Here is a 72,089-nt window from a genome sequence, read left to right as displayed (position 1 = left end):
CCGTAGTTAGTAGCTAGATGGCTTCTTCTCTCTCTTGGATCTTCAATACAAAGTTCTCCATGATCTTCATGGAGATCTATCCAATGTAATCCTCTTTGGCGGTGTGTTTGTCGAGATCCGATGAAATGTGAATTTGTGATCAGATTATCTATGAATTATATTTGAGTCTTTGTTGATTTCTTATATGCATGATTTGATATCCTTGTAAGTCTCTCCGAGTCTTGGGTTTTGTTTGGCCAACTAGATCTATGATTCTTGCAATGGGAGAAGTGCTTGGTTTTGGGTTCATACCGTGCGGTGACCTTTCCCGGTGACAGAAGGGGCAACAAGGCACGCATCATGTTGTTGCCATCAAGGGTAACAAGATGGGCTTTCATCATAGATTTGAGATTGTCCATCTACATCATGTCATCTTGCTTAAGGTGTTACTCTGTTCTTATGAACTCAATACACTAGATGCATGTTGGATAGCGGTCGACGTGTGGAGTAATAGTAGTAGATGCAGAAAGTATCGGTCTACTTGTTTTGGACGTGATGCCTATAGATATGATCATTGCCATAGATAACGTCATGACTTTGCGCGGTTCTATCAATTGCTCGACGGTAATTCGTTCACCCACCGTCTACTTCCTTTCATGAGAGAAGCCACTAGTGAACACTACGGCCCCCGGGTCTATTCACAACTATGGTCTCCACTTTTACTTTTACTTTGCTTTGTTTACTTTTTTCTTTTAGTTCTCACTTTGCAAACAATCTATAAGGGATTGACAACCCCTTCATAGCGTTGGGTGCAAGCTCTTTGTGTTTGTGCAGGTACTTGTGACTTGACGCGATCCTCCTACTGGATTGATACCTTGGTTCTCAAACTGAGGGAAATACTTACCGCCGCAGTGCTACATCACCCTTTCCTCTTCAAGGGAACTCCAACGCAAGGCTCCAAGGCCGCGGGGGAATCCTTTGCATATTTGCCAAGGAAGTCCCTATAGGCGTAGCCAGCAGGAGAAGGATTTCTGGCGTCGTTGCCAGGAAAGGTCTGTTGTCGCCGTAGCACTTACCAAGTAGGCATGAGTCCATGCATTAACATCTAACATTGTGCTAAGTTCAGACTGCATGTAGTGAGTTGGTTACTCTTGCATGGTGATTTAGCTTATATGTTGTTACTTTGTGTGGATAATCTAGTTTGGTTGGTTTATTGTTCTTTTCCTGTTGTATAGACCTTGTTGAATGAGGTCTGGTCCTTTATAGGTTTGCTTGTTAATGTTGCGGATTTGGTAATCTATCCAGCTTTTTATAAGGGTACCAATAGGCAAAAATATATCCTCCTTTGGTAAGCGTACTGGGTCTTGAAGTTATTTCACAATTCTGTGTCGAAATTGTTGCAAGAGAAGAGAATGATATGGTTGCATTGTTGCACTTGCACCGGCTATGATATGAGTTTGTCTTTTTCAATTGTAAATTTGCATAAATTAACTTTTGATAAATTATGGGAGCTCCCGAGCTCAATTCATGAGTTTCACAATCAGAAGGATTTGGAGGATAATTATTGAACTTGTGGTTTTGTTGGGTAGAGGAGTAGAAAAGGTGTGATCTGAAAGATGGCAGGAAAATAGTTAGGAAGAGTAGCTCTATTTGGTTTTATCTTATTGAGTTTAATTAGGTGTTTATATACATGTACACCATTTCCAAGACTCTCTATTTTAGTTTGTGGTGATAAATCTGTTTTCTTCACGAGCTGGTGACATTTTTAGTCTATGTGGTAGTTTGAAACCTTTTCCGCTAAATTGTGTCGATGCTTATTTTCTATGTACTGTTGTTGAACCTTGTTTTGGTGGGGACTTTATGTTGTGAGTGACCCTCCTTATTATTGGCATTGCTGTGAGTGAGCCTTTTCCACGGTAGTCAGATCTGCAGTAGGACGGTCACAGTGATCTATAAAGTTGATTGTTCTTGCTCGCATGTTCTTCCCAGCGATGTTGTGTGGAGGTTGATTGGTAAATGACTTTGTGTATCGAGCTTTGGGTAATTTTTGTTTTTCTTAAGTGCATCTACATGTTTTCTAAAAAAATCACGCGTGTGGGATTGTGTTAGGAATTAGCACACAAATGCACTTGTGGTTAACTGAAAACTGCAGCGGAAACAAAATAATCTCAGCACCACATTACGTACTAACTCAAGGATCGTTGCTTAGCACAGAAGGAAACATATGAAGCAGCATATATGGAGGAAAAATGTTACTCAACAGACAAGACGCTCCTCATACAAGTGTCTTGTGGCAGGAGTGACTTTATGGACAGCACCAAGCATCAACAAAAGAGACACCAGGTTTTTACGTATAAAACCCCTCAACTTGAGGGGCGAAACCATGGGCCGAAGCCACCCAAATCCTCTTCCACTATTATCAAATGTGGGATACAATAAGTTTCTTCTCTAGATAGCACTAGAGAATCTCATACATCAAGATCTCTGAATCTTAAATTAACACAACAGGATTTAGGGCTCAAGAGCTAGGGATTGGAACAATCTCACCAAAGATTGTGGAACCGCAACTTGAAGGAGACAAGGTAGTGGATCTGGATCGTCACAACCTTGGGGACGAGCTCCCTTTGCTTCTGCCTTAAATCTTTCTCTTCTTCCCTTCCTGACTTGGGTTTCTCTCTTCTTCTCGAGTGGACGCTGAACTGATTTTCGCCACCCTTGGTTGTGGCTGGTGGATAGAGGGTAAAGCGTCCTCATTGACTCACGTGCAAAGATCAAAATGACCCTAGGTCATAACCCTAATGGATAGTGGGCTTATGGACCTCTTTTGGGCTACCTAAAAGGCCTCAAATAGTCATCTCCTCACGGCCCACATGAGGAGGATATCCCAACAAATCTCCCCCTTCGACTCATGAGGGGGGCACCGCCATGCCCGCTACCTTGCAACATGCTTGTAGCTTATCATTTGGCAATATCTTGGTCATCATATCCAAACCATTGTCGTCGGTATGGATCTTCTCAAGTTTCAGCAACTTGGAACTCACAACATCTCGAATCCAATGATACCTTACATCAATGTGCTTGGTTCGAGAGTGATAGCTTGAATTCTCAGCAAGGTGGATAGCACTTAGACTATCGCAAAACAGAACATACTTCTCTTGCTTCATACCGAGCTCTTGTAAGAAGTTCTTCATACACAAAACTTCCTTGCCAGCATCAAGTGTTTCTATGTACTCAGCTTCAGTAGTTGATGTAGAAACACATTTCTGCAATCTTGATTGCCATGACAGTGCTCCCCCTGCATAGGTCATCGGGTATCCATATGTGGATTTCCTACGACTCTTGTCACCTACATAATCTGCATCTGTATAGCCCTGCAATACAGGATCACCACTTACAAAGCATAAACAAGATGTAGAAGTTCCCTTGAGATACGTGAGAATCCAGTTCACTGCTTCCGAGTGAGCTTTACCTGGATTTCTCATGAACCAGCTAACAACTCCAACTGCATAGGCAATATGAGGGTTAGTGCATACCTTTGCATACATCAAACTACCCACATCAGATTGGTAAGGCACTTTCCTCATTTCTTCTTTCTCCTTACTTGTAGGACATTGTTTTGAATTCACTTTGTGATGCGTGCAAGCGGAGAGGTAACATAATTTGCATCTTTCATATTGAACCATTCAAGTACCTTCACAATGTATCTTTCCTATGAGAGCCAAAGCAGCTTCTTTGATATATCACAGGAGATCTCATGCCAAGTATTTGCTTAGTTGGTCCTAAATCCTTCATGGCAAATGATTTACGCACTGCCTTCTTGAGGAGAGCGATCATCTTTGTGCCGTTTCCAACAATCAACATATCATCAACATACAACAAGAGAATAATGAAGTCACCCTCGGCCTACCTATTCATAAAGACACAATGACCAGGTTGTGCTTTATGGTTACTAAGCCCAGTCATAAAAGACTCAAAATTTCTGTACCACTATTGAGGAGCTTGCTTCAAGCCATACAAGCTCTTCTTCAATTTGCAAACTAAGTGCTCCTTGCCTGCAACCATGAATCCTTCTGGCTGCCCCATGTCTATCTCCTCCTCTAGGTCACCATGCAAGAATGCAGTCTTCACATCAAGTTGTTCAATTTCCAAGTCCATGGTGGCTGCCATGCCAAGCACAACTCGGATTGAAGACATCTTGACCACTCGAGAGAATATATCATCATTATCAATGCCCTTTTTGTGACTAAAACCTTTCACAACCAATCTGGCCTTGCACCTTGGGTGTGAGGTGTTTTCTTCAGTCTTCCCTCTATACACCACTTGTTCTTGAGTGCTTTCTTGCCCTTTGGCAGATTCACCAAGTCAAAAATATCATTCTCATACAAGGATTTCATCTCATCCTGCATGGCTTGTGACCATTCTTCCTTATTCTCATCAGACATTGCCTCCTCATAGCATGAGGTCTCACCAACATCAGTCATCAACACACACACATATATATATATATGTGTGTTGGATACTTAGAAGAAGGAATGGACCTCTATCACTTCTTCTTTGTTGCTGCACTGGTGGTGAATCATGTGGATTTTCGTTGGCATCATTATTACCAACTTCTTCATCATCCTCACTTGATGGCTGCTTGTCACTTTGACTTGTACTGCCTTGGTCACTTACATCTCCACTGTCTTCAATGTAATCATCTCCCCCGTGATTGTCATGCATGAGAGGACGACGAATTGGATCCATGTCAACCTAAGGTGTGTTGGTCATTAACTTCCACTACTGGAATCAGAGAATTTGCCATCTGTTGCTTCTTTGCCGTCTGCTGGCTGATGGCAAAGACACTCTTTGCCATCAACTACCCAAAACCAGACGGCAAAGAGCAGGCTGATGGAAAACATCCTCTTTGCCATAAGTGTACTCTTTGCCGTCTGCCAGCTGATAGCAAAGCACATGCACGCAGACGGCAAAGAACCCACCCCACACCGACCTCTAACCCATAACGGTCCAACACTTTGCCGTCAGCCTATTACCACTTTGCCGTCGAGGGCAGACAGCAAAGAGGCAACTAGACCTAATGTCGTCAACCCCCACCCCACCCCCTCTCTCTCCCCCATAACGGTTCACCACAGCCCCCTTCTCTCTCCCCGCACCACCGCTAGAGCTCGCCCCTTCCTCCTCCCCGTGACCCACCACCGGAGCTCGCCCTTCTCCCGTGACCCGCCGCTGGAGCTCGCCCCTCCTCCTCCTTGTGACCCCCTCCTCCACCACCGTGCCCCTGCTCCACCACCGCCCCTCCTCTCCGTGCGCCTGCTCCACCACCGCCCTGGTGCCCTCCTCCCCGCGACCCCCTCTCATCCACCATTGCGCCACCCCTCGCCCTGGTGCCCTCTCCTCCCCGCGACCCCCTCCTCCACCAGCTCTGGACAGGTCACCCACCGCCCCAACCGTCACTGCCCCGGCTGCCCACTACTAACCAAGGTGATTTTTTTTCTTTCTTTGCTAATTAATAGATTTAGTGGTATATATAGTTTAGTTGATAGGTTAGTTAATTAGTAGATTTAGTGGTAGTTTAGTTAGTTGGTAGATTATCTTTAGTTAGTTGGTAGTTTAGTTAGTTGGTAGATTTAGTTAGTTAATTAGTAGATTTGGTAGGTAGTTTATGTTGGAAATATGCCCTAGAGGCACTAATAAAATGGTTATTATCATATTTCCTTGTTCATGATAATAGTCTATTGTTCATGCTATAATTGTATTAACAGGAAACAGTAATACATGTGTGAATAAATAGATAACAATGTGTCCCTAGCAAGCCTCTAGTTGACTAGCTCGTTAGTCAATAGATGATCATGGTTTCCTGGTCATGTCCATTAGATGTCATTGATAACGGGATCACATCATTGGGAGAATGATGTGATGGACAAGACCCAATCCTAAGCATAGCACTAGATCGTATTGTTCGTATGCTAAAGCTTTTCTAATGTCAAGTGTCTTTTCCTTCTACCGTGAGATTGTGCAACTCCCGGATACCGTCGGAGTGCTTTGGGTGTATCAAACGTCACAACGTAACTGGGTGACTATAAAGGTGCACTACGGGTACCTTCGAAAGTGTCTGTTGGGTTGGTACGAATCGAGATCGGGATTTGTCACTCCGTGTGACGCAGAGGTATCTCTGGGCCCACTCGATAGAACATCATCATGAGCTCAATGTGATTAAGGAGGTAGTAACACGATAACGTGCTACGAAACGAGTAAAGAGACTTACCGATAACGAGATTGAACAAGGTATAGGTATACCGACGATCGAATCTCGGGCAAGTTCTATACCGACAGACAAAGGGAATTGTATACGGGATTGATTGAATCCTTAACATCGTGGTTCATCCGATGAGATCATCGTGGAGCAAGTGGGAGCCACCATGGGTATCCAGACCCCGCTGATGGTTATTGACCGGAGAGGTGTCTCGGTCATGTGTGCCTGTCTCCCGAACCCGTAGGGTCTACACACTTAAGGTTAGATGACGCTAGGGTTATATGGAATTGTTATACGAGGTTATCGAAAGTTGTTCGGAGTCCCAGATGAGATCCCGGATGTCACGAGGAGCTCCGGAATGGTCCGGAGGTAAAGATTGATATATAGGACGGATGGTTTCGGACACCGGAAGTGTTTCGGGCATCACCGGTAACGTACCGGGACCACCGGAGGTGGCCCCGGGGGTCCACCGAAGGGGGGAAACGACCCCGGGAGGCTAGATGGGCCAAGTGGGGGAGGGAACCAGCCCCTAGGTGGGCTGGTGCGCCCCCCCACTCAGCCCATGGCGCAGGAAGAAGGGAGAGGGGGGGAAACCCTGGCGCAGGTGGGCCTAAGGCCCACCAGAGGGGTGCGCCACCCCTCCTCCCCCCTTGGCCGCCGCACCAGCCCATCTAGGGCTGCCCCCCCCCAGGAGAGGGAAACCCTCAAGGGGGCGCAGCCCCTCCCTCCCCCTATATATAGTGGGCACTTTTGGCCATTCGAAAACAGACTTTTCCCTCTCCCTCGGCGCAGCCCTGCCCTTCTTTCTCCTCCTCTCTGCCGGTGCTTGGCGAAGCCCTACCGGGAGACCTCGTCTCTCCATCGACACCATGTCGTCGTGTTGTTGGAGTTCTTCCCCAACCTCTCCCTCCTCCTTGTTGGATCAAGGTGCGGGAGACGTCACCGGGCTGCACGTGTGTTGAACGCGGAGGTGCCGTAGTTCGGCACTAGATCGGAATCACACCGCGATCTGAATCGCCGCGAGTACGACTCCATCAACCGCGTCCTAGTAACGCTTCCGCTTAGCGATCTTCAAAGGTATGAAGATGATCTTACCCCTCTCTCGTTGCTGGTCTCTCCATAGGAAGATCTGATTATGCATAGGAAAGTTTTTGAATTTATGCTACGTTACCCAACAGTGGCATCCGAGCCAGGTTTTCTATGCGTAGATTCTATGCACGAGTAGAACACAAAAGGTTGTGGGCGATGATTTGTCAATTTCTTGCCGCTACTAGTCTTATTCTTTTCCGGCGGTATTGTGGGATGAAGCGGCCCGGACCGACTTTACACGTACGCTTACGTGAGACTGGTTCCACCGACACACATGCACACCGTGCATAAAGGTGGCTAGCGGGTGTGTGTCTCTCCTACTCTAGTCGGGTTGGATTTGATGAAAAGGGTCCCGATGAAGGGTAACTAGCTTTGGCATATCATCGGTGTGGCTGTCACGTAGGTAAGAAAGCGTTCTTGCTAGAAACCCAAAACAGCCACGTAAAACTTGCAACAACAATTAGAGGACGTCTAACTTATTTTTGCAGGGTTTGACATGTGATGTGATATGGCCAAAGTTGTGATGTTGCATGTATGATGTATGAGATGATCATGTTATTGTAATAGGTTTCACGACTTTCATGTCGATGAGTATGACAACCGGTAGGAGCCATAGGAGTTGTCTTAATTTATTGTATGAGATGCAACGCCATGTGCTTACTACTTTTACTTCATTGCTAACGGTTAGCTATAGTAGTAGTGATACTAGTAGTTGGCGTGACGACTTCACGGAGACACGATGATGGAGATCATGGTGTCACGCGGGTGACGATGATGATCATGCGATGCCTGAAGGTGGAGATCGAAAGAGCAAAGATGATAATGGCCATATCATGTCACTATATGATTGCATTGTGATGTTTATCATGTTTTTCATCTTATTGCTTAGAACGACGGTAGCATAATAAGATGATCCCTCTTAAAAAAATCGAGAACGTATTCCCCTAAGTGTGCACCATTGCGAAGGATCGTTGTCTCGAAGCACCACGTGATGATCGGGTGTGATAGATTCTAACGTTCGCATACAACAGGTGTAAGCCAGATTTACACACGCGAAACACCTAGGTTGACTCGACGAGCTTAGCACGTACAGACATGACCTCGAATACAAGAAACCGAAAGGTCGAACATGAGTCGTATGGTTGAATACGATCAGCATGAAGTTGCTCACCATGATGACTAGTCCGTCTCACGTGATGATCGGACACGGGTTATTCAACATGGATCATGTATCACTTAGATGACTAGAGGGATGTCGATTTAAGTGGGAGTTCATATTTAATTTGATTAAATGAACTTAATTGTCATGAACTTAGTCTAAAAGTTGTCTTTATAAATATTGTAGATGGCCAACGTCAACCTCAATTTCAACGCATTCCTAGAGAAAAACAAGCTGAAAGATGATGGTAGCAACTATGTGGACTTGGTTCGCAACTTGAAGCTCATCCTTGAAGCAGCTAAAAAGTCTTATGTCCTTGATGCGCCTCTAGGTGACCCTCCCGCTCCCGCAACAGCCCAGGACATTCTGAATGTCTGGAAAACGCGGAGTGATGACTACTCTCTGGTTAGGTGTGGCATGTTATATAGTTTAGAAACGGGGATCCAAAGGCGTTTTGAGCAACACGGTGCATATGAGATGTTCCAAGAGTTGAAGCTAGTTTTTCAAGCTCATGCCCCATGTCGAGAGATATGAAGTCTCCGACAAGTTCTTTAGCTATAAGATGGAGGAGAACAGTTCTGTCAGTGAGCACATACTCAAAATGTCTGGGTCACACGATCGTCTGACTTCACTTGGAGTCGAACTTCCGGATGATGCTATAATTGACGGAATCCTCCAGTCTCTCCCACCAAGCTACAAAGGCTTTGTGCTTAACTACAACATGCAAGGGATGGAGAAGACCATTCCCGAGTTGTACTCGATGCTCAAGTCTGCAGAAGTAGAAATCAAGAAAGAGCATCAAGTGTTGATGGTCAACAAGACCACTAGTTTCAAGAAGGGCAAGGGTAAGAAGAACTTCAAGAAAGACGGCAAAGCCGTTGCCGCGCTCGGTAAGCCAGATGCCGGGAAGAAGAAAAAGAATGGACCCAAGCCTGAGACTGAGTGCTTCTATTGCAAGGGAAAGGGTCACTGGAAGCGGAACTGCCCCAAATACTTAGCGGACAAGAAGGCCGGCAACGTTAAAGGTATATGTGATATACATGTTATTGATGTGTACCTTACCAGTGCTCGTCGTAGCTCCTGGGTATTTGATACCGGTGCTGTTGCTCACATTTGCAACTCAAAGCAGGAACAGCGGAATAAGCGGAGACTGGCCAAGGACGAGGTGACGATGCACGTCAGGAATGGTTCCAAGGTCGATGTGATCGCCGTCGGCACGCTACCTCTACATCTACCGTCGGGATTAGTTTTAAACCTTAATAATTTTTATTTAGTACCAGCTTTAAGCATGAACATCGTATCAAGGTCTTGCTTAATGCGAGATGGCTACTCATTTAAGTCAGAGAATAATGGTTGTTCTATTTATATGAGTGATATGTTTTATGGTCATGCTCCGCTGGTGAATGGTTTATTCTTGACGCATCTCAATCGTGATGTTACGCATATTCATAGTGTGAGTACCAAAAGATGTAAAGTTGATAATGATAGTCCCACGTACTTGTGGCATTGCCGCCTTGGTCATATCGGCGTTAAGCGCATGAAGAAGCTCCATACTGATGGACTATTAGAGTCTCTTGACTTTGAATCATTTGACACATGCGAACCGTGCCTCATGGGCAAGATGACTAAGACTCCATTCTCAGGAATAATGTAGAGAGCAACCGACTTATTGGAAATAATACATACTGATGTGTGTGGTCCAATGAACGTTGAAGCTCGCGGTGGCTATCATTATGTTCTCACTCTCACTGATGATTTGAGCAGGTATGGGTATATCTACTTGATGAAGCACAAATCTGAGACATTTGAAAAGTTCAAGGAATTTCAGAGTGAGGTCGAGAATCAATGTGACAGAAAAATTAAGTGTCTACGATCTGATCGTGGAGGAGAATATTTGAGTCACGAGTTCGGCACACACCTAAGGATGTGTGGAATCGTTTCACAACTGACGCCGCCTGGCACACCGCAACGCAACGGAGTGCCTGAACATCGTAATCGCACTTTATTAGATATGGTACGATCTATGATGCCTCTTACCGACTTACCGCTATCATTTTGGGGATACGCATTAGAAACTGTAGCATTCACTTTAAATAGGGCACCGTCTAAATCCGTTGAGACGACACCGTATGAACTATGGTTTGGCAAGAAACCTAAGTTGTCGTTTCTTAAAGTTTGGGGCTGCGATGCTTATGTGAAGAAACTTCAACCAGAAAAGCTCGAACCCAAAGCGGAGAAATGCGTATTCATAGGATACCCTAAGGAAACTATTGGGTATACCTTCTATCTTAGATCCGAAGGTAAAACCTTTGTTGCCAAGAACAGATCCTTTCTAGAGAAAGAGTTTCTCTCGAAAGAAGTAAGTGGGAGGAAGGTAGAACTTGATGAGGTAATTACACCCCCTCTCGAACAGGATAGTAGCGCAACGCGGGAAGTTGTTCATGTGGCACCTACACCAACTGAAGAGGAAGTTAATGATAATGATCATGAAGCTTCGGATCAAGTTACTACTGAACCGCAAAGGTCCACGAGGGCACGCTCCGCACCACAGTGGTACAGCAACCTTGTGATGGAAATCATGTTGTTAGACAACGGTGAACCTTCGAACTATGAAGAAGCGATGGCGGGCCCGGATTCCAACAAATGGCTTGAAGCTATGAAATCCGAGATAGGATCCATGTATGAGAACAAAGTATGGACTTTGGTGGACTTGCCCGATGACCGGCGAGCCATAGAAAATAAATGGATTTTCAAGAAGAAGACTGATGCAAACGGTAATGTAACCGTTTACAAAGCTCGACTTGTCGCAAAGGGTTTTCGACAAATTGAAGGAGTTGACTACAAAGAGACTTTCTCTCCTGTAGCGAAGTTGAAATCAGTCCGAATCATGTTAGCGATTGCCGCCTTTTATGATTATGAAATTTGGCAAATGGACGTCAAAACAGCGTTCCTTAACGGGAACCTTAAGGAAGAGTTGTATATGATGCAACTAGAAGGTTTTGTCGACCCTAAGGGTGCTAACAAAGTGTGCAAGCTCCAGCGCTCCATCTATGGGCTGGTGCAAGCATCTCGGAGTTGGAGCATTCGCTTTAATGAGGTGATTAAAGCGTTTGGGTTCATACAGGTTGACGGAGAAGCCTGTCTGTACAAGAAAGTGAGTGGGAGCTCTGTAGCTTTCCTCATACTGTATGTGGATGACATATTATTGATGGGGAATAATATAGAGATGCTGGAGAGCATAAAGGCCTATTTGAACAAGAGTTTTTCAATGAAGGACCTTGGAGAAGCTGCATACATATTAGGCATCAAGATCTATAGAGATAGATCGAGACGCCTCATAGGTCTTTCACAAAGTACATACCTTGACAAGATATTGAAGAAGTTCAATATGGAAAACTCAAAGAAGGGTTCTTGCCAGTTTTGCAAGGTATGAGATTGAGTAAGACTCAGTCGCCGACCACGGCAGCAGATAGAGAGAAGATGAGTTATGTCCCCTACGCTTCAGTCGTAGGCTCTCTTATGTATGCCATGTTGTGTACCAAACCTGATATAAACCTTGCCATAAGTTTGGTAGGGAGGTACCAAAGTGATCCCGGTATGGAACACTGGACAGCGGTCAATAATATCCTTAAGTACCTGAAAAGGACTAAGGAAATGTTTCTCGTTTATGGAGGTGACGAAGAGCTCGTCGTAAAGGGTTACGCCGACGCCAGCTTCGGCACAGATCTGGATGACTCTAAGTCACAAACCGGATACGTATATGTTTTGAATGGTGGGACAGTGAGCTGGTGCAGCAGCAAGCAAGAAGTTGCGGCAGCATCTACATGTGAAGCGGAGTACATAGCTACTTCAGAAGCGGCTCATGAAGGAATTTGGATGAAGGAGCTCATCACCGACCTTGGAGTGGTTCCAAGCGCGTCGGGTCCAATGACACTCTTCTGAGATAACACTGGGGCCATTGCCATTGCCAAGGAGCCCAGGTTTCACCGAAAGACCAAGCACATCAAACGCCACTACAACTCCATCCAGGACCATGTCCAGAGTGGAGTAATATATATTTGTAAAGTACACACGGATCTGAATATTGCAGACCCGTTGACTAAATCTCTTCCACGAGCAAAACATGATCAACACCATAATGCTATGGGTGTTCGATACATCACAATGTAACTAGATTATTGACTCTTGTGCAAGTGGGAGACTGTTGGAAATATGCCCTAGAGGCAATAATAAAATGGTTATTATCATATTTCCTTGTTCGTGATAATCGTCTATTGTTCATGCTATAATTGTATTAACAGGAAACAGTAGTCATGTGTGAATAAATAGATCACAATGTGTCCCTAGCAAGCCTCTAGTTGGCTAGCTCGTTAGTCAATAGATGATCATGGTTTCCTGGTCATGGGCATTAGATGTCATTGATAACGGGATCACATCATTGGGAGAATGATGTGATGGACAAGACCCAATCCTAAGCATAGCACTAGATCGTATTGTTCGTATGCTAAAGCTTTTCTAATGTCAAGTGTCTTTTCCTTCGACCGTGAGATTGTGCAACTCCCGGATACTGTAGGAGTGCTTTGGTTGTATCAAACGTCACAACGTAACTGGGTGACTATAAAGGTGCACTACGGGTACCTCCAAAAGTGTCTGTTGGGTTGGTACGAATCGAGATCGGGATTTGTCACTCCGTGTGACGGATAGGTATCTCTGGGCCCACTCGGTAGAACATCATCATGAGCTCAATGTGACTAAGGAGTTAGTCACACGATGACGTGCTACGGAACGAGTAAAGAGACTTACCGGTAACGAGATTGAACAAGGTATAGGTATACCGATGATCGAATCTCGGGCAAGTTCTATACCGACAGACAAAGGGAATTGTATACGGGATTGATTGAATCCTTAACATCGTGGTTCATCCGATGAGATCATCGTGGAGCAAGTGGGAGCCACCATGGGTATCCAGACCCCGCTGATGGTTATTGACCGGAGAGGTGTCTCGGTCATGTGTGCCTGTCTCCCGAACCCGTAGGGTCTACACACTTAAGGTTAGATGACGCTAGGGTTATATGGAATTGTTATACGAGGTTATCGAAAGTTGTTCGGAGTCCCAGATGAGATCCCGGATGTCACGAGGAGCTCCGGAATGGTCCGGAGGTAAAGATTGATATATAGGACGGATGGTTTCGGACACCGGAAGTGTTTCGGGCATCACCGGTAACGTACCGGGACCACCGGAGGTGGCCCCGGGGGTCCACCGAAGGGGGGAAACGACCCCGGGAGGCTAGATGGGCCAAGTGGGGGAGGGAACCAGCCCCTAGGTGGGCTGGTGCGCCCCCCACTCAGCCCATGGCGCAGGAAGAAGGGAGAGGGGGGGAAACCCTGGCGCAGGTGGGCCTAAGGCCCACCAGAGGGGTGCGCCACCCCTCCTCCCCCCTTGGCCGCCGCACCAGCCCATCTAGGGCTGCCCCCCCCCCCCCAGGAGAGGGAAACCCTCAAGGGGGCACAGCCCCTCCCTCCCCCTATATATAGTGGGCACTTTTGGCCATTGGAAAACAGACTTTTCCCTCTCCCTCGGCGCAGCCCTGCCCTTCTTTCTCCTCCTCTGTGCCGGTGCTTGGCGAAGCCCTGCCGGGAGACCTCGTCTCTCCATCGACACCACGCCGTCGTGCTGCTGGATTTCTTCCCCAACCTCTCCCTCCTCCTTGCTGGATCAAGGTGCGGGAGACGTCACCGGGCTGCACGTGTATTGAACGCGGAGGTGTCGTAGTTCGTCACTAGATCGGAATCACACCGCGATCTGAATCACCGCGAGTACGACTCCATCAACCATGTTCTAGTAATGCTTCCGCTTAGCGATCTTCAAAGGTATGAAGATGCTCTTACCCCTCTCTTGTTGCTGGTCTCTCCATAGGAAGATCTGATTATGCGTAGGATTTTTTTTTTTGAATTTATGCTACGTTACCCAACAGTTTAGTGGTAGATTCTGTTTTGTTAATTAGTGGTAGCTAGATTCTTTTTTAGTTACTTAGTGGTAGATTATTTTTTTGCTGTTTAGTGTTGTATAGGTTTAGCGATAGGTTTAGTTAGCTTGGTTAGTTAGGTTAGTTAGTTAGTTAGCTTAATAGAAAGAAGAGGAAGAAGTATAAGAAGAGGAGGAGGAGAAGAGGAGAGGAGGAGGAGGAGGAGGAGGAGAAGAAGAAGAAGAAGAAGAAGAAGAAGAGGAGAAGAAAATACAAGAAGGAGAAGAAGAGAAGAAGAAGAGAAGAAGAGAAGAAGACATAATTAGCCCATTTAGCTCCAAAATGCCATAATAAGTCCAAAGTGGCATAAGAACCTTGGTTAGCTCATGAATATTGTATTCTTAGCTTGTTTTCCTCTAAAATGACATAATTAGCCCATATAGCTCCAAAAAGACATAACTAGATAATTTAGCTCCAACAAGAGGAGAAGAGGAGAAGAAATAGGAAAAATGAAAAGAAAGAAGAAGAAGAAGAAGAAGAGAAGAAAAATACCTTCTCCTTCTTCTCCTCCTTCTTCTCCTCCTCCTCCTTCTCCTTCTTCTTGATTTCTTCTTCTTCTCCTCCTCCTCCTCTTTCTTCTCCTCTTTATTATTCTCCTTACCTTATTTTCCCCAACAATGAGATAATTAGCCCATTTAGCTACAAAATGGCAAAAAAACCTTGGTTAGCTCATGAATATTATATTCTTAACTTGTTTTCCTCTAAAATGACATAATTAGCATATTTGTGTTGATCGGGTAGATTTACATGTGATAGTTGTCTCGTTGCTGTGAGGTCTGCTATGCGAAGACCTCCCCGTGCGTTGTACGAGCTGTGCCCCTGCATTCGTGGGTCAGTACAAATTTCATCTCCTCCTCGCCCCTTCATTTACCGTGACTCTGTTTCCGGATGAAACTTTCTAGATTTAGGTAATTAAATTAATTTATCAGTATGCGTGACCAGTATGCGTCTCCCGTTTGGAAGGGCGACATCTATAAATATGCATGTCTTTGCATATTTATAACCGCCATCCTTTCGAATTGTCCAACATTATCCATGGACAGCCCGAGTGCGTGTAGATTGGGTTCGTTTTCCCGTATGTTGTGCTCTGGATTCGATGCGGAATTCCGTCAGTGCCTCCCTATTGTTCTGTGGATGCACATCCTCTCTGTGGGGAGGTGCTGCCGAAATTTTGCGTTGGATCCGGAGCAGAGCATGGGAAAACGAACCCAATCTACACATACTCGGGTGGGATTAGGACCTATCTTTACCTATTAGCGTGTAGGTTGCCTGGACGTAATAAAAATGGCGAACCTGATTAACCGATGAATATAAATGCTAAATTATATATAAATATATTTCTTCTGTCTTTAGTAGCTAGGCAAGATGAGTGATCGTGCGTGGATGTATACCGGTCACCCTAGTCAGAAAGAGATGACGAAAGAATGGTTTGTAAAAACAAAGGAATTTGTGAAAGCCGCATTCGCAAATGGCCAGGAAATAAACTATTGCTCCTGTCCTGGATGCGACAACTATAAAAAGACGACAAAGGCTGTAATGATTAAACACCTGTAGAGGAGGGGTTTTAAGCCTAATTATACGGTGTGGACATTTCATGGTGAGTCTATACAACGCACAAGAGCTGAGGTGGTCCGTCGTGGCACCGACGAGCATGGTACCGGGATCGAAGACATGGTGCAAGACTTTGATGATGCTCGGGATTCGGAAGATGAGATGGAGGAATCTGCAAAGGTCTTTTATGAAATGTTGGAGTCTTCAAAACGTCCTCTCCGTGAGCACACTGAGCTCTGTCAGCTGGATGCAATTGCAGAAGTAATGGCTCTGAAGGCTCAGTTCAACTTGGGAAGAGAATGCTACGACGTGATGATGACACTATTTCGACGCTTCCTACCCAAAGGTCATGTCATGCCTGCAAACCTGTACCAGTCGGACAAAATAGTTCATGTACTTAAGATGCCCTATGAGAAGATAGATGCATGTGAGAAAGGATGTGTCTTATTTAGGAAGGAGTATGCACACTTGGACTATTGTCCCAATTGCGAGTCTTGCAGGTATCTTGTGGTAGACAATGGTATGGGTGAGAAGAGACAGACCAAAATCGCAGTTAGTGTTCTTCGGTATATGCCAATCGTACCAAGACTTCAATGTCTTTTCATGGTCGAAGAGACAGCCAGACAGATGACATGGCACAAATTGGGCAAAAGAACCGAACTAGATGCGGATGGGAATAAGATTGTGGTACACACATCGGATGGGGAAGCGTGGAAACATTTCGATGGATTGCATCAGGATAAAGCGGCGGATCCAAGGAATCCTCAAGTCTGCATCGCCACAGATGGTTTTAATCCCTTCGGCATGACAGCAACCAAATATAGTTGTTGGCCTGTATTTGTCATTCCACTCAATCTCCCCCCCCCCCGGACAGATTATGCAAAGAAAGAACATATTTCTAATGTTGATAATTCCAGGGCCCAATTATCCGGGGAAGAATATGAATGTGTACCTGCAGCCGCTTAAGGATGAATTGGAAGAAGCTTGGGATAATGGGGTCAAGACATACGATGCCGCTAGAAAACAAAACTTCAAAATGCATGTGTGGTACATGTACTCTATGCATGACTTGCTGGCGTATGCACTATTCTCTCGATGGTGTGTGCATGGAAGGTTCCCGTGCCCCCAATGCAAGGCAGCTCTTCAGTTTCATTGGTTGCAGGAGGGTCGGAAGTATTCTTTCTTTGACTTGCATAGACAGTTCCTGGATCCTGACCATCAGTTCAGAAAAGACAAGAAGAACTTTACCAAAGGTAAAGTTGTCAAAAACTTGGCACCACCTGCGTTGATAGGCCAACACATCCTGGATCAGTTAAACGCCCTCGAGCCTGATCCAGAGCGTCCAGGGTATTTCAAGGGGTATAATTCAAAACACGCCTCGACTCACAAGCCATACTTCTGGGATCTGCCTTACTTCAAAGGCCTCCTTCTTCCACACAATATTGACATGATGCACACTGAAAATAATACCGGAGAGGCTATTTTTGGTACATTGTTCGACATAGATGGGAAGACAAAGCTTGTTTAGCTCATTAATATTATATACTTAGCTTGTTTTCCTCTATAATGACATAATTAGCCTATTTAGCTCCAAAAAGACATAGATAGCTAATTGAGCTCCAAGAAGAGGAGAAGAGGAGAAATGAAAAGGAAGAACAAAAAGAAGAAGAGAAGGAGAAGAGAAGGAGAAGGAGAAGAAGGAGGAGGAGAATAAGAAGAGAAGAAGGAGAAGGAGGAGGAGGAGGAGGAGGAGAAGGCCAAGGACCTTCTAGTCCTTCTCCTCCTCCTCCTCCTTCTCCTCCTTCTTTATTTCTTCTTCTTCTCCTCCTCCTCCTCTTTATTCTCCTCTTTCATATTCTCCTTGCCTTAATATCCCCAACAATGACATAATTAGCCCATTTAGCTCCAAAAAGACATTATAAGCTCAAAATGGCATAAGAACCTTGGTTAGCTCATTAATATTATGTACTTAGCTTGTTTTACTCTAAAATGGGATAATTAGACCATTTAGCTCCAAAAAGACATGGTTAGCTAATTGAGCTCCAAGAAGAGGAGAAGAGGAGAAATGAAAAGGAAGAACAAAAAGAAGAAGAGAAAGAGAAGAGAAGGAGAACGAGAAGAAGGAGGAGGAGAAGAAGAAGAGAAGAACGAGAAGGAGGAGGAGGAGGAGGAGAAGGAAGAGAATGCCAAGGACCTTCTAGTACTTCTTCTCCTCCTCCTACTTCTCCTCCTTCTTCTTTATTTCTTCTTCTTCTCCTCCTCCTCCTCTTTATTCTCCTCTTGCCTCAATTTCCCCAAAAATGACATAATTAGCCCATTTAGCTCCAAAAAGACATTATAAGCTCAAAATGGAATAAGAACCTTGGTTAGCTCATTAATATTATATACTTAGCTTGTTTTCCTCTATAATGACATAATTAGACCATTTAGCTCCAAAAATACATAGTTAGCTAATTTAGCTCCAAGAAGAGGAGAATAGGAGAAATGAAAAAGAAGAACAAAAAGAAGAAGAGAAAGAGAAGAGAAGGAGAAGGAGAAGAAGGAGGAGGAGAAGAAGAAGAGAAGAAGGAGAAGGAGGAGAAGGCCAAGGACCTTCTAGTCCTTCTCCTCCTCCTCCTCCTTATCCTCCTTCTTCTTTATTTCTTCTTCTTCTCCTCCTCCTCCTCTTTCTTCTCCTCTTTCATATTCTCCTTGCCTTAATTTCCCCAACAATGACATAATTAGCCCATTTAGCTACAAAATGCCATAATAACCTCAAAATGGCATAAGAACCTTGGTTAGCTCATTAATATTATATACTTAGCTTGTTTTCCTCTATAATGACATAATTAGCCCATTTAGCTCCAAAAAGACATAGTTAGCTAATTGAGCTCCAAGAAGAGGAGAAGAGGAGAAATGAAAAGGAAGAACAAAAAGAAGAAGAGAAAGAGAAGAGAAGGAGAAGGAGAAGAAGGAGGAGAAGAAGAAGAAGAGAAGAAGGAGAAGGAGGAGGAGGAGGAGAAGGCCAAGGACCTTCTAGTCCTTCTCCTCCTTCTTCTTTATTTCTTCTTCTTCTCCTCCTCCTCTTTCTTCTCCTCTTTCATATTCTCCTTGCCTTAATTTCCCCAACAATGACATAATTAGCCCATTTAGCTCCAAAAAGACATAATAACCTCAAAATGGCATAAGAACCTTGGTTAGCTCATTAATATTATACACTTAGCTTGTTTTCCTCTAAAATGGGATAATTAGCCCATTTAGCTCCAAAAAGACATGGTTAGCTAATTGAGATCCAAGAAGAGGAGAAGAGGAGAAATGAAAAGGAACAACAAAAATAAGAAGAGAAAGAGAAGAGAAGGAGAAGGAGAAGAAGGAGGAGGAGAAGAAGAAGAGAAGAAGGAGGAGGAGGAGGAGGAAGAGGAGAAGGCCAAGGACCTTCTAGTCCTTCTCCTCCTCCTCCTCCTCCTTCTCCTCCTTCTTCTTTATTTCTTCTTCTTCTTCTTCTCCTCCTCTTTCTTCTCCTCTTTCATATTCTCCTTGCCTTAATTTTCCCAAAAATGACATAATTAGCCCATTTAGCTCCAAAAAGACATTATAAGCTCAAAATGGCATAAGAACCTTGGTTAGCTCATTAATATTATATACTTAGCTTCTTTTCCTCTGTAATGACATAATTAGCCCATTTAGCTCCAAAAAGACATAGTTAGCTAATTTAGCTCCTAGAAGAGGAGAAGAGGAGAAATGAAAAGGAAGAAGAAAAAGAAGAAGAGAAAGAGAAGAGAAGGAGAAGGAGAATGAGGAGAAGAAGAAGAGAAGAAGGAGAAGGAGGAGAAGGATCCCTCCTTATTCTCCTTATTATTCCCTCCTTCTTCTCCTCTTCTTCTCCTTCTTCTTCTCCTATTCTCCTCCTCCTTCTCCTTCTCCTCATCCTCCTCCTCCTCGTCCTCCTTATTCTTGTTTTTTCTTCTCCTTCTTCTCTTCTTGCTTCTTCTCTTTTTTCTTCAATTTAGCTTATTTGTCATATATATATATTGTTGTTCTTCTTCTTTTGACTTTCTTATTCCCATTTTGCAGATTGGATGTACTACATGCATGGAAGGTGGCATTGGAGTGCTTTAGTTCCCGTTTTTATTTGAGTTGATGAACAATGTGGAACTATATGTATATGTATATATGGATGAACAATATATGTGCAACTATATGTATGTATATATGGATGAAACTTTGTATGTGTTGGTTCTTTTGATATATTGGATGTACGTTGATGAACAAATGGCATTGATGAGCTTTATATGTATATCATATATGTGTCGTGACCTATTTATCATATATGTGCTATGAATTATATATATATGTGATGTGAAATAGAAAAAATAAACAAAAATGTGACAATATAGGCTCTTTGCCGTCTGTCAGCTGATGGCAAAGGCCTTTGCCATCAGCTGACCGACGGCAGAGGTGCCATTTGGCACCCAGCTGTGCTCCCTGGGTGTCCATATAGTCTCTTTGTCGTCTGCTTCCTGGGGGGGCAGACGGCAAAGAAGAGGGCACAGAGGAGGGGGGGAAGAGGGGTATGTTGGGGAACGTCGCATGGGAAACAAAAAATTTCCTACGCGCACGAAGACCTATCATGGTGATGTCCATCTACGAGAGGGGATGAGTGATCTACGTACCCTTGTAGATCGTACAACATAAGCGTTAGTGAACGCGGTTGATGTAGTGGAACGTCCTCACGTCCCTCGATCCGCCCCGCGAACAATCCCGCGATCAGTCCCACGATCCAGTACCGAAAGGACGGCACCTCCGCGTTCAGCACACGTACAGCTCGACGATGATCTCGGCCTTCTTGATCCAGCAAGAGAGACGGAGAGGTAGAAGAGTTCTCCGGCAGTGTGACGGCGCTCCGGAGGTTGGTGATAACCTTGTCTCAGCAAGGCTCCGCCTGAGCTCTGCAGAAACGTGATCTAGAGGAAAAACCGTGGAGGTATGTGGTCGGGCTGCCGTGGAAAAGTCGTCTCAAATCAGCCCTAAAACCTCCGTATATATAGGTGGGAGGGAGGGGACCTTGCCTTGGGGCTCAAGGAGCCCCAAGGGGGTCGGCCGAGTCCAAGGGGGGAGGACTCCCGCACCCCCAAACCGAGTTGGACTTGGTTTGGTGGGAGGGAGTCCCCCTTCCTTCCCACCTCCTCCTTTTTTTTTTCTTTTTCTCTTGATTTTTTCTTCTTGGCGCATAGGGCCCTTTTGGGCTGTCCCACCAGCCCACTAAGGGCTGGTGTGCCACCCTCAAGGCCTATGGGCTTCCGCGGGGTGGGTTGCCCCCCCCCCCCCCGGTGAACTCCCGGAACCCATTCGTCATTCCCGGTACATTCCCGGTAACTCCGAAAATCTTCCGATAATCAAATGAGGTCATCCTATATATCAATCTTCGTTTCCGGACCATTCCGGAAACCCTCGTGACGTCCGTGATCTCATCCGGGACTCCGAACAACATTCGGTAACCAACCATATAACTCAAATACGCATAAAACAACGTCGAACCTTAAGTGTGCAGACCCTGCGGGTTCGAGAACTATGTAGACATGACCCGAGAGACTCCTCGGTCAATATCCAATAGCGGGACCTGGATGCCCATATTGGATCCTACATATTCTACGAAGATCTTATCGTTTGAACCTCAGTGCCAAGGATTCATATAATCCCGTATGTCATTCCCTTTGTCCTTCGGTATGTTACTTGCCCGAGATTCGATCGTCGGTATCCGTATACCTATTTCAATCTCGTTTATCGGCAAGTCTCTTTACTCGTTCCGTAATACAAGATCCCACAACTTACACTAAGTTACATTGCTTGCAAGGCTTGTGTGTGATGTTGTATTACCGAGTGGGCCCCGAGATACCTCTCCGTCACACGGAGTGACAAATCCCAGTCTCGATCCATACTAACTCAACTAACACCTTCGGAGATACCTGTAGAGCATCTTTATAGTCACCCAGTTACGTTGCGACGTTTGATACACACAAAGCATTCCTCCGGTGTCAGTGAGTTATATGATCTCATGGTCATAGGAATAAATACTTGACACGCAGAAAACAGTAGCAACAAAATGACACGATCAACATGCTACGTCTATTAGTTTGGGTCTAGTCCATCACGTGATTCTCCTAATGACGTGATCCAGTTATCAAGCAACAACACCTTGTTCATATTCAGAAGACACTGACTATCTTTGATCAACTGGCTAGCCAACTAGAGGCTTGCTAGGGACGGTGTTTTGTCTATGTATCCACACATGTAAATGAGTCTTCATTCAATACAATTATAGCATGGATAATAAACGATTATCTTGATACAGGAATTATAATAATAACTATATTTATTATTGCCTCTAGGGCATAATTCCAACAGTCTCCCACTTGCACTAGAGTCAATAATCTAGCCCTCACATCACCATGTGAAGTACATTGTAATAAATCTAACACCCATACAGTTCTGGTGTTGATCATGTTTTGGCCGTGGAAGAGGTTTAGTCAGCGGGTCTGCTACATTCAGATCCGTGTGCACTTTGCATATATTCACGTCCTCTCCCTCGACGTAGTCGCGGATGAGGTTGAAGCGTCGTTTGATGTGTCTGGTCTTCTTGTGAAACCGCGGTTCCTTTGCTAAGGCAATGGCACCAGTGTTGTCACAGAACAAGGTTATTGGATTCAGTGCGCTTGGCACCACTCCAAGATCCGTCATGAACTGCTTCATCCAGACACCCTCCTTAGCCGCCTCCGAGGCAGCCATGTACTCTGCTTCACATGTAGAAACTGCTACGACGCTTTGCTTGGAACTGCACCAGCTTACTGCACCCCCATTAAGAATAAATACGTATCCGGTTTGCGACTTAGAGTCGTCCGGATCTGTGTCAAATCTTGCATCAATGTAACCTTTTACGGCGAGCTCTTCGTCACCTCCATACACGAGAAACATCTCCTTAGTCCTTTTCAGGTACTTCAGGATATTCTTGACCGCTGTCCAGTGATCCACTCCTAGATTACTCTGGAACCTACCTGCCATACTTATGGCCAGGCTAACATCCGGTCTAGTGCACAGCATCGCATACATGATAGAACCTATGGTTGAAGCATAGGGGACGGAGCGCATATGCTCTCTATCTTCATCAGTTGCTGGGCACTGAGTCTTACTCAATCTCGTACCTTGTAGAACTGGCAAGAACCCTTTCTTGGACTGTTCCATTTTGAACCTCTTCAAAACTTTATCAAGGTATGTGCTTTGTGAAAGTCCTATCAGGCGTTTTGATCTATCCCTATAGATCTTAATGCCTAGAATGTAAGCAGCTTCTCCTAGGTCCTTCATAGAGAAACTTTTATTCAAGTAATCCTTTATGCTCTCTAAAAACTCTACGTTGTTTCCAATCACTAATATGTCATCCACATATAATATTAGAAACGCCACAGAGCTCCCACTCACTTTCTTGTAAATACAAGATTCTCCAACCACTTGTATAAACCCAAATGCTTTGATCACCTCATCAAAGCGTTTGTTCCAACTCCGAGATGCTTGCACCAGTCCATAAATGGATCGCTGGAGCTTGCACACCTTGTTAGCATTCTTAGGATCGACAAAACCTTCGGGTTGTATCATATACAACTCTTCCTTAAGGAAACCGTTAAGGAACGCCGTTTGACATCCATCTGCCAGATTTCATAATCGAAAAATGCAGCTATTGCTAACATGATTCTGACGGACTTAAGCATCGCTACGGGTGAGAAAGTCTCATCGTAGTCAACTCCTTGAACTTGTGAAAAACCCTTTGCCACAAGTCGAGCTTTATAAACGGTCACATTACCGTCAGCGTCCGTCTTCCTCTTAAAGATCCATTTGTTCTGAATGGCCTTGCGGCCCTCAGGCAATACCTCCAAAGTCCACACTTTGTTCTCATACATGGATCCTATCTCGGACTTCATGGCTTCCAGCCATTTGTTGGAATCTGGGCCCACCATTGCTTCTTCATAATTCGCACGTTCATTGTTGTCTAACAACATGATTGATAAGACGGGATTACCGTACCACTCTGGAGCAGCACGTGGTCTCGTCGACCTGCGTGGTTCGACAGAAACTTGAACTGAAGTTTCATGATCATCATCATTAACTTCCTCCTCAACCGGCGTTGCAATGACAGAGGTTTCCCCTTGCCCTGCGCCACCATCCAGAGGGATGAGAAGTTCGACAACCTCGTCAAGTTCTATCTTCCTCCCACTCAATTCTCTCGAGAGAAACTCCTTCTCGAGAAAAGCTCCGTTTTTAGCAACAAACACTTTGCCCTCGGATTTGAGATAGAAGGTGTACCCAACTGTCTCTTTTGGGTAACCTATGAAGACGCACTTTTCCGCTTTGGGTTCCAGCTTTTCAGGCTGAAGCTTTTTGACATAAGCATCACATCCCCAAACTTTAAGAAACGACAACTTTGGTCTTTTGCCATACCACAGTTCGTATGGTGTCGTCTCAACGGATTTTGATGGTGCCCTATTTAAAGTGAATGCAGTTGTTTCTAATGCATAGCCCCAAAATGATAACGGCAAATCAGTAAGAGACATCATAGATCGCACCATCTCTAATAGAGTACGATTACGACGTTCGGACACACCATTACGCTGTGGTGTTCCAGGCGGTGTTAACTGTGAAACAATTCCACATTGTCTTAAGTGAGCACCAAACTCGAAACTCAGATATTCACCCCCACGATCAGACCGCAGGAACTTGATCTTCTTATTACGATGATTTTCCACTTCACTCTGAAATTGCTTGAACTTTTCAAATGTTTCAGACTTGTGCTTCATCAAGTAGACATAACCATATCTACTTAAATCGTCAGTGAAGGTGAGAAAATAACGATATCCGCCGCGTGCCTCCACGCTCATCGGACCACACACATCGGTATGTATGATTTCCAACAAGTCACTTGCACGCTCCATTGTTCCTGAGAACGGAGTCTTAGTCATCTTGCCCATGAGGCATGGTTCGCACGTGTCAAGTGAATCCAAAAGTCCATCAGCATGGAGTTTCTTCATGCGCTTTACACCAATATGACCTAAGCGGCAGTGCCACAAAAATATGGCGCTATCATTGTTAACTCTAACTCTTTTGGTCTCAATGTTATGTATATGCGTATCGCTATCAAGATTCAATATGAAAAATCCTCTCACATTCGGTGCATGACCATAAAAGATGTTACTCATAGAAATAGAACAACCATTATTCTCTGACTTAAAAGAGTAACCGTCTCGCAATAAACAAGATCCAGATATAATGTTCATGCTCAACGCAGGCACTAAATAACAATGATTTAAGTTCATCACTAATCCTGACGGTAACTGAAGTGACACTGTGCCGACGGCGATTGCATCAACCTTGGAACCATTTCCTACGCGCATCGTCACTTCATCTTTCGCCAGCCTTCGCCTATTCCGCAGTTCCTGTTTCGAGTTGCAAATATGAGCAATAGAACCGGTATCGAATACCCAGGCACTACTACGAGAGCCGGTTAAGTACACATCAATAACATGTATATACCTGATTTTTCTTTGCGCGCCTTCTTACCTGCCAGATACTTGGGGCAATTGCGCTTCCAGTGACCCATACCCTTGCAACAGTAACACTCCGTTTCCGGCTTAGGTCCAGCTTTGGGTTTCTTCGTCGGATTGGCAACAGGCTTGCCGCTCTTCTTCGAATTGCCCTTCTTGCCTTTGCCGTTTCTCTTGAAACTAGTGGTCTTATTCACCATCAACACTTGATGCTCTTTACGGAGTTCAGACTCTGCGACTTTCAGCATCGCAAACAACTCGCCGGGAGACTTGTTCATCCCTTGCATGTTGTAGTTCAACACAAAGCCTTTATAGCTTGGCGGCAGTGATTGAAGGATTCTGTCAGTGATAGCTTCTTGCGGGAGTTCAATCCCCAGCTCAGCTAGACGGTTTGAGTACCCAGACATTTTGAGCACATGTTCACTGACAGTTGAGTTTTCCTCCATCTTGCAAGCATAGAATTTATCGGAGGTCTCATACCTCTCGATCCGGGCGTTCTTCTGAAAGATAAACTCCAACTCCTGGAACATCTCAAATGCTCCATGACGCTCAAAGCGACGTTGAAGTCCCGGTTCTAAGCCATACAAGACTGCACATTGAACTATTGAGTAGTCCTCCTTACGTGCTAACCAAGCGTTCTTAACATCCTGATCAGCCGTAGCGGGTGGTTCATCTCCTAATGCAGCATTAAGGACATAATCCTTCTTCCCAGCTTGTAAGATTAGCTTAAGATTACGAGCCCAGTCTACAAAGTTGTTTCCATCATCTTTCAACTTAGCTTTCTCTAGGAACGTATTAAAATTCAGGATGACTGTCGCGTGAGCCATGATCTACAATACAAATATATTCAAAGTGGACTTAGACTATGTTCAAGATAATTAGAGTTTAACTTAATCAAATTATTCGCTAAACTCCCACTCAAAAAGTACATCTCTCTAGTCATTTGAGTGGTTCATGATCCACTTACACTAGCTCAAGTCCGATCATCACGTGAATTGAGTATAGTTTCAGTGGTAAGCATCCCTATGCTAATCATATCATCTATATGATTCATGATCGACCTTTCGGTCTCATGTGTTCCGAGGCCATGTCTGCACATGCTAGGCTCGTCAAGCTTAACCCGAGTGTTCCGTGTGCGCAACTGTTTTGCACCCGTTGTATGTGAACGTTGAGTCTATCACACCCGATCATCACGTGGTGTCTCAAAACGACGAACTGTAGCAACGGTGCACAGTCGGGGAGAACACAATTTCATCTTGAAATTTTAGTGAGAGATCACCTCATAATGCTACCGTCGTTCTAAGCAAAATAAGGTGCATAAAAGGATTAACATCACATGTTCATAAGTGACATGATATGGCCATCATCACGTGCTTCTTGATCTCCATCACCAAAGCACCGGCACGATCTTCTTGTCACCGGTGCAACACCATGATCTCCATCAACGTGTTGCCATCGGGGATGTCGTGCTACTCATGCTATTACTACTAAAGCTACATCCTAGCAAAATAGTAAACGCATCTGCAAGCACACACGTTAGTATAAAGACAACCCTATGGCTCCTGCCGGTTGCCGTACCATCGACGTGCAAGTCGATATTTCTATTACAACATGATCATCTCATACATCCAATATATACCATCACATCATTGGCCATATCACATCACAAGCATACCCCGCAAAAACAAGTTAGACGTCCTCTAATTTTGTTGTTGCATGTTTTACGTGGTGACCATGGATATCTAGTAGGATCGCATCTTACTTACGCAAACACCACAACGGAGATATATGAGTTTCTATTTAACCTCATCCAAGGACCTCCTCGGTCAAATCCGATTCAACTAAAGTTGGAGAAATCGACACTTGCCAGTCATCTTTGAGCAACGGAGTTACTCGTAACGATGAAACCAGTCTCTCGTAAGCGTACGAGTAATGTCGGTCCAAGCCGCTTCAATCCAACAATACCGCGGAATCAAGAAAAGACTAAGGAGGGCAGCAAAACGCACATCACCGCCCACAAAAACTTTTGTGTTCTACTCGAGAAGACATCTACGCATGAACCTAGCTCATGATGCCACTGTTGGGGAACGTCGCATGGGAAACAAAAAATTTCCTACGCGCACGAAGACCTATCATGGTGATGTCCATCTACGAGAGGGGATGAGTGATCTACGTACCCTTGTAGATCGTACAGCAGAAGCGTTAGTGAACGCGGTTGATGTAGTGGAACGTCCTCACGTCCCTCGATCCGCCCCGCGAACAATCCCGCGATCAGTCCCACGATCTAGTACCGAACGGACGGCACCTCCGCGTTCAGCACACGTACAGCTCGATGATGATCTCGGCCTTCTTGATCCAGCAAGAGAGACGGATAGGTAGAAGAGTTCTCCGGCAGCGTGACGGCGCTCCGGAGGTTGGTGATGACCTTGTCTCAGCAGGGCTTCGCCCGAGCTCCGCAGAAACGCGATCTAGAGGAAAAACCGTGGAGGTATGTGGTCGGGCTGCCGTGGAAAAGTCGTCTCAAATCAGCCCTAAAACCTCCGTATATATAGGTGGGAGGGAGGGGACCTTGCCTTGGGGCTCAAGGAGCCCAAGGGGGTCGGCCGAGTCCAAGGGGGGAGGAGTCCCCCCCCCAAACCGAGTTGGACTTGGTTTGGTGGGAGGGAGTCCCCCTTCCTTCCCAGCTCCTCCTTTTTTTTTTCTTTTTCTCTTGATTTTTCTTCTTGGTGCATAGGGCCCTTTTGGGCTGTCCCACCAGCCCACTAAGGGCTGGTGTGCCACCCTCAAGGCCTATGGGCTTCCCCAGGGTGGGTTGCCCCCCCCCCCCGGTGAACTCCCGGAACCCATTCGTCATTCCCGGTACATTCCCGGTAACTCCGAAAATCTTCCGGTAATCAAATGAGGTCATCCTATATATCAATCTTCGTTTCCGGACCATTCCGGAAACCCTCGTGATGCCCGTGATCTCATCCAGGACTCCGAACAACATTCGGTAACCAACCATATAACTCAAATACGCATAAAACAACGTCGAACCTTAAGTGTGCAGACCCTGCGGGTTCGAGAACTATGTAGACATGACCCGAGAGACTCCTCGGTCAATATCCAATAGCGGGACCTGGATGCCCATATTGGATCCTACATATTCTACGAAGATCTTATCGTTTGAACCTCAGTGCCAAGGATTCATATAATCCCGTATGTCATTCCCTTTGTCCTTCGGTATGTTACTTGCCCGAGATTCGATCGTCGGTATCCGTATACCTATTTCAATCTCTTTTATCGGCAAGTCTCTTTACTCGTTCCGTAATACAAGATCCCGCAACTTACACTAAGTTACATTGCTTGCAAGGCTTGTGTGTGATGTTGTATTACCGAGTGGGCCCCGAGATACCTCTCCGTCAGACGGAGTGACAAATCCCAGTCTCGATCCATACTAACTCAACTAACACCTTCGGAGATACCTGTAGAGCATCTTTATAGTCACCCAGTTACGTTGCGACGTTTGATACACACAAAGCATTCCTCCGGTGTCAGTGAGTTATATGATCTCATGGTCATAGGAATAAATACTTGACACGCAGAAAACAGTAGCAACAAAATGACACGATCAACATGCTACGTCTATTAGTTTGGGTCTAGTCCATCACGTGATTCTCCTAATGACGTGATCCAGTTATCAAGCAACAACACCTTGTTCATATTCAGAAGACACTGACTATCTTTGATCAACTGGCTAGCCAACTAGAGGCTTGCTAGGGACGGTGTTTTGTCTATGTATCCACACATGTAAATGAGTCTTCATTCAATACAATTATAGCATGGATAATAAACGATTATCTTGATACAGGAATTATAATAATAACTATATTTATTATTGCCTCTAGGGCATAATTCCAACAGGGTAGGCAGACGACAAAGAGTGGAGGTGGGGAGGAGGTGGAGGCAGACGGCCAAGAGTGGAGGTGGAGGCAGACGGGAAAGAGTGGAGGGGGGAGGAGGTGGAGGCAGACGGCAAAGAAGAGGGTGAGGCAGACAGCAAAGCCTCCGTTAGCCCCTAACGGAGGCAACGCATGTCGGCTGCCGTCTCGACATCTTTGCCGACTGCTCTTATGAAAAGCTGACGGCAAAGCTCTTTGCCGTCCGCTTCGTTGAGGCTGACGGCAAAGAAGCTACAATGCCGTCGTAGGCTGACGCAGAATTTTTGCCGACAGGAGTTTTCTTTGCCGTCTGTGATGGCAGACGGCAAAGAAGCTAATTCCTGTAGTGTTCTCTGGTTTGCCGATATCTTTTATTGTCTCATCCTCAATGAACATCAAATCCCAGCTTGTCACAATTTTTCTGTTGGCTGGATCCCACAACCTGTAGCCGAAGTCTTCACTCGGTTGGCTGAGGTAGATGCACTGCTTTGTCTTGCTATCAAGCTTGGATCTTTCGTCCCTTGGGACATGTACAAATGCCCTGCAACCAAAGACCTTCAGGTGCTTGTATGATACCTCCTTCCTTGACCAAACTCTTCGAGGAATATCACCTGCAAGAGGAACTGAGGGAGATAGGTTAACCACATACATATCATTCACCAATGCTTCAACCCTTGTGAGCAGCACTTCCAACAACAATCAAGCAACTGAGATTAGCAACCTTCTAAGCAGGCAAGGCTCCGATGCCACTTTGTTGGGAATTAACACACAAATGCACTTGTGGTTAACCGAAAACTGCGTCAGAAACAAAATAATCTGTACATCACATCATGTACTAACTCAAGGATCGTTGCTTAGCATAGAAGGAAACATATGTGGCAGCATATATGGAGGAAAAATGTTACTCATCACACAAGACGCTCCTCGGACAATTGTCTTGTGGCAGGAGTGACTTTCTGGACAGCAACAAACATCAAAAAAAGAGACACCGGATTTTTACGTAGAAAACCCCTCAGCTTGAGGGGGAAAACCATGGGCCGAAGCCACCCAAATCCTCTTCCACTATTATCAAATGTGGGATACACCAAGTTTCTTCTCTAGATAGCACTCGATGATCTCATACATCAAGATCACTGAATCTTGAATGAACACAACATGATTTGGGGTTCAGGAGCTAGGGATTGGAACAATCTCACCAAAGATGGTGGAACCGCACCTTGAAGGAGACAAGATAGTGGATCTGAATCATCACAACCTTGGGGAGGAGCTCCCTTTGCTTCTTCCTTCAATCTTTCTCGTCTTCCCTTTCTCACTTGGTTTCTCTATTCTTCTCCAATGGAGGTTGAACTGATTTTTGTCATCCTTGATGGTGGCTGCTGGATGGAGGGTAAAGCATCCCCATCCACTCACATGCAAAGACCAAAATGATCCTAGGTCATAACCCTAATGGATAGTGGGCTTCTGCACCTCTTTTGAGCTGCTTAAAAGGCCTCAAACGATCATCTGCTTACAACCCACATAAGTAGGATCTCCCAAGAGATTGCAACCTGAACAAAAAGAAAAGAAAAAGGCCTTATGTTTCTTCTGGACGGTGATGTAAACAAGACTTGGTGGTTTCATTTTAGTGAAACCCCTTCACCGTTCTTTTATAAAAGCAACACAGAAAATATATAATGATCCATAGGACCAAATAGTGCTGGCGCAATCTTCTCATTTTAGATCATACGGTTATTTGTGCTGCTTTGTTCAGCCCAGGACTGAGTTGCCTCCTCCTATATCCTGCACAGATTCCTAGCAAGTGAACAGCAAACTAGCTGCACATCAGGTTTAAGTGCAACATATTTTATTGCTTTAAAAAAATAGTGTACCAAAATAAATCACATATAATGTACTCCCTCCGTTCCTAAATATAAGTCTTTAAAGAGGTTTCATTAGTGAACTACATACGGATGTATATAGACATACTTTAGAGTGTAGATTCACTCATTTTGCTCCGTATGTAGACCCCTAATGAAATATCTTAAAAGACTTATATTTAGGAACGGAGGGAGTATGTGTGTAGGATTGCGCTCTGGAAAAAAAGGAAAGGAAGAAAAGGCTGTTGGGGCTTCATGTTTCTGCTAGACTTTGATGTAAAATGACTTGGTGGTTTCATTTCAATGTAACGGAACTGGGGAGCTCCCTACCTTTTTTTGTGTGTTTGAGAGAGAGAAGCTCCCTCCTTTGTTCTTCCTATAAACCAAGAAGAACAAATATACGATGATCCACAACACCAGATAGCGTTGCTGCAATTTTCTCATTTTAGATCACAATTATTTGTGTTGTTTGCTCAGCCCGTGACTGAATTTCGTCCTTCTATATTTTGCGCAAATTTCCGCAAAGCCGGGATTTCTTCAGGCAAGTCCATGGTCCAATTTGTTTGAATTTTCCTTTTCGAAACCTATGAATACACATCTGAATTATTCGAATAAACAGGTGACTGAAAACCCCGCTGTCTGAAGCCTGATGATCTCCAGGTGCCGCCTCTATCCTGTCATCGTTGCACACGGTCATCCATTTCTTATCCACCTCATCCCACCGCAGGCCACACATCTCCGGCCACGCGGGACGCCGACGGCCCCCCTCCGCCGTCCGATCTCGCAGCCACCGGATCCCGCCCGTCCATTCCCCACCCAAACCCCTCTCCCTCTCTCCTCTTCCCACCAGAGAGCAGACCAAACTACCAAAGGCAGCCAAGCCAGCTCCGCACCACTCCCCACCCCACGCTCCACGACGCGCGCGCGCGAGCGAGCCATGGCCGCCCTCCGCCTCGCCTCCTCCGTCACGCTCTGCCCCGCGGCCGCGGCCGCGTCGCCCTCGTCCGCCGCCGCGCCCCGCGCCGCCTCCTTCGCCTGCGCGGTCGCGCGCGGGCTCCCGTCCCTCCGCCTGGCCGCGCCCCGCCGCCGCCGCGGCGACCTCGGCAGGCCCAGGGCCGCCGGCGCCGAGGCCGCGGCCGAGAACTACGCGACCGCGCTCACGGAGGTGGCCGCCGAGAGCGACCTCCTCGACGCGACCGTCGCGGACATGGAGAAGCTGGAGAAGATCTTCGCCGAGGAGGCCATCGCCGAGTTCTTCGACAACCCCACCGTGCCGCGCGAGGAGAAGACGGCGCTCATCGACGAGATCGCCAAGTCGTCGGAGCTGCAGCCGCACACCGTCAACTTCCTCAACGTCGTCATCGACAACACCCGCGCGGGCCTGATGCCGCAGATCGTGCGCGAGTTCGAGACCGCCTACAACGCGCTCACCGGCACCGAGGAGGCCGTCGTCACCTCCGTCGTGCAGCTCGAGTCGCAGGACCTCGCGCAGATCGCCACGCACGTGCAGAACATCACCGGCGCCGCCAACGTCCGGATCAAGACCCGCCTCGACCCGGAGCTCATCGCCGGATTCACCGTGCAGTACGGCCGCGACAGCTCCAACTTCATCGACATGAGCGTCCGCAAGCAGATCGCGGAGATCACCTCCGAGTTGGAGATGCCCTCCGTTAACCTCGAAGTCTGATGCTTAGGTCCTCTTTTTTCTGCCGTCTCTATACATCTTCTTCTGTATCATTATTATCCGGTGAAATGTTAAAATACATAACTTGGTTCCAGCATCTGTAGTTGTGTCAACTCCTTTTGAATTTCACAGGAGAAATTTCTGTACTGTGTGCTGTGCACAAGAGGGAAACCAACCTGCAAATCAGATTGGAACTACTACAACCAAAGGGGAAACGGAGACACAATTTTTTGTTAGATTGTTGTCAGTAGAGTCAAAAGGTCCATGTACACATATGCACTGCATAACCTCGACAACAAGTGTTTGTTTATACGGAGTACATTGTAACTTGGAGAGCGTTATCTCTTTACAATTCAGATAAATTCAGTCCACATCAACACCAATGTCACTAGTTTGAGCGTTTGCAGCTGCAAACGTTTGCTGCATTAGGAATGTGCATTCGTAGAAGAATGTTCTTAAGCCTGAAGTTCCAGTCTTTCAGTTTAAATTAGGTGAACTGCCGGCTTATCTTTTGAGAACTATCCATTTAACATTTTAACCTGTGATGGTTTTCCATTCTTTTGCAGTAATTGCTGTCACAAGGATTTGCAACACCCGATAAGAGCGTTGATCTTCTTCAGACCTGGAGATGTGACGGAGGGAGGAGGGCATTCTTTTCTGCAAAAAATAGTAATGACATAAATCATTTTTTTGGCAGGAGCCAGCCATTGTAATTTCTTTTTTGCCTTTGTGCTGTTGAGATCTTGTAATAACAATATGCCCCAAAATACTCAACTATAGCAGAGTTCGCTCCTCCAAGTTCAGGCAATGAAGTTTAACAACATGTATAGCTATGTATCCGCCGATGAAGTTGTTTGTAGACGTGTATAGGATCCGGCATTGCTATCAAGTGGCAGCCAAGATCATGTTGCGTTCTGTATTTCCGTTTCATCGTGTTCATCCATGGCTTACACTCAAAAAGGCGTCAGGTGTAGCTGTTCAGTTGTTTTGCTTCTGCTGCTCCTACAAGTACGCAGTTCTGTGTCTTTGCCACTCTGCTGTGTAATTGTTCTGAAGTCCCATCCCCAATCAGTATTGTGTCTTCCTGCATTGCTTTAGTCATGGCCACACCCTTCAAAGGAGTTCTGTGAATTGTATTCATGCACTTATCTACTCCCTCCGTTCCAAAATAATTGAGTTCTAGGTTTCTCTTAAGTCAAACTTGTTTAAGTTTGACCTGCTTCTACAGAAAAATGCGGTAAGATCAACGGTCTTATAAAAGTTTACAGAGAGGAGTATTTCATAAATAATCTTATGAGACTAATTTAGTGCTCTAGATATTAATATGTTTTTCTATAGACGTGATCAAGGCGGTCATCATCATAAGTAAGGCATGTGGCTTCTCGGACATCTGGGAGATGTTTAAGCCCACTATATGACAAGACGTTGGCTCCTTAACCATGTGCGAAACCTGCAAAGGATATGCAAAAATAACACGTCCAGGCTGAGTGTAATTAGCATGATATATAGCTTAATTAATGACCATCAGCACACCGGATCCGTGGCGCAATGGTAGCGCGTCTGACTCCAGATCAGAAGGTTGCGTGTTCGATTCACGTCGGGTTCAATACCCCCGATTCTAAACTGGTTCCTTTTTGGAAAAAGTCCAAAAAAAACCTTGAACTGGTAGACGATGATGAGATCGAACCCTGAAGTGGTAATCCCGGAGGGCAGTCAGTGAGGGAGAGCACGGTGACGGCGGCGTGCGATGTCTTGGTCTTCGTGGGCATCTTCTGCTCCGGGATTCCGTCGAGCAAGTGGACGGAGGGGCATGGAGTCGAGGTCCCCTGTGCCCTACAGGGAGGACGCAATGGCTTACGAGCCGGAGAAGAAGTGCCGCTGCAATCCTCCCCGGAAGGCCCCCCGATGGATCTCGTGGAGCAAGCACAATCCCGGGAGGAGATACTATGCCTGCGTGGATGCCATGGTAAGCTTACGAGCCGGAGAAGAAGTGTCGCTGCAATCCTCCCCGGAAGGCCCCCCGATGGATCTCGTGGAGCAAGCACAATCCCGGGAGGAGATACTATGCCTGCGTGGATGCCATGGTAAGCTTACGAGCCGGAGAAGAAGTGCCGCTGCAATCCTCCCTGGAAGGCCCCCCGATAGATCTCGTGGAGCAAGCACAATCCCGGGAGGAGATACTATGCCTGCGTGGATGCCATGGTAAGTTGTTGCTGTTCATGTCTGTTCTTCCTCTGCTCCTATCCGTTTCTAATTGCTGTGATTGATTTTGTTTGAATGGATAGCATGGTGGGTGTGGCTATGTTGAATGGCATGATCCGGAGCTTCCAAAAAAATTTAGTGATCTCATTGGAAATTTGAAGGATGAGGTTTGGAGGCTCAGGGGAATAGGTTCTGCTGCTGGAGTTGATGATGAATGTCCAATGCTGGGTGTTGTACATGAAGAAGCAAAATCAAATGCAATTGAGGCAGTGCAAGTTCAGTTGAAGGAGAAGGATGCAGAAATTGAAGCTCTGCAACTTCAGTTGAAGGAAAAGGATGCAGAAATTGAAGCTCTGAAGGGAAAATATATGAATGTTGTGATGGTTTGCATTGTGTTTGTGTTAGGTCTAGTTCTAGGTAAAATGGCAGTGTAGTGAAGTGATGTTCAGTGATGTGAGTTTGAGTGTGATGTGTATGAACATGTATGCACTGGGTTATGTAAGGAATTATTGTCAGTTTCAATTCTATCAAGTGCATTATGCTATCACTTTCAGTCCTATGAATTTGCTATCACTTTCAGTCCTATGAATTATTGTCAGCTGCAACATTTCTGGCACAACATTTCTGGCTAAATATTTCTGGCACATCAGACTAAACATTTCTGGCACATCAGACTAAACATTTCTGGCAAACATAGCATATATATGTCTGATAAATGTTTTACCAGCAAACATAGCAAATATATGTCTGATAAATATTTCTACCAGCTGCAACATCAGATAAATGTTTGCAAACATTCCAAAAGCTGCTTCACTACCAGGTTTGCAACATTACATAACACTTGCTTCAAAGAAGATTACACATTGCCACTGCAATCGAAGTACTTATAGCTAGGAAGAGATGATGCAGGAACTCTCTTTCTCTTCTTTGTTGCACCAGAAGTAGATGTTCCAGCATGTGCATCTGAAGAGGTCTTTCTTGGAGGCTTAAATGTAGAAGATCTTGGTCCCCTTCCTGTAGGTGCAGCAGCAGTTCTAGCTTGGGCACTTGGTGCATTTCCTGTAGGTGCAGCAACAGTTCTAGCTTGGGTACTTGGTCCACTTCCTGCAGGTGCAGCAGCAGTTCTAGCTTGGGCACTTGGTCCACTTCCTGTAGGTGCAACAGCAGTTCTAGCTTGGGCACTTGGTCCACTATGTGCTGGTGCATTAGATGATTGCCCATGTACCTAAAATATACAGGACACATATACAGCAAGTTACAACAAGTTAAATATACAGGACACATATACAGCAAGTTACAGCAAGTTAAATTCAAACTAAATTACCTCTGATGCCTTGTTCTTTTTGGTAGTCTTAAGAAGGTGAGCATTCTTCTTGTTGGCTCTCTCTGGGTTCTTTTTGCAGCCTCCTTTATTGTGCCCAGCTGTGTGACAGAGTGAGCAAGTAATTACAGTGCCATGCTTGCTCATTTTGTTTGTAGGCTTAGGTTTCTCATTGTCTTCCCTCTTCCTAGCATTTTTCTTTGGCCTACCTGTCATCCTCACATAACCTGGAGCTTCAGGCCTAGGTTTGGGAGAAATGGGCCACATTTCCTCACCTTCCACAGGTTGCAGACAGTGCTCATATATGCTGTTGAAGGTATCAACTGAGTAGCATGGAGCAATGTAATCTTCCAAAGTCTTCTTGCTCTTGTAGATAGCACAGATTGCATGAGAGCAAGGTAGACCAGCTAATTGAAAGTACCCACAAGAGCAAGTCCTATTTACAAGACTGACTGTGTACTTCCTCTTTCTGCCAGTTAGTATTTGCACTTCAAATGAATCTTTCCCACCCCACAACACCTCCATGAACTGGGTCCTTGCTATACTGGCCTTCAACTTCTTAAATATGCTTGGGCATATTTTTCCATGAAACTTTGCACCTTTCTCCCTTTGTTCTTGGATTCTAACAAATATTTTCTTTCTGATCTTCTCTTGCATTGAAATCCTTTCTCCCTGTCTTGATGCATGAGCTGAAGGATTTAACACCTGAGAAATTGCAAACTGAGATCCATCCACAGCATCTTGCTGTGCAGGCACCTGCTCTTCTCCAACTCTCCTTGCTCTAGCATCTACATGAATGTGCTTCACAGGACTAGAAATAATCTGAGTGATCACACCACTATCATCTCGAACCAACACTTCCTGCACAAACTGCAAATCATCATCAGAACAGGCACCTGTATCAGCACTTATCACCATGGCAGGTTCATCAGCATCACTCAAATTGACCATCTCATCCATCTCAAAATCACTACGACTGCTGCTATTCTCATTGTCTTCTTCTCCATGGTACTCAACATAAATGTCAGCAACTCCACCAACATCTGTGTACTCTGCCATCTGCAAGCATGCTCTGTCATCATGAAGAAACATCAAGCCATCTGCCATTGATTTCCCTGGCACCTGAAAATATAATTTCATCGACTCCTTCAATGGCATATGATCATTCAGAAAGCCCTTCACCTCCTGCAGTGAGAGCTTATCTCTCTCGATCTCTGACATCTCTTCATCCCCACCAACATACTGAAAATTGGGACCAATGCGAACAAAGTCGCCACCGATGTGGAATCGGACGTTCAGAATCTCCGTTGGATCCATAATTAAACTGAAAAAACAAAGAAGTATCACTAAAAATCGCAGCTTTTACTGTCAAAAAAGAGCCCCAAATACCCTAACCCCTAACCCTAATGTTCTGCAGACATATGAAAAAGAATGGTGCCCAGCGGAGGTGGACGACGGGGACATACCTTTGCCGGTCGCTCGCCGTCGAACGCCGCCCCGATCGTTGCCGCTTCCGACGATCACCAGGCCGTCGCCATTGCCGTCACCCAAAGCACAGCAGCAGGCAAGGAGACTCCCTCGACTGAATCCTGTTCGGGCTGGGCGACTGACCATCCTGGACTAAGTGAGTGAATGGGCTGTTAAGCTGGGCCGGCCCACCCTATATGCAGCAACAAGGCCTTCTCCTTCTGTCTGAAAAAAGGAAAAAAAACAATCCCGACCCTCACTTGCCACGCATGCAATCCCTGTTTGGGTATGCTGTTAAGGTTTTTTTTAGACCGGGATTACTGACTTGAGAGTGCAAACTTCAGGGATTACCACTTCAGGGTTCGATTTCGTCATCGTCTACCGGTTCAAGGTTCTTTTTTGAACTATTATTATCTGTATACATCCTTTTTGAACTTCTATTGTTCATATGCATTCCACTTAAATGGACGCTCGTTTTGGACAGCATAGCGTCTGAATATAGTTATGTATACAAAATGTGTGCGTAAGTGGTGGGGGGCGAGGGCTTAGAATGTGTTTGTGGGTGGTGGGGCGAGGGCTTGGGGCTTGGAGAACGAGAAACCTAATATCGTATTATGTAAGATCTACTCCTTCCGTTTTTTTATTTTTTTAATATAAACTGTTTTCTTTGTCCGGAATAATTTGTTGTGAAATGAATTTTATTATAAAAATATTTATTTTTATTTGTTTTCATGACAAGTAATTTAGAACTGAGGGAGTACATACATAGCAAATGAACGAATATACAATCTAATACGTCATATACAAATATATGTAGTCTATATTTGAAATTCCAAAAATAATTTTACTTCGAAACAGAGGGAGTATTTTGTTGCTCCCAAAAATACACAGTTTTGCGTTGTGTTAGTCTGCGCTATCGCATTTTTGATATTTTATCCCTTCTTTTCTACATTCCTGCTCGACTAACCATGAGACCAGGACCACATCCACCGGCGGATGCAGCGTATAGGCACGGTGGGCCGTGGCTCGTCCGGAATTTAGGAAATAAAAAGCATGTAGTACTAATTTAGCCCAAAAACTGTCCAAGCCGAGCCAACAGTGCCCATCTAGGGTCCTCGTCTCTGCCTCGTCTTGTCTCTACCTCCCGTGGTCTCGCCCCAGCAGCATTCGCCAGCTACCATGGCTCCAGGCTCCGGCGACTCTCGGCGCTCCTCCCCCCTCTCCCCTCTCCCCTCTATTGGTCTCCTCCTCGCGCTGCTCCCGCTACTCCCCTCCTCTCGTTGGTCGCTGCTCCCCTCCTCTCACCGCTCGCCCCGCTCAGCCGCCGTCACTCCCGCCAGGCGCCAGTGGTCGTCTCCCCTGCTGCGGTTTTCGGTCCTCATCGCCGGACGGCCTCAAGCCAGTGACCACCATAGTGCAGGCGACAGCCCTTCGCTTGAACAAATCAGCAAGGTGAAATTCAAAGCCTCCCCAAAAATTGATGCTTTCCTGTTTAGTAAATTGATGCCCAGTCGAGGTGTAGAACTGATTTGGTATGTTGCTACTGGGGTGGCAGTGATGTTTTAATTTTGATATAATTGCAAAGCAAAACATGAAGAGGAATGGTCCCATTCTAGACCTTTTTCGTAAACATGAAGAGAAAACGAGGAAGATTGCTATTGAACATCACATCAAAGATATTGGAAATGCGGGGTGTCCTAATTCCCCACCTCCAATCAGTTCTGATACGGACATTGATACTGAGATCGATATTGAAATTGAAGAGGCAACGCCAAGTCTTCCACCACCCCAACAGCCAAGTGCACATGTCTTTTCAGGTGATCCGGCAAAAAGAACTCCTATTTTAGAGTATGATTTTAATGATCAAGATAGTGGTCAAAGAAGATATATTGCAAAAATAGCATGTCGTCCATAGGCACATACTTTTGAAGTCAGGAAAACCTATGATAAAAATTGACACTTTAGTTTTGTTTGGTTTGAAAAGGACAGTTGGCTAGAATACAATGTCTCAAAGGAAGCAGCGTATTGCTTTGTGTGTTATTTGTTCAAAGGGAAAGCTAATGGGGGGCCTATGTGTATCTTTCATGTAAGAATATTTGTATTTACAATGTTGTAAATTTGGAATATTTGAGAACTATAATGTTGTCTGACTTGATTGGGCTATTTGTATCGTATTTTTGCCAACTATTGTATGACACTTGGATTAGATAGAAAAAAATTAGATATGCACACCCTCCGTTTCTTTTCTGACTCCGCCACTGACCATATCCCGGTAGTTGAAATTCAATGTATTATCTGGTCATTAGCATAAAAGTTCAAAACGATTGTAAATTATTGGTTGGTTTGAAATTCCGTTATCACGTGAGCCCCATGATGAAGGAACAGTAAAATGTCCTTCATGGAAGGCCAGTGCTAGATGCCGGTCGGCTGACCCAAATTTAAACGGGTCATCGCATGGCTGTACGATTTCCTTGCTAATAGCCGTTTAATTAACGGTTTAGCTAGAATCGATCTAGCAGAGTTTTAGTTATGTCTCATTTATTTTTATAATTATTGAATATGATATTTTAAAATGCATGTGCTAACGTGGATGTAGCATTATTATATGTTTGTTTTTGTTTTTCAAGTGAATAAGACCAAATTATATCTCATCTAAATGAATTCTAAGCAGTCTTTTTGATTAAAGTATTATCTTCATCCCCATCCACCCCTCTTACGCAAAGAAACAAAAAAGATAAGGGAAATAAGTCAACCAAGCTCCCCCACGGCCTGCCATATCTCGAGTGAGGAAAACAAAGTCCACCACGTCCACGGCCGGTGACATTTCCCAACAACGAGCCCCCTTGGTCTTTGAGCTCCGATTAACGTTTTCAAACCAGTGTTTTTCTTTTCAAAATTCATGATTTTTTTTGTCAAAATCAACGAACTTCAAATCCAAGATTTGTGCTAGAAAACCCACGGACTATTTCCAAAATTGATGATTTTTTTTCAAATCCATGAACTTTTTTCGAAATAGATGAAGTGATAGGTTTATTTTCAATTTCTTATACGTTTTCCAAATTCGTGAATAAATCTTGAACATTTCTCAAACTCATGAACTTTTTCAAATTAGTGAACTATTTTTAAATTCATGAACCTTTTCAAATTTGGAGACATATTTCGAATTCATGCACTTTTTCACAGCAGGTGCTTACAAGAGAAACAAAAATCACTAACTTTTCTCTTGAAAAACAATCGATAGATGGATCCAGACAGTTAATTCGCAATGTCAAGCAAGAGCAGCAGTCGAGCGAGCTATATGGGACACGTCCCACTTGGGAGCCCATGAGCGCCACCTAGTCCTCGCGGCCCTTAAGTGCAACTATAGCAGACCCTGCAAAACGTCCGGTTCGTAAAAAATCCAGCGAATATACGGGTTTGGGCTGTTTTTTTTGTCAAAGCGGATACTGTAAACGCAGCCCGACCCGTAAAACTTTTGCGGTGGTCCGTAAACGCAAGCGCTCGACCGGTATATCTGCGGGTTCGACCGCTGGATGCGGTCAAAACCCTATCCCTCTGCCGCCGCGAAAAGTCCCCCCACCTCACCGCCGGCACCTCCAATCCGCCGCCGCGCACCTCCATTCCGCCGCTTAGCCGCTCCATTCCACCGTCTGTGATGGCCAACTCCGGTAGCCGTAGGAACGACGACCCCGAGAGGGCTCGTTGCGCCAGATCCGACGCCGCCCGTAAGCGCGCCGCCCGCCGGTACACGCAGTGGGGCCAGACGCCGCCATCGTCGCTCCTCCGTCGCGAGACAGAGGAGTACGACCGCGCGCGCGACCGCCTTTTCTACGGCAACTCCTTTGAGGCGTCAAGCTCGCGCTCGTGCTCCTCCCTCCCCCCGGTGAAGAGGGAGCTCAAAGAGCTCCCGTCGGTGAAGATGGGGCCGGAGGCCGAGGCGGTGCCGGAGCGACGTGCCGGGGCCGTCGTCGGACCGGAGGATTTCCTCCCTCCAGCGGAGGCGGATAGCCTTTTGCCCGTGCTGCTGGCGCGGAGTGCTCGAGAGGCGGAAGAGGACCAGCAGCGCCGTCGGAGGGAGTTGGAGATCAACACCATGCTCTACGAGCAGGGTGTCGCGTTGGCCCTCGCCTTCGGCCACAAGGTGGAGGAGTGGCGCCGCGAAGCGACTACGCAGGAGCGCATCTACATCGAGCTCTCCTCCTCCGACGACGACGACTGAGCGCACTCACTGCGCATCTACTACCGCACGAGCTCGACTCCGGTGAGCTCAATTTTGCGTAGTGCGGTAGGATAGCTAGTAGCTCTAGTGAGCTCCGATGAGCTCCAGTAGGTATGCTCCCCCCTCTAGTAAGTGATGCAGGCTGTGAATGTAGCTTGTATGATCATGTTCTATGTAGATTGTTGTTCCAATTTCGCCCGCAAATGTTTTAATTCAAATTATGCAGTTTGGTTATACGGGTTCTGTTCTGCAGCGCAACATTTCGTTCCGCAAAACCCCACTTCATCAAACTGTAAAACGCGTTTGCAGGTCGCAATTATACAGGGTCTGCTAGAGTTGCTCTAAGGCGGCAACGAGGAGTTCTCTGATTCTTATTATGTGGTATTTTTTGGATCTTGGTCCAAAGCATTGTACATGCTAGAACATACATTTCTTATATCCTCCTCAAACAATGCAAACGTCATTTTCGGTTTGTGTCTGGATTTTTTTTTTATTTAATCGGACTTTTTACTTTTTCTTAAACGTTTGAACTGACGGACATCCTTTATATTCATTTAAAATATAAAAAGCATATGAGCAGCGGTGAAGCTACAATCAAAAGTTTGGACGGGCCGGTCTGAAGAGAAGCCTAACTTTTTGATAATTATGCCCTGGATTTACCCTTAGGCCCAGCTTGTTGCAATAAAACTGGGCGGGCCATCACCCTTTTCCCTGCAACATAGCCTCATCGGTGGATACGAGGGTTCGCGGACATGAGCGAACATGACCGGTCAGTCCATCACGTAAGACGCGATCCCGCTCCGGACTATCTTTTTTCTTTTCTAATTCATTATTTTCTTTTTTTTCTTTTTTTCTTCATCAATTACATGCAAGTAACCGAACATATGAGGAAAAAAAAGGAAAATATGATTGCGCGAACGAAAAAATAAAAGCTCAAAACGAACACGTCAAGTCACCGATTGCACGACGCGTTCGTGAATGTTTAGGAGGTTATATTTGCTAAGTCCGGCTGTAAATGCTTTTAATTGTAATGGTTATGTGTATGAGTAAAATTATAGGTGTTTTCTGGAAAAAAGAACACGCATCCACACGAGCATTATCATTTTATTCGTCCTTGGTATATATTACATATGAAACGGAATAGAACGACGACATGAACCCGCACAGCCACACTCACACAGATAGATCAAGGGCAGCACCATGCATGAAGATTCTTGTGTAGCCGCATACTTTGCTATTCCATGCCATATAAGTATATATCATCTTACGTACGCTTTCCGGACGGTGGTTCCGTGGGGAGGCGGTGGCGAGGAGCAGGGGCGGACCTAGAAACTTTATTGAGTGGGGGCAAAATACTTGAGTGGGGGTAAATTTTAACACATTTTGTATAAATTTAAAGAGTTTTAGTATATATTTTCTAAATATACAATCAAATTCTACAGGGTTTTCAAAACTGGCCCCACTCACATCAACGTGGGTCCGCCCCTGGCTCACCGTCTTCCACGACGACGATGAAGAAGGGGGCTTTGGCACCGGGAAGGGCTCTGTAGGGAGCGTCGGAGGGAGCCGCCGCGCCTTGGCCGGTGCCGTCGTTGCCACTAGTGGAGAAAGGGGTATTAGAACCGGTTGGTAAGGGCCTTTGGACCCGGATACACATCCGGTGCTACGTATCCGGGACTAAAGGCCCCCCACTTTAGCACCGGTCTCTTACAAACCGGTGCTAAAGGCCTCCACGTGGGCGCCGAAAAGTGCGCGCAGGCGGAGGACCTTTAGGACCGGTTGGTAACACCAACCGGTCCTAATGCTTTTTTTTTCTTTTTTTTTTCCTTTTCTTTTCAGGGTTTCCGATTCCGTATTTTGGTGTTTCCGTGTTCCGTATTTTCAGGGTTTTCGTTTACGTGTTTCCGGTTCCGTATTTCCGTTTACGTCTTTTCGATTCCGTGTTTCCGATTCCGTGTGTCCGTGTTCCGTTTTTTACGAACACGTAATCGGAAACACGTATCCGGAAACACCGATTCCGTGTTTGCGGTTAAGTGTTTCTCCGATTCCGTGTTTGCGGTTAAATGTTGATGCACCAAATAAAAATACATATATACATGTAACACGAAGTACTGGACCGATTATCATTACATAATTTGAAGTTCGTTTCCTATATATAGCTCTATACTTGCATAGAGAAGGGAGCTGGCTATTGGTTCATAGGATGGAAAAATTCTCCGCCTTCATCTATGACTTGCGTGAGGAGAAATCCTGCCAATTCCTCTGCAACTGCCTTGCAACGTTGGATTGGTCTTAGCATCGCCCGCTTTCGTTGCAGCTTTAAAAGAAGTAGATGAAAACAATTAAGTTATGAACAAAACTAACATAATTGATGGCAACATAAATAAAGTTATGAAGATCCGGTTACGTACCTCTAGATTTCTGAAAGTACGGGATTTCTCATTGATAATCCTGTGAATGTACTCGCAAACGTAGTATCCACAATAATCAGTGCCCTGTGGTTGTTGCGGGACGCCCTATATACGAGAACATAATTCAGTCAAATTAATAATAATCAAGAGAATGGTAATGGTATTGAAACCAGGGTACGTAGTACTACTTACTTTGTTAATCTGAAAGTGGAGCTTGTCTGCCCATGTACGGGGTTCTTCCTTGATGAACATTTGCCAAACCCTGGCCGACAAAGAAAAATGAATACAAGAGTTAATTATTACTTACTTGATATCAGGAAATGAACGAAAAAGAGGCCGATGAACGAAAGAGGCCGATATATATATACCTTTGAAGCATCTGACGCGCGCTCTTCCATTTGTCAGCGTCCCAGGTTAACGGGTCCCAGACTTCAACCACTCCTTGATCGATTCTAATGATGAACAATATGAAGTGGGACCTGCGCACGTGTACAAACGCAGTCATGCATACTCATCAATTACACTTAACATCAGGTAAGCAAAATGGAATGTGTACAAGACAGTAACACTCACTTGAATGCGTAGGGCCAAAGTATTTCTTTTTTGGTACTTTGTCGCTTCAAAAACCTTAGCAAATCATCCGGTGTATCCTTGTTGAACTTTTCTATTGTCTCTTGATGAAACGAATACGGGTCAATGAACCAAAAGTCCCAGATTCCTGCCAGCCTGCATTCACGAATCTTCATTCTGCATAGTAGCGTACAAAAAGAATGTCTCGTGAGTGATAATTATACGGGCAATGAACGCGAGCTTAACTAAATAATTAAATTACACAAATAAATCACTTACAAACAGTAGCAGCTGACGATAGCTTTGTCGAGGGCACGTTGATTGTACATCTGGAAAAAATCATCGAACCCAACCTCCACACCGTACTCTCCGAAGTAGTGTTGATCCTGAACTGCCGCCATGATACAGTCTCTCTTTTGCCTTGCGGCCTCCAAGTACCAACCATGTAAATTCCATAGTTGGGTTGTTAGAGCACTAGGATTTTCGACCAGAGGCTGCTCGGGCTTATATTTATATACCACATCAGCAATAGCGTAACCTACGTCGCCCATGCGTGGACCGGACACTGAAGCCTGGTCAGATAACACCTTGAGCGGGGCAATTGACTGTGCTTCTTGTTGTCCGAGCTGGGGAACTTGTTTCCCGCATTTCGTCTGCTCCGCCTGCTTCATCTGCTCCGCCTGCTTCATCTGTGCGGTGTGCATCTTTTCAATGAACCGTTCATAGTCTGAAAGGGGCGGCGGTGGCGGCAGTTCAGGATATTATAAGTTGTCGATGGTGCGCTCAATTTTCCACTTTGGTACGTTCTTCAGAGTTTCCTTCCAGATGTCTGGAGGGGGCTTCAGGGAAAACCGTGCGAACCATGCTTTGTTTTTGGCTTTCACGGCCTCGTCTAGTTCCTCCGGAGTCATCAGGCCTGGTAACTTCGGGGGAGTCTTGATTTTATTGGGTTTCCTTTCTCTCTTCTTGGGAGGACTCCCGTTTCTTCTGAACTGCAGCTTCCGCTTTGCCGTACCCGTAGTGCGCGCATCCGTCGGCTCACTGGAGTGCACGGGCGATGGACACTCGGCCTCGGGCTCCCTATCTTCGTTGTGGGGTGGACTTGGAGGTGCGTTGGGGGGTGGACTTGGAGGTCGTGCATTCTCTGTACGAAAGTGAAAAAACTATTAAAAATAGGCTTACATGTGGTGCAACATTCAGTAATTGTTGGAGGTGGTGCATAATTGTACCTGGAGGAGTCGGTGGCCTTGGCGCCGCGTTAGGAAACACGATGTGTTTCTTCTTCCACAAGATGATACCAAGCTCCATTTCTCCCAGTGTCTTCTCACCTTCACCTCCAGGAATATCAAGCTCAATTGACTGGCATCCCGACGTAATTGTTGACAACCCGACACGAGCATGGGATGCTGGAATCTGACCACCATGGTAGGTTGCTCCAGGTTGATTCGGTAAAGCATAGCCTGAAGCCACCATGAAGGATATGTTCCCCATTGGCATATGTATCTCACAGTTTGTCTTCTCCGTGACATCATCCACGGGGTAGTGAGGCGCCGACGGTTCGACTGCAGGACCGTCTTCTAGCTGCAGCTGCGTGGAACCCACGCTGCTTTTATGCTGAGATGGGATGGCATCTGCTACAGGATCGTCTTCTAATTGTTGCCTATCAGCATCAGGTGCAGGATCTTCTTCCTCCTCTTCAGTGTCAGGTACAGGGTGTCCCCCTTTCTTCAAGAGAAACGACACCTTTTCTTCTAATGTCGCTATCCGTTCCAGCGCCTTCCTCTTGCTTCTACCACGGCTTTTGTAAGTGCCAAGGTCCGCCGGAAACCCTTGGTTCCACGGGGTAGTGGCTCCAAAGCCTCGTGTTCGTCCCCACTTTTCGGGGTTCCCGAGTGCCTTCGTCAACTCGTCGTTCTCTCTATCGGGAACAAAAGTTCCTTTTCGAACAACTTCTATTGCCTTCTCTAGATGTGATACGACTTGTCTTATTTTTTCCGACCATGGTCCCTCCGCAACAATCATCCCAGTCTCAGCGTCCAACGTTGCCCCATGCGCGAACAACCAGAACTTGGACCTATCGGGCCAGTCATGTGTCTGTGGAATGATATTTCTTTTCAGAAGCGCATCTTCATAGCGTCGCCACCTAGGCAGGGCAGTCATGTAGCCACCTGACCCCAAAATATGGTGATATTTCTTCTTCTTCGCATTCTCCGTATTTGTGGCTGATCGGGATGTAAAGACACCCGATTTCTTGTACGCCTTAAAATCAGGCCAAGCGTCTCTTATCTTCACTAGGTGCCCAGTGAAAACTGGATCTTCGTCCTTATATTTCTTCCACAAGTCTTTCTTCCACCTCTGAAATTGTGTGGCCATCTTCTTCAAAGCCCACTCCTCGACTTTCTTCTTCTTATCTTCCGCTACGCTGAAATTTAGCCAGACCGTGTCGCAAAGCACTCTTTTCAATCTGTCATCGACATAAGTAGCTCCAACATTGGCGCCGGTCTTCGGCTTATTCCATTCTATTAAGTTGATCGGGACCAGGTCTCTTACAACAACTCCACACTGATTTACAAATTTGCGATAAGTTTCTGGGGGTTCCAGTGGTTTGCCATCAGCAGCAACTTTATCGATCGAGTACCTTGCAGTATCTTTCAACCTTGCGGCCGGGCCTCGTTTTGACTTTGTCTCAGTACTTGCGCTAGGTGTTCCGGAGGGCACCTAAACGGGAAAATAATGATTCGTTAGTAAGTGCAATACAAATTAATTGTTGCGTCAACAGTGACTTGAGATATACATTGGCAGAGTTTGTTCCGGAGGGCACTTCTTCATCTACTACATCTTCTATATTCTCAGCTCCGTCACTGGAGTCGTTCAAAAATTGATTGCTAAACGCATGCCCACCGTCGTCATCATGATATATGGCCGTTGCATCTTCAAAAATCATCTGGCACATGTATCTTTCCTTCTCCGCCTCACCCATTTCCGCGAGCTGATCGGCGTGCTGATCATGTGGTTCTTGGGGATCCATAGCTCAACACCTGCTAGTAACAAGAATTTAACTTAGCAAAATTATTTACGGAAAAGTTTTACGGAACCGGAAATTTTACGGAAAAGTTTTACGGAATCGTCGGAGTCGTAATCATCGCAAAGTTTTACGGAATCGTCGGAAAGTTTTACGGAATCGTCGAAAACTTTCCCCGCAGTTATGGAATTAATCGTCGGAATCGTAGGAAAGTTTTACAGAATTGTAATCGTCGGAATCGTCGGAAACTTTCCCCGCAGTTATGGAATCGTCGGAATCGTAGGAAAGTTTTACGGAATTGTAATCGCCGGAAAGTTTTACGAAATCGTCGGAATCGTCGGTTTAGGGTTTTACGGAATCGTCGGTTTAGGGTAAACTATGAATCGTCGGAATCGTCGGAATCGTCGGTTTAGGGTTTTACGGAATCGTCGGAATCGTCGGTTTAGGGTAAACTATGAATCGTCGGAATCGTCGGAATCGTCGGTTTAGGGTTTTACGGAATCGTCGGAATCGTCGGTTTAGGGTAAACTATGAATCGTCGGAATCATCGGAATCGTCGGTTTAGGGTTTTACGGAATCGTCGGTTTAGGGTAAACTATGAATCGTCGGAATCGTCGGTTTAGGGTTTTACGGAATCGTCGGAATATGATGAAGGCGGCTTCACGTAACTTTTTTTTATAGGATGTCCTTACGTGAATATACGAAAATATGGATATACGAAAATATGGATATACCTTTGACGACGGCGCGGCGAAGAGGCGGCGAGGAGGCGACGTTGCGGCGAGGAGGCGGCGCGAGGATCGGCGAGGAGGTGGCGCGAGGAGGCCGCGCGCAAGGAGGCGGCGAGGATCGGCGAGGAGGCGGCGGCCGGCGCGGCGAGGAGGCGACGGCGCGGCGAGGAGGCGGCGAGGATCGTCGGCCGGCGAGGCGGCGCGAGGAGGCGGCGGCGCGGCGAGGAGGCGGCGGCGGCGCGGGCGAGGAGGCGGCGGCGGCGCGAGGAGGCGACGGCGCGGCGAGGCGGCGAGGAGAGATCGAGGCGGCGAGGAGGCGAGAGAAGGAGAGAAGGCACGCGCGGGAAGGCGAGAAGTTGGCGACCCCGGAGAGGTATAGGGCCTTTAGCACCGGTCCGTGTTAACAACCGGTGCTAAAGACCATTTAGCACCGGTTGCTAACACAGACCGGTGCTAAAGGGACCAAATTCGGGCGCGAACCGAACCCACCTTTAGGACCGGTTGTTGTTACAGACCGGTCCTAAAGGTTTTTTTCCTTTTTCTTTTTTCCTTTTTTCTGTTTCCTGTTTTCTTTTTCTTTTTGTTTCCTTTTTCTTTTTCCTGTTTCTTCTTTTATTTTTCTTTTTTCCTTTTTTATGTTTCCTGTTTTCTTTTTATTTTTGTTTCCTTTTTCTTTTTTCTGTTTCTTCTTTTATTTTTATTTTTTCCTTTTTTCTGTTTCCTGTTTTCTTTTTCTTTTTGTTTCCTTTTTCTTTTTTCTGTTTCTTCTTTTATTTTATTTTTTTGTTTTCCTTTTCTGTTTTTTTTACATTTTTTACAAATTGTCAAAATGTCATTTTTACACTTAAAAAATAAAAAATGATATTTATGAAAATGATCAAATTTAGTGGAAACTGGTCAAATTTTTAATATTTATCAAAATGGTCAACACAATTACATAAAAGGTTTAATACATTATTACACATCACCAACAACACCCCCTATCTATTTTTCTTCTTGCCTGTCTTCTGATTGCGCCGTAACCATGGACTATCTTCATCATTTAACGGGATGCTTGGATCATCTTTGACTTTGAAGGAAGGAATTTCATCAAATTTATTGTAATCTTCTGACATGTCTGTCTTGTCCTCGACTCCCACGATGTTTCTTTTCCCTGAAAGAACTATGTGGCGCCTTGGCTCATCGTCTGATGTATTCGCTTCCTTATCTTTTCTTTTTCTCGGTCTGCTAGACATGTCCTTCACATAGAAAACCTGAGCTACATCATTGGCTAGGACGAATTGATCATTGCCGTACCCAAGATTCTTCTGATCCACTGTTGTCATTCCGTACTTCGGGTCTACCTTCACGCCTGACAGGTTGAACCATTTGCACCAGAACAAAGGGACCTTAAAGGAAGGTCCGTAGTCAAGTTCCCATATCTGCTCTATGTAACCATAGTATGTGACCCTTTGCCCGTTGTCGTCTTTTGCATCAAACCGGACGCCACTGTTTTGGTTGGTGCTCTTTTTATCTTGGTCTGCCGTGTAAAATGTGTTACCATTTATCTCGTACCCTTTAAAGGTCAATACAGTCGAAGATGGTTGCTTGGCCAACAAGTATAGCTCATCTTCAACAATGCTGTCATTAATGAGACGTCTTTGCAACCAACCGCCGAAAGTCTTCGCGTGTTCTTTAGCAATGAAATCTTCAGGTTGCTCCGGGTATTCCGAGCGTAAAATATCCTTGTGTTCCTGGATATATGGAGCCGCCAAGCTGGAATTAACTAGAACTGTGTAGTGTGCTTGAGTGAAAGATTGCTCGTCCATACATGTTGTTGATTTCTTTCCTAGCATGCCTTTTCCACGCAGTCTCCCCTCATGGCGCGACTGAGGAACACCGATCGGGTTCAGGTCAGGAATAAAGTCAACACAAAACTCAATGACCTCCTCTGTTCCATAGCCCTTGACCATGCTTCCTTCTGGCCTAGCACGGTTTTTAACATAATTCTTCAAGACTCCCATGAACCTCTCAAAGGGGAACATATTGTGTAAGAATACAGGACCGAGAACGGAAATCTCTTGGACTAGGTGAACTATGAGGTGCGTCATAATATTGAAGAAGGTTGGTGGGAACACCAACTCGAAGCTGACAAGACATTGGACCACGTCCTTCTGTAAACTTGGTAGAGTTGCTGGATCGATTGCCTTCTGAGAAATTGCGTTGAGGAATGCACATAGCTTCACAATGGGTACTCGCACGTTTTCTGGCAGAAGCCCCCTCAATGCAATCGGAAGTAACTGGGTCATGATCACGTGGCAGTCATGAGACTTTAGGTTTTGGAACTTTTTCTCTTCCAGGTTTAGTATTCCTTTTATGTTCGACGAGTAGCCAGACGGGACCTTGATACTGCTCAGGACTTGGAAAAAGATCTCCTTCTCTTCCTTGGTAAGAGCGTAGCTGGCAGGACCTTTGAAATTCTCTCGATTCATCAGGTCGTCTCGTTCGTGCATACGTTGGTGGTGCAGCCGTGCTTTTGGTGTATCTCTCGACTTTTTCCCATGCACACCCAATAAGTTTAGCAGGTTCACGCAAATATTTTTCGTCATGTGCATCACGTCGATCGCAGAGCGAACCTCTAGGAATTTCCAATAGGGTAGTTCCCAGAATATAGATTTCTTCTTTCACATGGCTACGTGGTTGTCGGCGTCATTCGGAACAGATTGTGCGCCAGGACCCTTACCAAAGATTACTTTTATATTGACCATGTCATATATATCAGTACCTTTAGGGAGGGTTGGCTTCCTCCGTGTATCTGCCTCGCCTTTGAAATGCTTTCCTTTCTTTCTTACGGGATGCCTGTCTGGAAGAAATCGACGATGCCCCGGGTACACATTCTTGCCTATATGTATACTTTCAGTCTCGCCTAAACAGTGTGTGCATGCGCTGTATCCCTTGTTTGACTGTCCTGAGATGTTACTAAGAGCGGGCCAATCATTGATGGTTACAAAAAGCAACCCTCGTAGGTCAAATTCCTCCTGTTTGTACTCGTCCCACACACGTACACCTTCGTCAGCCCATAACTCTAAAAGTTCATCAACCAGTGGCCTCAGGTACACATCAATGTTGTTGCCGGGTTGCGACGGGCCTGGGATAAGCACTGGCATCATAATGAACTTACGCTTCATGCATAACCAAGGAGGAAGGTTATAGATACATAGAGTCACGGGCCAGGTGCTATGACTGCTACTCTGCTCCCCAAACGGATTCATGCCATCTGTACTTAGACCAAACCTTAAGTTTCTTGGGTCACGTGCAAAGTCCTCGTACTTATCGTCGATGTTTCTCCACTGCGACCCATCAACGGGTTGTCTCAGCATATCGTCTTCCTTACGGTCTTCTTTGTGCCATCGCAGCAACTTGGCATGCTCTTTGTTTCGGAACAAACGTTTCAACCGTGGTATTATAGGAGCATGCCACATCAACTTGGCAGGAACCCTCTTCCTGGGGCGGTCGTCGCCCTCAACATCACCAGGGTCATCTCGCCTGATCTTATACCGAAATGCACCGCATACCGGGCAGGCATTTAAATTCTCGTGCTGACCGCGGTAGAGGATGCAGTCATTGATGCATGCATGTATCTTATGCACTTCCAATCCTAGAGGGCAGACAACCTTCTTTGCTTCGTACGTACTGCAGGGCAGCACGTTATCTCTTGGAAGCATCTTCTTCATTATTTTCAGCAGCTTTTCAAATCCCTTGTCAGATATTCCATTCTCTGCCTTCCATTGCAGCAATTCCAGGGTGGTGCCCAGCTTTTTCTGGCCATCTTCGCAATTTGGGTACAACAATTTTTTGTGATCTTCTAACATGCGCTCCAACTTCAACCTCTCGTTTTCACTTCCGCAGTTTATCTGTTCTTCACGAATGACCTGACGAAGATCATCATCAGACTCATCAACAACGTCCTCAAGTTCAGGCTCGCCTTCCCCCATTTCAGTATCATCGTGTTCACCGAACATAGGATAGTTATCATTATCCTCTTCTTCTTCATTGTCTTCCATTACAACCCCTCTTTCTCCGTGCTTGGTCCAACAAAAATAACTGGGCATGAAGCCTTCTTGCAACAGGTGGGTGTGTATGGTTCTTGAGTTAGGGAAATTCCTCTTATTCTGGCATTTTTTACATGGACAAAAAATAAATCCATTCTGCCTGTTTTTCTCAGCCACATTGAGAAAACTATGCATGCCATTAAGGAATTCGGGACGACGTCGATCACTGTACATCCATTGCCGGTTCATCTGCATTATATAAATTTATCAAAAACCATTATGCTAAATCATCATGACTAAATTAATTAATTAATTAATACAAAAAGTTCATCACACGTTAAAACCAAAGTAGCGTAGTGACCATACATATATAGTTCTCATAAAAACACACACTGAAACCAACCATAAAAACTCTCTCTAATTAATGCATTTAAAAACAACAACAAATGCGATCAAAATCGCAACAAAGGTAACAATTGACCCGACGGCATAATGATACCAAGCCTCTTTACTAATTGCATATTTTCTAATCTTTCTAATCTTCAGACGCATTGCGTCCATCTCGCTCTTGTGACCATCGACGACACCGGCAAGAACCTTTTCCAAGGTCATCTTCTCTCTTTCAGTTTTATCCAACCTTTCTTCAGTTTTTTTCAATCTTTCTTTCAGGCCAACATTTTCTTGTTCAACTAAGTGTAACTTCTCACCAAAAGGGTCGATTGGCATTTCCGGTTCCACTACCTCCTAGATAAAAATATCTATGTCAAGTTGGTCGGCGTAATTAATTGTCATATAATCAGGAAATAAAAATATGTAGTTATAAAAGATAATATACCACATCCGAATCATAGACTGGACGAGGGCCAATGGGGACGGATATCAAAACCATGGCGCTATACATATAAAAAAATCTTACACAATAAGAAAATTATATACAAGTAAATATGTAAATTATACAAATCAAAATTTGTTTTGGTAAATAAAAACAATAGGCTCACCAAGGTTGTGTCGGTGACGGGGCGATCGACGGCGGTGAGGAAGGGGACAAGGCGCGCGACACTAAAAAAAACCACAAATCATAATTAAATTTGAGCTCAAATTGCATATGTATACATAACAAATGATGAACTCTCTCTAGCTTAGGCATTTCATCAAACACCTAGCCAGCACAACAAAAATGAAATGAGCAAGAAAACGAGCAAAACTTGCAATGCCGGAAGAGGGAATGTTGATGCTAACCATAGGACCGATGGGTGCCAACAATCTTGACAAATGGTGGAGAAAAATGGGGATGGATTAGAGCTCCCAAGAGGAAGGAGAGAGCAAAAATGGAGTTGAGCTCGAGCTAGAAAAAATGGGGTGGAATATAGGGTGCTCAGGGAGGAAGGAGAGGAGGGCTTTAGAACCGGTTTGTGTCAAAAACCGGTGCTAAAGGGTCTGACAGCGGGGCCCTGCAGTTGCTGGAAAAATGAGAAAACATTTAGAACCGGTTTGTGATACAAACCGGTCCTAAAGGGTCTGTCCACTGGGTCCCTCTCCCTGCAGCAAACGGTCCAAAAACCTTTAGGACCGGTTTGTGTTACAAACCGGTCCTAAAGGCCTTCCGGCCATTTGCTGCAGGGAGGGGGCCCAGCGGACAGACCCTTTAAAACCGGTTTATATCCAATCCAGGTCAAATGTTGTTGGCTCAATGCCCTGTTTTCTACTAGTGTGCTGAATCAACCCTGCTGCTGCTGATGCTGATGACACCGTGGTCAGCAGCAGCACCACTATCACCGCCGCAACGACCCGCCGACCACCAGACCTCGCCATGGTCGATCGGTCGGCTCTCTCGATCTGGATCGATGTCTGCGTCAGGGAATGGATCGACTCCGCAGAAGCTCACATGTGATGCTCTTGGTTTATAGACGACTGGTGACGTGAGATCCAAGTGCAGTAGTAAATGGCGAGTCGTATAGGCATGTGCCTCCTGTTTGGCAATTGGCCAATGGCAAGCAAGATTTGCCAGCTAATTAGAATACGCATTCATCGAGAGGCGGTGCATGCATGCCCGGCCGTATCCATGCAACCTGCTGTCCAATTATATACTCCCTCCGTCACTAAATATAAGTCTTTGTAGAGATTTCACTAATGAACTACATACGGATATATATAGACATATTTTAGAGTATAGATTCAATCATTTTGCTTCGTATGTAGACCCTTAGTGAAATCGTTTAAAATACTTCTATTTAGAAACAGAGGGAGTATATAGAACAGAACATCAGGTAGTAAATAATTTATTCAAGGCATTTCTACAGTTTAAATTAAAAAAACAGAACAGATGTCAGAAGGGTAATTATACAGAGCGTGCTGTCAAAAAAATTCAGATCAAAAAGATGATCTGATGATTTTTGACGAATTTTTCTGTCAGGCAGACATAATCTGTTTCTATACAGCATGTCATAATTTTTAAACTTTGTTGCAATCGGAGGCTATAACTTGGCACAAAGATTAAAAATAAAGATACAATGATGTTGCTAGAGTAGTTCCAATCATCAAGACCACTAAAACTGAAAGTAAAAACAAATTGGGTTGCCTCCCAAGAGCTCTTTCTTTATAGCCATAAAGATAGGCTTAAGATTTTAATGATGCTCTCGTAGGAATAAGAGTTGTAGAACAAAAGAGAGCATCAAGAAGCAAGTACCAAGCACATTTAAGTCGAACATGCTTCCTATGCATAGAAATATTGCAATAGAATAATTCATTGAACCACAAAGCAATAAGCATAGGAAGACAAAACAAGTGCAGCTTCAAAACCTTCAACATAAAGAGAGGGAACTTGATATTATTGAAATATCTATAAGCATATGTTCCCTTCTCATAATAATTTTCAGTGGGGTCATGAATAAACTCAACAATATAAGTATCACATAAAACATTGCTACCATGATCCACATGCAAAAAGGTACTCTTACTCTCCACGTAAGCATAATCTTTGGGTAGCCCATGGTTAGGACATTTTAGCATTAAAGTTTCCAGTCTCCCCCAAGCTTGAGCTATGCTCTCTCCGTCATGAGGATAAAAATTATAAACATAATTCCTATTCTCATGGACTTCATGAAGAAGATAAAACTTGGAGTAAAAGAGAGACTGAATCTCTTCCCAATCCCGTAGGTGAGAATCATCTAGTAGCCTATACCATTCCAATGCTTTTCCTTTGAGTGACAAGGCAAATAATTTCCTCATGACTCCATCTCTTGTCAAACCTGAAATCTTAAACAACTCACAAAGTTTTGTAAGTTTCAACAAATGAATACTAGGATCGACTATTCCATCTCCTGCATAACAATCATGCCTAATTATTTCAATTATCCCAAGTGGTATTTTGAATGGGATACAATCAGTAGGTGGAGGAGACTTCTCTACCACGGATGTGGTAAAGTGGCCTTCCCCAAGCAGCGAACTAAGAGTGCAGTTTTCCATAAGCCTAGCTAATCATGCCAATCATGAAAAGCAAACTAACAAGACTAAAAAGCAAAGGTAAAAGATAGTGTGCAACTCCCCTATCTTGAAGACTGGAATCCCTCGCAACGGCGCCAGAAATTTTCTTGATGACGAGTTGATGGATATGTTAGGTAACGTAGCATAAATTCAAAATTTTCCTATGCCATATTCAGATCTTCCTATGGAGAGACCAGCAACGAGAGAGGGGTGAGTGTATCTTCATACCTTTGAAGATCGCTAAGCAGAAGCGTTGCTAGAACGCGGTTGATGGAGTCGTACTCGCGGCGATTCAGATCGCGGTGTGATTTCGATCTAGTGCCGAACCACGACACCTCCGCGCGTTCAACACACGTGGAGCCCGGTGACGTCTCCCGCACCTTGATCCAGCAAGGAGGAGGGAGAGGTTGGGGAAGATCTCCGGCAGCACAACGGCGTGGTGTCGATGGAGAGACGAGGTCTCTCGGCAGGGCTTCGCCAAGCACCGTGGGAGAGGAGGAAGGAGGGAAGCAGGGCTGCGCCGAGAGAGATGGAAAACTATGTGTCAAACAGCCCCAAAACCCTCTCTATATATAGGAGGAGGGGAGGGGGGTGCGCCACCCCTAGCGTTCCCACCCTAGGTGGTGCGGCAGCCCAGATGGGAGAGGGGGGCACACCCCTAGGTGGGCCTTAGGCCCACCAGCGCCTAGGGTTTCCCCTCCCTCCCTCTTTGGTGCGCATGGGCTGGGTGTGGGGGGCACACCAGCCCTCCTAGGGGCTGGTTCCCTCCCTCACTTGGCTCACGTAGTCCTCCGGGGCTTGTGACCCCTCCCGGTGGGCCTCCGGAACCATTCCGGTGGTCCCGGCACTTTGCCGGTGGTGCCCGAAACATTTTCGGCATCCAAACCCATCCATCCTATATATCAATCTTTACCTCCGGAGCTCCTCGTGACGTCCGGGATCTCATCCTGGACTCCGAACATCCTTCAGTAACCTCGTATAACAATTCCTATAACCCTAGCGTCATCGAACCTTAAGTGTGTAGACCCTACGGGTTCGGGAGGCATGCAGACATGACCGATACACTCTGCGGCCAATAACCATCAGCGGGATCTGGATACCCATGGTGGCTCCTGATGACCCACAAGTATAGGGGATCAATCGTAGTCCTTTCGATAAGTAAGAGTGTCAAACCCAACGAGGAGGAGAAGGCTCTGATAAACAGTTTTCAGGAAGGTAATAACTGCAAGCACTGAAAGTAGCGGTAACAAGTGATGGTGTAGTGCAGTGAAACGTAACAAGCGAAAAGTAACAAGTAACAAGTAGTAGAAACGGTGCAGCAAGTGGCCCAATCCCTTTTGTAGGAAGGGACAAGCCTGAGCAAAGTCTTATAAGAGGAAAAACGCTCCCGAGGACACACGGGAATTTCTGTCATGCTATTTTCATCATGTTCATATGATTCGCGTTCGTTACTTTGATAGTTTGATATATGGGTGGACCGGCGCTTGGGTACTGCCCTTACTTGGACAAGCATCCCACTTATGATTAACCCCTCTCGCAAGCATCCGCAACTACGAAAGAAGAATTAAGACAACGTCAAACCATAGCATTAAACTAGTGGATCCAAATTAGCCCCTTACGAAGCAACGCATAGACTGGGGTTTAAGCTTCTGTCACTCCAGCAACCCATCATCTACTTACTACTACCCAATGCCTTCCTCTAGGCCCAAATATGGTGAAGTGTTATGTAGTCGACGTTCACATAACACCATTAGAGGAAAAGACAACATACAACATATCAAAATACCGAACGAATACCAAACTCACATGACTATTATTAGCATGACTTATCCCATGTCCTCAGGAACAAAAGTAACTACTCACAAAGCCTAATCATAATCATGATCAGAGGTGTAATGAATAGCATCAAGGATCTGAACATAAACTCTTCCACCAAGTAATCCAACTAGCATCAACTACAAAGAGTAATCAAAACTACTAGCAACCTTACAAGTACCAATCGGAGTCGCGAGACGGAGATTGGTTACAAGAGATGAACTAGGGGTTGAAGAGGAGATGGTGCTGATGAAGATGTTGATGAAGATGCCTCCCCTCCGACGAGAGGAGTGTTGGTGATGACGAAGGCGACGATTTCCCCCTCCAAGAGGGAAGTTTCCCCGGCAGGATCGTCCTCCCGGAGCTCTAGATTGGATCTGCTGAAGTTCCGCCTCGTGGCGGCGGCAAAACCACGAAAAAGCTCCCGATTGATTTTTTCTAGAACGAAACCCTTCATATAGCAAAAGAGGGGGGCCAGTGGGCCGCCAGGGTGCCCACAAGCCCTGTTCCCGCGGCCAGGGGGGGTAGGCCGCGGCAACCAGGCTTGTGGGCCCCTCGTTGCTCCCCTCTGACACTTCTTTCGCCCAGTATTTTTTATAAAATCCAAAAAAATCCACGTTGATTTTCAGGGCATTTGGAGTTGCGTAGAATAGAGGACTCAGACTTGCTCCTTTTCCAATCCAAAATTCGAGCTGCCGGTATTCTCCCTCTTTAAATAAACCTTGCAAAATAAGAGAGAAAAGGCATAAGTAAGGTTCCACAAAGTATAATAACAGTCCATAAAGCGATAAATATGAACATGAAAGCATGATGCAAAATGGACGTATCAGCTCCCACATGTTCCACGATGATCTCATCGGATGAACCACGATGTCAAGGATTCAATCAATCCCGTATACAATTCCCTTTGTCTGTTCGTATAGAACTTGCCCGAGATTCGATCGTCGATATGCCTATACCTTGTTCAATCTCGTTACCGGTAAGTCTCTTTACTCGTTCCATAGCACGTCATCCTGTGACTAACTTCTTAGTCACATTGAGCTCATGATTATGTTCAACCGAGTGGGCCCAGAGATACCTATCCGTCACACGGAGTGACAAATCCCGATCTCGATTCGTACAACCCCAACAGACACTTTCGGAGGTACCCGTAGTGCACCTTTATAGTCACCCAGTTACATTGTGACGTTTGATACACCCAAAGCACTCCTACGGTATCCGGGAGTTGCACAATCTCACGGTCGAAGGAAAAGACACTTGACATTAGAAAAGCTTTAGCATACGAACAATACGATCTAGTGCTATGCTTAGGATTGGGTCTTGTCCATCACATAATTCTCCCAATGATGTGATCCCGTTATCAATGACGTCTAATGTCCATGATCATCTATTGATTAGCGAGCTAGCCAACTAGAGGCTTGCTAGGGACACATTGTGATCTATTTATTCACACATCTATTACTGTTTCCTGTTAATACAATTATAGTATGAACAATAGACGATTATCATGAAAAAGGAAATATGATAATAACCATTTTATTATTGCCTCTAGGGCATATTTCCAACAGTCTCCCACTTGCACTAGAGTCAATAATCTAGTTACATTGTGATGTATCGAACACCCATAGCATTATGGTGCTGATCATGTTTTGCTCGAGGAAAAGGTTTAGTCAACGGGTCTGCAACATTCAGATCCGTGTGTACTTTACAAATATCTATTACTCCACTCTGGACATGGTCCTTGATGGAGTTGTAGTGGCGTTTGATGTGCTTGGTCTTCGGGTGAAACCTGGGCTCCTTGGCTATGACAATGGCCCGAGTGTTATCACAGAAGAGTGTCATTGGACCCGGCGCTCTTGGAACCACTCCAAGGTCGGTGATGAGCTCCTTCATCCAAATTCCTTCATGAGCCGCTTCTGAAGCAGTTATGTACTCCGCTTCACATGTAGATGCCGCCACGACTTCGTGCTTGCTGCTGCACCAGCTCACTGCCCCACCATTCAAAACATATACGTATCCGGTCTGTGACTTAGAGTCATCCAGATCTGTGTCGAAGCTAGCATCAACGTAACCCTTTACGACGAGCTCTTCGTCACCTCCATAAACGAGAAGCATCTCCTTAGTCCTCTTCAGGTACTTAAGGATATTCTTGACCGCTGTCCAGTGTTCCATACCGGGATCACTTTGGTACCTCCCTACCAAACTTATGGCAAGGTTTATATCAGGTCTGGTACACAGCATGGCATACATTAGAGAGCCTACGGCTAAAGCGTAGGGGACAGTACTCATCTTCTCTCTATCTGCTGCCGTGGTCGGTGACTGAGTCTTACTCAATCTCATACCTTGCAAAACTGGCAAGAACCCCTTCTTTGAGTTTTCCATATTGAACTTCTTCAATATCTTGGTAAGGTATGTACTTTGCGAAAGAACTATGAGGCGTCTCGATCTATCTCTATAGATCTTGATGCCTAATATGTATGCAGCTTCTCCAAGGTCCTTCATCGAAAAACTCTTGTTCAAATAGGCCTTTATGCTCTCCAACATCTCTATATTATTCCCCATCAATAATATGTCATCCACATATAGTATGAGGAAAGCTATAGAGCTCCCACTCACTTTCTTGTACAGACAGGCTTCTCCATAAACCTGTATGAACCCAAACGCTTTAATCACCTCATTAAAGCGAATGTTCCAACTCCGAGATGCTTGCACCAGCCCATAGATGGAGCGCTGGAGCTTGCACACTTTGTTAGCACCCTTAGGGTCGACAAAACCTTCTGGTTGCATCATATACAACTCTTCCTTAAGATTCCCGTTAAGGGACGCTGTTTTGACGTCCATTTGCCAAATTTCATAAGCATCAAAAGCGGCAATTGCTAACATGATTCGGACTGACTTCAGCTTCGCTACGGGAGAGAAAGTCTCTTCGTAGTCAACTCCTTGAATTTGTCGAAAACCCTTTGCGACAAGTCGAGCTTTATAAACGGTCACATTACCATTTGCATCAGTCTTCTTACTGAAGATCCATTTATTTTCTATGGCTCGCCGATCATCGGGGAAGTCCACCAAAGTCCATACTTTGTTCTCATACATGGATCCTATCTCGGATTTTATAGCCTCAAGACATTTGTTGGAATCCGGGCCCACCATTGCTTCTTCATAGTTCAAAGGTTCACCGTTGTCTAACAACATGATTTCCATCACAGGGTTGCCTCACCACTCTGGTGCGGAGCGTACCCTTGTGGACCTTCGCGGCTCCGTAGCAACTTGATCCGAAGCTTCATGATAATCATCATTAACTTCCTCTTCAGTTGGCGTAGGCGCCACATGAACAATTTCCCGCGCTGCGCTACTCTCCGGTTCGAGAGGGGGTGTAATTACCTCATCAAGTTCTACTCCCCCCCACTTACTTCTTTCGAGAGAAACTCTTTCTCTAGAAAGGATCCGTTCTTGGCAACAAAGGTTTTACCTTCGGATCTAAGATAGAAGGTATACCCAATAGTTTCCTTAGGTTATCCTATGAATACGCATTTCTCCGCTTTGGGTTCGAGCTTCTCTGGTTGAAGTTTCTTCACATAAGCATCGCAGCCCCAAACTTTAAGAAACGACAGCTTAGGTTTCTTGCCAAACCATAGTTCATATGGTGTCGTCTCAACAGATTTAGACGGTGCCCTATTTAAAGTGAATGCTGCAGTTTGTAATGCATATCCCCAAAATAATAGCGGTAAGTCGGTTAGAGACATCATAGATCATACCATATCTAATAAAGTGCGATTACGACATTCAGACACTCCGTTGCGTTGCGGTGTGCCAGGGGGCGTCAGTTGTGAAACAATTCCACACTTCCTTAGGTGTGTGCCAAACTCGTGACTCAAGTATTCTCCTCCACGATCAGATCGTAGACACTTAATTTTTCTGTCACATTGATTCTCAACCACACTCTGAAATTCCTTGAAGTTTTCAAACGTCTCAGATTTGTGCTTCATCAAGTAGATATACCCATACCTACTCAAATCATCGGTGAGAGTGAGAACATAACGGTAGCCACCGCGAGCTTCAACGTTCATTGGACCACACACATTAGTATGTATTATTTCCAATAAGTCGGTCGCTCTCTCCATTATTCCTGAGAATGGAATCTTAGTCATCTTGCCCATGAGGCATGGTTCGCATGTGTCAAATGATTCAAAATCAAGAGACTCTAATAGTCCATCAGTATGGAGATTCTTCATGCGCTTAACACCGATATGACCAAGGCGGCAGTGCCACAAGTATGTGGGACTATCATTATCAACTTTACATCTTTTGGTACTCACACTATGAATATGTCTAACATCACGATCGAGATTCATCAAGAATAAACCATTCACCAGCGGAGCATGACCATAAAACATATCACCCATATAAATAGAACAACCATTATTCTCTCACTTAAATGAGTAGCCGTCTCGCATTAAGCAAGACCCTGATACAATATTCATGCTCAAAGCTGGTACTAAATAAAAATTATTAAGGTTATAACTAATCCCGAAGGTAGATGTACAGGCAGCGTGCCGACGGCGATCACATCGATCTGGAGCCATTCCCGACGTGCATCGTCACCTCGTCCTTGGCCAGTCTCCGCTTATTACGCAGTTCCTGCTTTGAGTTGCAAATGTGAGAAACAACACCGATATCAAATACCCAAGAGCTACTACGAGTGCTGGTAAGGTACACATCAATAACATGTATATCACATATACCTTTAACGTTGCCGGCCTTCTTGTCCGCTAAGTACTTGGGGCAGCTCCGCTTCCAGTGACCTTTTCCCTTGCAATAGAAGCACTCAGTCTCAGGCTTGGGTCCATTCTTTTTCTTCTTCCCGGCATCTTGCTTACCAGGCGCGGCAACGGCTTTGCCGTCTTTCTTGAAGTTCTTCTTACCCTTGCCTTTCTTGAAACTGGTGGTCTTATTGACCATCAACACTTGATGCTCTTTCTTGATTTCTACTTTTGCAGACTTGAGCATCGAGTACAACTTGGGAATGGTCTTTTCCATCCCTTGCATGTTGTAGTTCAGCACAAACCTTTGTAGCTTGGTGGGAGAGACTGGAGGATTCTGTCAATTATAGCGTCATCCGGAAGTTCGACTCCAAGTGAAGTCATACGACCGTGTAACCCAAACATTTTGAGTATGTGCTCACTGACTGAACTGTTCTCCTCCATCTTACAGCTAAAGAAGTTGTCGAAGACTTCATATCTCTCGACACGGGCATGAGCTTGAAAAGCTAGCTTCAGCTCTTAGAACATCTCATATGCACCGTGTTGCTCAAAACGCCTTTGGAGCCCCGTTTCCAAACTGTATAACATGCCACACCTAACCAGAGAGTAGTCATGACTCCGCGTTTTCCAGACGTTCAGAATGTCCTAGGCTGCTGCAGGAGCAGGAGGGTGTTGGAATTATGCCCTAGAGGCAATAATAAATATGGTTATTATTATAATTCCTGTATCAAGATAATAGTTTATTATCCATGCTATAATTGTATTGAATGAAGACTCATTTACATGTGTGGATACATAGACAAAACACCGTCCCTAGCATGCCTCTAGTTGGCTAGCCAGTTAGTCAATGATAGTCAGTGTCTTCTGATTATGAACAAGGTGTTGTTGCTTGATAACTGGATCACGTCATTGGGAGAATCACGTGATGGACTAGACCCAAACTAATAGACGTAGCATGTTGATCGTGTCATTTTGTTGCTACTGTTTTCTGCGTGTCAAGTATTTATTCCTATGACCATGAGATCATATAACTCACTGACACCGGAGGAATGCTTTGTGTGTATCAAACGTCGCAACGTAACTGGGTGACTATAAAGATGCTCTACAGGTATCTCCGAAGGTGTTAGTTGAGTTAGTATGGATCAAGACTGGGATTTGTCACTCCGTGTGACGGAGAGGTATCTCGGGGCCCACTCGGTAATACAACATCACACACAAGCCTTGCAAGCAATGTAACTTAGTGTAAGTTGCGGGATCTTGTATTACGGAACGAGTAAAGAGACTTGCCGGTAAACGAGATTGAAATAGGTATGCGGATACTGACGATCGAATCTCGGGCAAGTAACATACCGAAGGACAAAGGGAATGACATACGGGATTATACGAATCCTTGGCACTGAGGTTCAAACGATAAGATCTTCGTAGAATATGTAGGATCCAATATGGGCATCCAGGTCCCGCTATTGGATATTGACCGAGGAGTCTCTCGGGTCATGTCTACATAGTTCTCGAACCCGCAGGGTCTGCACACTTAAGGTTCGACGTTGTTTTATGCGTATTTGAGTTATATGGTTGGTTACCGAATGTTGTTCGGTGTCCCGGATGAGATCATGGACGTCACGAGGGTTTCCGGAATAGTCCGGAAACGAAGATTGATATATAGGATGACCTCATTTGATTACCGGAAGGTTTTCGGAGTTACCGGGAATGTACCGGAATGACGAATGGGTTCCGGGAGTTCACCGGGGGGGGGGGGGGGGGCAACCCACCCCGGGGAAGCCCATAGGCCTTGGGGGAGACACACAAGCCCTTAGTGGGCTGGTGGGACAGCCCACAAGTGCCCTATGCGCCAAGGAGAAGAAAATCAAGAGAGAAAGAAAAAAAAGGAGGAGGTGGGAAGGAAGGGGGACTCCCTCCCACCAAACCTAGTCCAACTCGGTTTGGTGGGGGAGAGTTCTCCCCCTTGGACTCGGCCGACCCCCTTGGGGCTCCTTGAGCCCCAAGGCAAGGCCCCCTCCCTCCCACCTATATATACGGAGGTTTTAGGGCTGATTTGAGACAACTTTTCCACGGCAGCCCGACCACATACCTCCACGGTTTTTCCTCTAGATCGCGTTTCTGCGGAGCTCGGGCGGAGCCCTGCTGAGACAAGGTCATCACCAACCTCCGGAGCGCCGTCATGCTGCCGGAGAACTCTTCTACCTCTCCGTCTCTCTTGCTGGATCAAGAAGGCCGAGATCATCGTCGAGCTGTACGTGTGCTGAACGCGGAGGTGCCGTCCGTTCGGTACTAGATCGTGGGACTGATCGCGGGATTGTTCACGGGGCGGATTGAGGGACGTGAGGACGTTCCACTACATCAACCGTGTTCTCTAACGCTTCTGCTGTACGGTATACAAGGGTACGTAGATCACTCATCCCCTCTCGTAGATGGACATCACCATGATAGGTCTTCGTGCGCGTAGGAAAATTTTTGTTTCCCATGCGACGTTCCCCAACAGTGGCATCATGAGCTAGGTTCATGCGTAGATGTCTTCTCGAGTAGAACACAAAAGTTTTTGTGGGCGGTGATGTGCGTTTTGCTGCCCTCCTTAGTCTTTTCTTGATTCCGCGGTATTGTTGGATTGAAGCGGCTTGGACCGACATTACTCGTACGCTTACGAGAGACTGGTTTCATCGTTACGAGTAACCCCCTTTGCTCAAAGATGACTGGGAAGTGTCGGTTTCTCCAACTTTAGTTGAATCGGATTTGACCGAGGAGGTCCTTGGATGAGGTTAAATAGCAACTCATATATCTCCGTTGTGGTGTTTGCGTAAGTAAGATGCGATCCTACTAGATACCCTTGGTCACCACGTAAAACATGCAACAACAAAATTAGAGGACGTCTAACTTGTTTTTGCAGGGTATGATTGTGATGTGATATGGCCAACAATGTGATGTGATATATTGGATGTATGAGATGATGATGTTGTAATAGAAATATCGACTTGCACGTCGATGGTACGGCAACCGGCAGGAGCCATAGGGTTGTCTTTATACTAACGTTTGTGCTTGCAGATGCGTTTACTATTTTGCTAGGATGTAGCTTTAGTAGTAATAGCATAAGTAGCACGACAACCCCGATGGCAACACGTTGATGGATGATCATGGTGTGGCGCCGGTGACAAGAAGATCGTGCCGGTGCTTTGGTGATGGAGATCAAGAAGCACGTGATGATGGCCATATCATGTCACTTATGAATTGCATGTGATGTTAATCCTTTTATGCACCTTATTTTGCTTAGAACGACGGTAGCATTATGAGGTGATCTCTCACTAAAATTTCAAGACGAAATTGTGTTCTCCCCGACTGTGCACCGTTGCTACAGTTCGTCGTTTCGAGACACCACGTGATGATCGGGTGTGATAGACTCAACGTTCACATACAACGGGTGCAAAACAGTTGCACACGCGGAACACTCGGGTTAAGCTTGACGAGCCTAGCATGTGCAGACATGGCCTCGGAACACATGAGACCGAAAGGTCGATCATGAATCATATAGATGATATGATTAGCATAGGGATGCTTACCACTGAAACTATACTCAACTCACGTGATGATCGGACTTGGGATAGTGTAAGTGGATCATGCACCACTCAAATGACTAGAGAGATGTACTTTTTGAGTGGGAGTTTAGCATATAATTTGATTAAGTTAAACTCTAATTATCTTGAACATAGTCTAAGTCCACTTTGGATATATTTGTGTTGTAGATCATGGCTCACGCGACAGTCATCCTGAATTTTAATACGTTCCTAGAGAAAGCTAAGTTGAAAGATGATGGAAGCAACTTTGTAGACTGGGCTCGTAATCTTAAGCTAATCATACAAGCTGGGAAGAAGGATTATGTCCTTAATGCTGCGCTAGGAGATGAACCACCCGCTACGGCTGATCAGGATGTGAAGAACGCTTGGTTAGCACGTAAGGAGGACTACTCAATAGTTCAATGTGCAGTCTTGTATGGCTTAGAACCGGGACTTCAACGTCGCTTTGAGCGTCATGGAGCATTTGAGATGTTCCAGGAGTTGGAGTTTACCTTTCAGAAGAACGCCCGGATCGAGAGGTATGAGACCTCCGATAAATTCTATGCTTGCAAGATGGAGGAAAACTCGTCTGTCAGTGAACATGTGCTCAAAATGTCTGGGTACTCAAACCGTCTAGCTGAACTGGGGATTGAACTCCCGCAAGAAGCTATCACTGACAGAATCCTTCAATCACTGCCGCCGAGCTACAAAGGCTTTGTGTTGAACTACAACATGCAAGGGATGAACAAGTCTCCCGGCGAGTTGTTTGCGATGTTGAAGGTCGTAGAGTCTGAACTCCGTAAAGAGCATCAAGTGTTGATGGTAAATAAGACCACTAGTTTCAAGAGAAACGGCAAAGGCAAGAAGGGCAATTCGAAGAAGAGCGGCAAGCCAGTTGCCAATCCGCCGAAGAAACCCAAAGCTGGACCTAAGCCTGAAACGGAGTGTTTCTATTGCAAGGGTATGGGTCACTGGAAGCGCAATTGCCCCAAGTATCTCGCAGATAAGAAGGCGGGCAAAGAAAAATCAGGTATATTTGATATACATGTTATTGATGTGTACTTAACCGGCTCTCGTAGTAGTGCCTGGGTATTCGATACCGGTTCTGTTGCTCATATTTGCAACTCGAAGCAGGAACTGCGGAATAGACGAAGGCTGGCGAAAGACGAAGTGACGATGCGTGTAGGAAATGGTTCCAAGGTTGATGCATTCGCCGTCGGCACAGTGTCACTTCAGCTACCATCGGGATTAGTGATGAACTTAAATCATTGTTATTTAGTGCCTGCGTTGAGCATGAACATTATATCTGGATCTTGTTTATTGCGAGACGGTTACTCTTTTAAGTCAGAGAATAATGGTTGTTCTATTTCTATGAGTAACATCTTTTATGGTCATGCACCGAATGTGAGAGGATTGTTCATATTGAATCTTGATAGCGATACGCATATACATAACATTGAGACCAAAAGAGTTAGAGTAAACAATGATAGCGCCATATTTTTGTGGCACTGCCGCTTGGGTCATATTGGTGTAAAGCGCATGAAGAAACTCCATGCTGATGGACTTTTGGAGTCACTTGACTTTGATTCACTTGACACGTGCGAACCATGCCTCATGGGCAAGATGACTAAGACTCCGTTCTCCGGAACAATGGAGCGTGCAAGTGACTTATTGGAAATCATACATACCGATGTGTGTGGTCCAATGAGCGTGGAGGCACGCGGCGGATATCGTTATTTTCTCACCTTCACTGACGATTTAAGTAGATATGGTTATGTCTACTTGATGAAGCACAAGTCTGAAACATTTGAAAAGTTCAAGCAATTTCAGAGTGAAGTGGAAAATCATCGTGACAAGAAGATCAAGTTCCTACGGTCTGATCGTGGGGGTGAATATCTGAGTTTCGAGTTTGGTGCTCACTTAAGACAATGTGGAATTGTTTCACAGTTAACACCGCCTGGAACACCACAACGTAATGGTGTGTCCGAACGTCCTAATCGTACTTTGTTAGAGATGGTGCGATCTATGATGTCTCTTACTGATTTGCCGTTATCATTTTGGGGTTATGCATTAGAAACAGCTGCATTCACTTTAAGTAGGACACCATCTTAATCCGTTGAGACGACACCATACGAACTGTGGTATAGCAAGAGGCCAAAGTTGTCGTTTCTTAAAGTTTGGGGATGTGATGCTTATGTCAAAAAGCTTCAGCCTGAAAAGCTGGAACCCAAAGCGGAAAGGTGCATCTTCATAGGTTACCCAAAAGAGACAGTTGGGTACACCTTCTATCTCAAATCCGAGGGCAAAGTGTTTGTTGCTAAGAACGGAGCTTTTCTCGAGAAGGAGTTTATCTCGAGAGAATTGAGTGGGAGGAAGATAGAACTTGACGAGGTTGTCGAACCTCTCATCCCTCTGGATGGTGGCGCAGGGCAAGGGGAAACCTCTGTCGTTGCGACGCCAGTTGAGGAGGAAGTTAATGATGATGATCATGAAACTCCAGTTCAAGTTTCTGTTGAACCACGCAGGTCGACGAGATCACGCGCTGCTCCAGAGTGGTACGGTAATCCCGTCTTATCAATCATGTTGTTGGACAACAATGAACCTGCAAATTATGAAGAAGCAATGGTGGGCCCAGATTCCAACAAATGGCTAGAAGCCATGAAATCCGAGATAGGATCCATGTATGAGAACAAAGTGTGGACTTTGGAGATACTACCTGAGGGCCGCAAGGCTATTCAGAATAAATGGATCTTTAAGAAGAAGACGGACGCTGACGGTAATGTGACCGTTTATAAAGCTCGACTTGTGGCAAATGGTTTTTCACAAGTTCCAGGAGTTGACTACGATGAGACTTTCTCACCCGTAGCGATGCTTAAGTCCGTCAGAATCATGTTAGCAATAGCTGCATTTTTCGATTATGAAATCTGGCAGATGGATGTCAAAACGGCGTTCCTTAACGGTTTCCTTAAGGAAGAGTTGTATAAGATGCAACCTGAAGGTTTTGTCGATCCTAAGAATGCTAACAAGGTGTGCAAGCTCCAGCGATCCATTTATGGACTGGTGCAAGCATCTCGGAGTTGGAACAAACGCTTTGATGAGGTGATCAAAGCATTTGGGTTTATACAAGTGGTTGGAGAATCTTGTATTTACAAGAAAGTGAGTGGGAGCTCTGTGGCGTTTCTAATATTATATGTGGATGACATATTACTGATTGGAAACAACGTGGAGTTTTTGGAGAGCATAAAAGGTTACTTGAATAAAAGTTTCTCTATGAAGGACCTAGGAGAAGCTGCTTACATTCTAGGCATTAAGATCTATAGGGATAGATCAAAACGCCTGATAGGACTTTCACAAAGCATATACCTTGATAAAGTTTTGAAGAGGTTCAAAATGGAACAGTCCAAGAAAGGGTTCTTGCTAGTTTTACAAGGTACGAGATTGAGTAAGACTCAGTGCCCAGCAATTGATGAAGATAGAGAGCATATGCGCTCCGTCCCCTATGCTTCAGCCATAGGTTCTATCATGTATGCGATGCTGTGCACTAGACCGGATGTTAGTCTGGCAATAAGTATGGCAGGTAGGTTCCAGAGTAATCCAGGAGTGGATCACTGGACAGCGGTCAAGAATATCCTGAAGTACCTGAAAAGGACTAAGGAGATGTTTCTCGTGTATGGAGGTTACGAGGAGCTCGCCGTAAAAGGTTACGTCGATGCAAGCTTTGACACAGATCCGGACGACTCTAAGTCGCAAACCGGATACGTATTTATTCTTAATGGGGGTGCAGTAAGATGGTGCAGTTCCAAGCAAAGCGTCGTAGCAGATTCTACATGTGAAGCGGAGTACATGGCTGCCTCGGAGGCGGCTAAGGAGGGTGTCTGGATGAAGCAGTTCATGACGGATCTTGGAGTGGTGCCAAGTGCACTGGATCCAATAACCTTGTTCTGTGACAACACGGGTGCCATTGCCTTAGCAAAGGAACCACGGTTTCACAAGAAGACCAGACACATCAAACGACGCTTCAACCTCATCCGCGACTACGTCGAGGAAGAGGACGTAAATATATGCAAAGTGCACACGGATCTGAATGTAGCAGACCCGCTGACTAAACCTCTTCCACGGCCAAAACATGATCGACACCAGAACTGTATGGGTGTTAGATTTATTACAATGTAATTCACATGGTGATGTGAGGGCTGGATTATTGACTCTAGTGCAAGTGGGAGACTGTTGGAATTATGCCCTAGAGGCAATAATAAATATGGTTATTATTATAATTCCTGTATCAAGACAATAGTTTATTATCCATGCTATAATTGTATTGAATGAAGACTCATTTACATGTGTGGATACATAGACAAAACACCGTCCCTAGCATGCCTCTAGTTGGCTAGCCAGTTAGTCAATGATAGTCAGTGTCTTCTGATTATGAACAAGGTGTTGTTGCTTGATAACTGGATCACGTCATTGGGAGAATCACGTGATGGACTAGACCCAAACTAATAGACGTAGCATGTTGCATGTGTCATTTTGTTGCTACTGTTTTCTGCGTGTCAAGTATTTATTCCTATGACCATGAGATCATATAACTCACTGACACCGGAGGAATGCTTTGTGTGTATCAAACGTCGCAACGTAACTGGGTGACTATAAAGATGCTCTACAGGTATCTCCGAAGGTGTTAGTTGAGTTAGTATGGATCAAGACTGGGATTTGTCACTCCGTGTGACGGAGAGGTATCTCGGGGCCCACTCGGTAATACAACATCACACACAAGCTTTGCAAGCAATGTAACTTAGTGTAAGTTGCGGGATCTTGTATTACGGAACGAGTAAAGAGACTTGCCGGTAAACGAGATTGAATTAGGTATGCGGATACTGACGATCGAATCCCGGGCAAGTAACATACCGAAGGACAAAGGGAATGACATACGGGATTATACGAATCCTTGGCACCGAGGTTCAAACGATAAGATCTTCGTAGAATATGTAGGATCCAATATGGGCATCCAGGTCCCGCTATTGGATATTGACCGAGGAGTCTCTCGGGTCATGTCTACATAGTTCTCGAACCCGCAGGGTCTGCACACTTAAGGTTCGACGTTGTTTTATGCGTATTTGAGTTATATGGTTGGTTACCGAATGTTGTTCGGAGTCCCGGATGAGATCACGGACGTCACGAGGGTTTCCGGAATAGTCCGGAAATGAAGATTGATATATAGTATGACCTCATTTGATTACCGGAAGGTTTTCGGAGTTACCGGGAATGTACCGGGAATGACGAATGGGTTCCGGGAGTTCACCGGGGGGGGGGGGCAACCCACCCCGGGGAAGCCCATAGGCCTTGGGGGAGACACACCAGCCCTTAGTGGGCTGGTGGGACAGCCCACAAGTGCCCTATGCGCCAAGGAGAAG

The 72,089-nt window shown here is 45.4% G+C and overlaps 1 protein-coding gene and 1 non-coding gene across 3 annotated transcripts; both read left to right on the top strand.

Annotated features, from left to right (window-relative positions):
* The first annotated feature begins 32,252 nt into the window (after positions 1 to 32,252).
* LOC123402736 (ATP synthase delta chain, chloroplastic-like) lies at positions 32,253 to 33,910 on the top strand. Of its 2 annotated transcripts, none has more exons than XM_045096688.1 (2): positions 32,253 to 33,093; positions 33,650 to 33,910. In XM_045096688.1, exon 1 carries the CDS (start codon positions 32,337 to 32,339, stop codon positions 33,084 to 33,086), a length of 750 nt encoding a protein of 249 aa, XP_044952623.1. In that variant the 5' UTR covers positions 32,253 to 32,336; the 3' UTR covers positions 33,087 to 33,093; positions 33,650 to 33,910. The 2 variants fall into 2 exon arrangements, with proteins under 2 accessions (XP_044952623.1, XP_044952624.1); XM_045096689.1 differs by lacking the exon at positions 33,650 to 33,910 and adding an exon at positions 33,216 to 33,393.
* A 707-nt stretch (positions 33,911 to 34,617) lies between these two features.
* TRNAW-CCA lies at positions 34,618 to 34,689 on the top strand. The gene has a single exon. It is a non-coding gene; the product is annotated as a tRNA-Trp (tRNA).
* The last annotated feature ends 37,400 nt before the right edge of the window (positions 34,690 to 72,089 follow it).

This window comes from Hordeum vulgare, chromosome 6H (assembly GCF_904849725.1).
Source record: "Hordeum vulgare subsp. vulgare chromosome 6H, MorexV3_pseudomolecules_assembly, whole genome shotgun sequence".
In the NCBI taxonomy this organism is placed as follows: domain Eukaryota; kingdom Viridiplantae; phylum Streptophyta; class Magnoliopsida; order Poales; family Poaceae; genus Hordeum; species Hordeum vulgare.
This window is presented reverse-complemented; position numbering and strand designations above follow the sequence as displayed.

What these genes read in the sequence shown, in the direction of transcription:
- LOC123402736 (XM_045096688.1), top strand. Translation starts at nt 32,337, where the DNA reads ATGGCCGCCCTCCGCCTCGCCTCCTCCGTCACGCTCTGCCCCGCGGCC.